The 64,304-nt window shown below is 42.1% G+C and overlaps 3 protein-coding genes across 4 annotated transcripts; 1 reads left to right on the top strand and 2 right to left on the bottom strand.

The window, feature by feature from the left end:
* Nucleotides 1-9,917: 9,917 nt before the first annotated feature.
* Nucleotides 9,918-30,051, top strand: LOC133719495 (uncharacterized). 2 transcript variants are annotated; one of them, XM_062145846.1, is made up of 36 exons: nt 9,918-10,539; nt 10,647-10,728; nt 10,902-13,144; nt 13,681-13,795; nt 14,317-15,177; nt 15,750-16,053; nt 16,130-16,623; nt 16,745-16,871; nt 16,943-17,067; nt 18,067-18,797; nt 18,923-19,040; nt 19,224-19,340; nt 20,271-20,362; nt 20,791-20,945; nt 21,619-21,674; nt 21,778-21,991; nt 22,431-22,850; nt 22,939-23,216; nt 23,383-23,468; nt 23,551-23,637; nt 23,744-24,005; nt 24,148-24,558; nt 24,662-24,758; nt 25,145-25,464; nt 26,124-26,240; nt 26,385-26,552; nt 26,740-26,862; nt 26,990-27,079; nt 27,201-27,307; nt 27,398-27,546; nt 27,738-27,820; nt 27,906-28,001; nt 28,100-28,222; nt 28,888-28,971; nt 29,252-29,395; nt 29,688-30,051. In XM_062145846.1, exons 1-36 carry the CDS (start codon nt 10,259-10,261, stop codon nt 30,027-30,029), a joined length of 9,702 nt encoding a protein of 3,233 aa, XP_062001830.1. In that variant the 5' UTR covers nt 9,918-10,258; the 3' UTR covers nt 30,030-30,051. The 2 variants fall into 2 exon arrangements, with proteins under 2 accessions (XP_062001830.1, XP_062001831.1); XM_062145847.1 differs by lacking the exons at nt 26,124-26,240; nt 26,385-26,552; nt 26,740-26,862; ... (7 more) ...; nt 29,252-29,395; nt 29,688-30,051 and having other exon boundaries at nt 25,149-25,315.
* Nucleotides 30,052-32,272: 2,221 nt separating this feature from the next.
* On the bottom strand, nt 32,273-34,886 carry LOC133719521 (uncharacterized). The gene is made up of 2 exons (XM_062145848.1): nt 34,195-34,886; nt 32,273-33,822 (listed from the first exon to the last, which is right to left on the bottom strand). Exons 1-2 carry the CDS (start codon nt 34,636-34,638, stop codon nt 33,724-33,726), a joined length of 543 nt encoding a protein of 180 aa, XP_062001832.1. The 5' UTR covers nt 34,639-34,886; the 3' UTR covers nt 32,273-33,723.
* A 1,171-nt stretch (nt 34,887-36,057) lies between these two features.
* LOC133727312 (UPF0481 protein At3g47200-like) lies at nt 36,058-39,219 on the bottom strand. The gene is made up of 2 exons (XM_062154905.1): nt 38,222-39,219; nt 36,058-36,895 (listed from the first exon to the last, which is right to left on the bottom strand). The coding sequence occupies exons 1-2, from the start codon at nt 38,895-38,897 to the stop codon at nt 36,219-36,221; spliced, it is 1,353 nt and encodes a 450-aa protein (XP_062010889.1). The 5' UTR covers nt 38,898-39,219; the 3' UTR covers nt 36,058-36,218.
* Between the last annotated feature and the right edge of the window lie 25,085 nt (nt 39,220-64,304).

Here is a 64,304-nt window from a genome sequence, read left to right as displayed (position 1 = left end):
AACATATTCGCATCCGAGAGTTTACATCTCAAGAGGCGATTAACTTTGCCTACATTCTAGCTACGACAGAGGATAATTATTAATTATCAAGACTATTAAGAGTTTTGATTTGATTCAAAGGCCAATAATTGTGGCCTAAAATATAGTATTTCATTCCTATATAGAGGCTAAAGACCATATAGAAAAGACACAGCTCTCAAATTAATCTCTACGATTACCCAAGTCTCCTCGGAGCAACCTTTTTTACCGGTGACCACACTCCAGTCCCAGTCTCTTCAAGAGCCGACTGTCAGCGCCACCAAACAAACCCGGCGACCGTACTTCCAGTCCCAGTCTCCCCAGGAGCCGACTGCCAGCACCACTGCCACCGATACTATTTCAACCAGCGAAGCAAGGGTAACGCCCTCGCAACCCAGCGAAGCTAAAGTCACGCTTTAGCAAACCCTGTGCTTTCTCCCAACTTCCCAGTGATTGCTCTGCTTAGTCTACAACACTAAGTATCGATTCGGTGAACGCAAAAGACCACAACCAAAGTCCTTACCCGTAAGGCAAGAAGTCCTTTTCCGAAAGGCAGAGAAAAGAGCCTTGTGACGAGGTTGGTGCTCTCCTCGTCCGCAACGCTTGAAGAAGAAGTCAGGTCAATGGACTCCCCCGACGACTGCACCCCACGGTGCTGGCACGCCCGCGCAATCACAGCAGCAAAAGAGACTGTTTGCACACCAAGCTGGTTTTGGAGCCAAACATATTGAACATTTCTTATTGCTGATGGGAAACTGTAAATATACTCTAAAACATTGTATGGCGATTTTATATCTTATACAGCTATCAAGTCTTAATTAATCTATTCTCACTCTTTTAGTTCTTGGTAATTTGTTTATTGCAATCATGCATTCATCATTGATCTTATCATTTGTAACCCTCTTGAAAGTCTTGCATATGTGATGTATTTCTATAATGTATATTCATTATACACAAGGGTGAGTGAACTGACCTCCATTAATTTGTTGTTTTTATGCACATTGTACTCGTGATAATTAATTTATTGTAAAAGTGTAAAAAACTGGATCTACCTAGCTAGATAGGGTTTAGTGATGCTCTGCCAAAGAGAGACTCATATCCTAACCACTTAACAGGGGGTGGAGGTATACTAGAGCCGGAAGTGGCCGTTGCACTCTTGTGATTTTGTCCCGCTGAAGTAACTGTACATGAGGCAGGATTAATAATTTAATATATATAGAAGGGGAAATGTCCCTTTACACTAATTCTAGGGAAGTTTTTCCCCCTTACACCACTCACTTATTTTTTTTTCCACTTACCCATAATATCTCTCATAAGTTATTCCCTAATACCCAATCAAGTTTTTATTTATTTATTTTTGAGACTATTTTGCCTTTGCCCATTTGTCACATAGAGAGAGAAAATGGAAGAGAGAGAAGCCATAGGAGACTTCGTCGGAATCCGGTCACCAGTCGTCGGAATCTGGTCACCGACTGCCAGACTCCGGAGGTCCCCAAAGAGGTCATTGGAGATCTTATAGGTCGCCGGAGACTTTTATTACCCCCCCCCCCCCAAATAAAACTCAATAATTTTTATTGGGGGACAATAAAAGTTTATTGATATTGGGAGGGCAATAAAAGTTTATTAGATATTATTGGGGGACAATAAAATCGGACTTCGCAAGTAAAAGCTAATAAAAGTTTTATTAAGGGACAATAATTAGTAAGAAATGAAAATATTCTTGATTTTGAAAGTTTTAGGTGGTTTATTGACCTCCAATAAAAGTTTATTACCTCCCAATAAGAACTTATTGCCCTCTAATAAAACTTTTATTGGGGGAAGAGGGACTCATCTCCCTAAAATTAGAAAAACGAAACTTTGATTGAGAAAGAAAATGAGGAGATTACATCAATTTAAAAATTTGGACTAATTTCAGTTTACCCCCCTGAGGTTAGGGGTCGTCATCATGTTAGTCCCTCTAGTTTCAATTTAATCATGTTAGTCCCTGTACTCTCAAATTTCATCATCCGTGTCCAATTTCTACTATTCCGTCCAATTTGGACCGTTAAGTCTGACTTTTGGGGGCTAAAATGGTCATTTCAAAACAAAAAAAAAAAAGATTTTTTTTTCTTTTTTTCGTTTTTTTTTTTTTTTTGCATTTTTTTTCTGTTTTTTTTTTTTTGCATTTTTTTTATTTTCTTGTTTTTTTTTTCTTTTTCTTCGCTTATTATTATTATTATTTTTTTTTATAATTTTGTCTTCAACCTATACACCACAAGTTATAATAGGTTTATAAAAACAAAAAAAAATACTCTAGGTGGTTAAAAAGCCGCTCGCTGGTCTACGATATTTGTGATATATCTCCGATAAAGCGAAGAATTTTAGGATATATCTGTAAAATATAATAGGTTTATAAAGTGAAGAATTTTAAGATATCCTCAATAAAGTGAAGAAATATCTATAAAATATGATTAAAAAAATAAATACAGATATTTCTTCACTTTATTGGGGATATATCCTAAAATTCTTCGCTTTATCGGAGATGTTCCACAAATATCGTAGACCAGCGAGCGAAGAATATTAGGATATATCCCCAATAAAGTGAAGAAATATCTGTATTTATTTTTTTAATCATATTTTACAAATATTTCTTCACTTTATTGGGGATATATCCTATTATTCTTCACTTTATAAACCTATTATATTTTATAGATATATTTTACAAATATATCCTAAATTTTTTCACTTTATCGGAGATATATCACAAATATCGTAAACCAGCGACCGACTTTTTAACCACCTAGAGTATTTTTTTTTTATAAACCTATTATAACTTGTGGTGTATAGGTTGAAGAAAAAATTTATAAAAATAAAAAATAAAAAAATAAAAAAGAAACACCTAGAGTATTTTTTGTTTTTGTTTTTATAAACCTATTATAACTTGTGGTATATCTCCGATAAAGTTAGAAATGCATTTTTTTAGTGTTTAGACAAATATACCCTCAATTTACATTTATTAGACTTTTTTCAATTTTTTAAATTTCTGAGATTTCTAATAAAAAATGATTTTTTTAACTTAAATATAATTTGAAAAAAAAATTGTCTTTTAAAAAAAAAAAAAAAGTTAGAAATGCATTTTTTTAGTGTTTAGACAAATATACCCTCCATTTTAATAGCTTTTGACGGTAGAATTAACGACAGTGAGTTAAGTGAAAGACGGATGTAAAACTGAGTGAGTTAAGTGATATTGTTAAAAATACAGTGAGTTAAGTGTCGAATAAGTCATAACTCAGTGACCATTGGTGATGTTTTCCCTTATTTTTTTAATCATATTCTACAGATATTTCTTCACTTTGTTGGGGATATATCCTATTATTCTTCACTTTATAAACCTATTATATTTTACAGATATATCCTAAAATTTTTCGCTTTATCGGAGATATATCACAAATATCGTAGACCAGCGAGCGGTTTTTTAACCGCCTAGAGTATTTTTTTTTGTTTTTATAAACCTATTATAACTTGTGGTGTATAGGTTGAAGACAAAATTATAAAATAATAATAATAATAATAATAAGCGAAGAAAAAGAAAAAAAAAATGCAAAAAAAAAAAAAAAAAAAAAAAAACTTTCTTTTTTTTGTCTTGAAATGACCATTTTAGCCCTCAAAAGTCAGACTTAACGGTTCGAATTGGACGGAATAGTAGAAATTGGACACGGATGATGAAATTTGAGAGTACAGGGACTAACATGATTAAATTGAAACTAGAGGGACTAACATGATGACGACCCCTAACCTCAGGGGGGTAAACTGAAATTAGTCCTAAAAATTTTATTGGGAGACAATAAAAGTTTATAGGGTTTTGTTGGGGGGCAACAAAAGTTTATATGGCCTTATTTGGGGGGGGGGCAATAAAAGTTTATTGGAGAAACAGAGACTAATCTCCCTAAAATTAGACAAATAAAACTTTGATTGAGGAAAAAGATGAGGAGATTACATCAATTCAAAATATTTTATTGGGAGGCAATAAACTAAAAGTTGACTTTTTGTTGTTTACTTTTTGAATAATCTTTCTTCACATAAGTTGTAGAGGACGTTAAACCGAGTCCGTGGATATGTAATACGCTAAAATCGGAGTTGTAACGAATAAGTTATAAAAGATTTAAGTTAGTGGCATTTTCGTAATTTGGGAACTCCAAAAATCAGTTCCAAATTTTGCTGCATTGCCGTCGTATTGTCTGGCCACCTCCGGCCATGAAATATGTTCAATTCTCTTCATCTTCGAACCCTCTTTCCAACCATATATGTCTTACACCATGTTATTCACCATACACAACAAATTAAAGAAAAGAAGTTTCGGCCATTTTCCGGCATCTTTTTCAAATTCCGGCCAAATTAGAAGGGGAGATCGACTGAGCTTTGTTTGTCTTGAAATTCTCTACAAACCTTCCAAATATCACATTTCAATTCAACCCGAAGACGAAGATCCGGCCACCGGAATTTAGTGGGAGTGCGAGAGGGAGAGAGAGAGTTTAGTGACAACGCGTAATTTTTAATTTTTCAGAGCCTAAAATAGACATTTTGCTCTTAAAAGGTAAGTAGAGATAAAAATATATTGATGGAGTAAGAGGGAGTACCTTGACCTCATTTTGTGCATTTGGTCAAGATCCCTATATGCTATATAAATGTTTCAGCCCCATTAGTTCACTTTAGTTGGCCCAAGTTCCTATGAAGTAAAGAAATTGATAGAAACACAATAAAAGATTGACGGAAACTTCATCCTACTATTGGCGTGTTTTGAGGCTTTATGGCTTGTAGGCCAATATCAAAACTATATTTCTGTATTTCATAATAAAGTAAGGTTGATTTCACACTGATCTTTTAATTATGTATTTATGTATATTAACTATTAAGAAATAAATCCCCGATAAAAAAATAAATCCTTGAAAAGTTTAGTATATACTAGACCACAACATTTTTTTATTTTATTTTTTAGGGGAATGAATTAACTTCATTGACGTCAAATGTCATTACATTCCGAGATTATAAGTTCCTCCACACTTGGAGGAGATACAATGAAAGAATTCAAAGAAAAAGAACCATGTTTGGCCTCTTGAGCTAGGGTATGAGCAACCCTGTTTGCACTACGGTGAACATAACGAACCTGGGCATTGGAAGCAGCATTCAACAACTTCTCAAGATCATGCACCAAGAAACCCAACTCAGTCCAGTTCAAGCTAGAGCTCTCAATCGCAGTGACCAAATCTTGACAATATGTTTCCACCATCAGGGGAACAAAATGATGGGCAACTGCCAGCTCGACCCCATACAGCAAAGCAAGGAGCTCCCCATGCCTAGCTGAGTTTGAGACCGATACAGAGTGCCTGAATCCTCCTAGATAAGAGCCCCTGGAATCTCGAAATATCCCACCCACCCCAGTACAACCGGTAACATTATCAAATGCAGCGTCAACATTAAGTTTCACCAAGCCCACAGGGGGCTTCTTCCACAGTTCATGCCTTACCGGTCTTGGTACCTTTGTTGAAGCATGAACTGCCCTATATTCCTCCCACCACCCTAGAGTAATGGGTACCACTTCGGAGGCAAGTTTAACATCCCCATCCCACACTTTTGCATTCCGATTCCTCCATGTAGCCCAAATAATCATCAAAAGCATAGCAAAAGTAGTGGAAGATTGGGAAAAAGAAGAGACTAACCAATCAATGATACTTGTTGCTTGATTTGAAGATTGATTATGAGCTAATTGAAGAAACGACTCTGCATGGCTGCAGTCACGAAGGGCATGGAGTGGGGATTCGACTTCTTCATCACAGAAAGGGCATTGGGTATCTAAATCAATACCACGTTCACTAAGCCTACTTCTCGTGGGAAGAATATTTGAGGCCGCTCTCCATACACAGATCTTAACTTTGCCAGGGACCGAAGCTTTCCAGAGTTGCTTCCAAAGCATGGCATTAGGATTGGATGACCCTGGTAGCTCTTCCAAGACTCTGCTCCTTGCCACATGATATGCTGATTTAACAGTGAAGACACCTTTCTTGTCACCACTCCAAATCCAACGATCATTATGAACCCGAGCACTAAGAGGTAGTGCTACAATTTTCTGAACAATATGTGGAGGAAACAAATCAGTAAGAAGAGGAAAGTTCCACGTACCCGGAGACGATAAGAGGTCATAAACTAGTTGAAACCTCGGAGTATAGAAAGGTTGCAAATTCTCATTCAGTAACCAAGGATCATTCCAAATACTAGTGGACCTGCCATCCCTGATATGCCGCCGAATACCAGTTCGCAGAATATCCCGACCATGAATTATGCTCCACCATGCATATGAGGGAGACGACCCCAACTCAACTTCCCAAAAATTACAATGAGGGAAATAAATTGCTTTCAACAGTTTAGAAGTTAGCGAGAGTGGATTTTGAATCAATCTCCAGCCCTGCTTTGCTAGCATGGCTAGGTTGAACGCAAATAGATGTCGAAAGCCCATACCTCCGCAGGCTTTGGATTTATAGAGTTCATCCCAAGCACGCCAATGCATACCTCTCTTTTCATCAGAATTGCCCCACCAAAATTGGGCGCACAATTGATGAAGTTCCTGAATTAAACTTTGAGGAAGTAGATAACAATTCATAGTGTAAAGAGGCATTGCCTGAGCAATCACCTTTATGAGGATCTCACGCCCAGCAGCACTCAGCAATTTAGAACGCCAACCGGTAAGTTTCTTAGACAAGTTGTCTTTGATGTAGGCGAAGGTGTCATGCTTAGAACGTCCCACAACCGTAGGTACCCCTAAGTATTTCTCATGTTTCTCTACCAACTGAACACCAAGAGTAGCTGCCATAGATTGTCTCATGTGGGGAGGAACACTACCACTGAAAACCACATTACTTTTCTGTAGGTTGATCTGCTGCCCTGATGCCCTTTCATAAATGTTCAAAATATTGCGAATCAAGGAACAATCCTGGGGAGAGGCATTAGAGTATAGCATACTATCATCTGCAAACAAGAGATGACTAACAGAAGGAGCACCATCACACACATGTAGCCCTTGCCATTGTCCATTAGCTACAGAATGAGAAATAAGAGCAGAAAGGCCTTCGGCAAAAAGTAGAAAAAGATATGGTGAAATTGGGTCACCCTGTCTTAATCCACGATGTGGTGTAACAAAACCTTTAGGAACTCCATTAATCAGAAAATAGTACCTAACAGTAGATAGACAAAACATTATCAGCTCCACCCACTGCACATCAAACCCCATCTTGATCATGATCTTCTTTAAGAAATCCCATTCCAATCGATCATAGGCCTTGCTAATATCCAATTTAAGAGCCATAAAGCCTTCCTATCCTTTACGCAACTTATGCATATAATGAGCTAGCTTTGATGCAACCAGAGTATTATCTGAAATCAACCTGTCGGGTACAAATGCACTCTGCTGTGGGGAGATAATATCCGGGAGGAAAGATTTGAGCCGATTGGCTAAAACTTTTGAAGCTATCTTATAAATGACATTGCATAGGGCAATTGGACGCAACTGAGACATATGTTGAACTTCCTTCACCTTTGGGATAAGCACCACATGAGTGAAATTTAAATCATGAGGCATCTCTTTAGTAGTCAAGAAAGAGATAACTGCTCTACTAACTTCCATTCCCACCAAATCCCAATATTTTTGAAAAAAGAAGGGTGACATACCGTCCGGGCCAGGTGCCTTAGATGGATGCATCTGAAATAGGGCATGCTTCACCTCATCAACACTATATGGCGCCAACAAGGTCTGATTCATACTATCCGTAACTCTAGGGGTCAGAGTTTGTAGAACATGGTCCTGTGCTTCTAGGTCCGGTACTTGCCGGGCAAAGATTTGTTGAAAGTACCTCATCACTACCGCTTCAATTCCTCCCGAAGTTTCCTGCCATACCCCATTCTCATCGAACAAACCTTTGATTTTATTTTTCTGTTTGCTATTCGTGGCTCGCCGGTGGAAGAATTTAGAATTTCTGTCTCCTTCCTTGAGCCAAATGGCCCGAGATCTTTGTCTCCAGAATGTTTCATCCATAGTCATCAGTTCATTCAGCCTTTGGGACAACTGAAGCTTTTCAGTCTGATCGACAGAATCAAATGGTTTCTGAAGAAGCACATCCAGTTGCCTACGAACAGCCTCTAACTCTTCCCTGCGTCCCTTGAAAGTAGTCCGATCCCAGTCTAGAAGAAAGCTCCCCGTGTCTTTAACTTTCCGGCATAACTGCACCATCGGACCACCATCTTGTGGTATAGCCCAAGCTTCCTCCACCGCCTGTGAAAATGACTCATGAGAGCACCACATCTCTTCAAACCGGAACCTTCGTCTACCACGAAAATGCACCGGTTGATCCTTCCGAACTTCCAACAGTAAAGGCACATGATCTGATCTACTTGGATGCAGATTAATAACTCTAGGGAATCCAAACTCTGACAGCCATGCAGGTGTAGATACACCCCTGTCAAGACTTTCCTTTGTGTGTGCGTCACTCCAAGTAAAGAGTCCCCGTGCTGCCCCTAAATCTGCGAGATTGCAGTCCAAAAGGGCTTGACGAAAGGAATCCATTTGTTGTAGACTCCGAATCCGTCCTCCAGATTTCTCCCCTAACCCTAGGATCTCATTAAAATCACCTGCCACCACCCACTTCTCCGACGAACGTCTGGCCAAAGAACGAAGGAGATCCCAAGATAAATGGCGTTGACCCGTTTCCGGATGTCCATAAAAACCTGTGAAGCGCCACTGCACATCAGACGACCCCTTCATATTAGCATCGATGAAAAAGTAGTTCACCGTTCGTACCGAAACAGATATAGAATCATCCCATAGAAGAACCAGACCACCAGATCGCCCAACCCGATCAAAATTAGCAATGTTTGGTAGCCCCACAGCCATAGGGAGGGATTGGTGTTGTTCTTTGGTGCAATGGGTTTCACTAAGAAAAACAACGTGCACCTGGTGCTTCTGGATGAGAAGTTTGAGAGCATGGCGAGTCTTTCGATTCACTATACCTTGGCAATTCCAGATCAGGATATTCATGGTCGCAAGAAGACTGAAAGTCTTCTCCCTCTCCGCCGTGCGGCGTATACAGAAACTCGAGAAACTAGGCGGTAACCTAGGTTTCAAAAGTTTCACTGAGATACAAGACCAATAAATAATGAGTTTCATTTTGATTTAGTTTAAAAACTTTCAAATATTATAGACAATTATGTGATTTATGTCCATTGTTCTTCTCAAAAGACATTATAGACGGTCAGATTAAAATTGAAAAAAAAAAAAGATAATTGAGTGTGGCTTTCGATTCTCGAGTATCATTTGTGGTTAATCTTGTGTTTTTTAAGTTTAAAATTTTGTATGATTTCTATCTCTCATTTATATCTTGGCCAAGTTTCTACCTCCACCCCTTCCTCTTTGTTCCCCAAAGTCCAAACATGGGGACTTGTAGGGGGGTACTCTTCCTTTTCATCTTGTTTGTTCATAGTTCTCTCTCTATTTCTCCGTCTCTATCTATTTGTGTTTATCTTTCGCTTCCTCTCTGTAACTCAGAAAAGAGATGAATATAATCAGAAAGAAACGAAAAGCTAAGATAAAGGGGTATTATTGTTATTTCACAATTAACGGAAAGCTGAGGAAATAAACAAAAGTTAGGTCGTACGGGCTTAGGCATTCCGCATGGATCAATTTGATGTCCGCATGGATCTCCAAAAAATAAGGCCTGCGCATGGGCTTTGTGTTCTAGATTATGTATCTCATGGTAATTATTCGTGTTTTACCATGGGCCCAATTTTATTTACGGAGGCGAGTTACTTGGCCCAGTACCTTGTGGAGTCTCCTTCAAAAGTGAAATCACTGCCACACCGCACGGTGAGCTATTCCTTCGCCTTCTTACTCCATACAAAAACACTTCTACAATCGCGTGATTTATTTACTGTAACAAACTTTCCCGGTTTCCGACCCCAAAAAACCGAAACACAAACCTTTCTCCGATCACCGTTACCTCGATTTTCATGAACGCTCACAGAAAAAGATTAAAATAATATCACATAGGACACGAGAAAAAGAAAAGTCATCACAAACTGTGAGGCCAACCCCAACCGCCTATTCCTGCTTTCACTTTCCCGCCGCTCACTCTCATCTTCAATCTTATCACCACCACCTCTCTCCAGAAAGTTCAGAATTCTCTAATGCCGGAGCTCCGGTTTTGCTAGCACAGTCGGAATGTTTCCGAGCGGCACAATCCGGCGGAGGCTGGCCGCTCTGTTGCGGCCGTGGCTTCGGGAAGAGCCGGAACTCGAGCTCAGTTTGGGGCTGATCAGTTCGCACGCGGTGGCTAAGAACCTCCGGTTCGATACCGCGGCGCTCAATCGGCTCGGCGACGATTCGGACGGGTTTTTGTATAAGGAGGTCAGTGTCGAACAGTTGAGCGTTCGGTTCTCGAACTGGCTCGCTCCTGCATTCTCAATTGAGTTTCATGGCGTTAAAGTGGTGCTCTCGACTCGGTGAGTTACTGTGTTAACTCGCTCGCTCTCTGCTCGTGTTCAATTTTTGTTTCTATGATTTGGTTATTTTGAGCTTGAATTTTTTTTTTTTTTTTTTAATTTTCAAGGGAGTTGAAGAAGAAGAAGCTTTCTGAGGATACATTTGCAGAGGATATGAAGAAGAAGAAGCTTTCTGAGATTGATCCTCAGGTAAACATTCTTGCTGCTAAGTTTGAATTCCAGGGTTTTTATTTTTTATTTTTGTAACTTGGCTAGTTAAGTAGTTAGGTTAAGAAAGAAGAATAAAAAGAATTGTTTGGTTACTTTGACCGGCGAATCTCACATCCATCGGAGAATTACTGAGGCTTTTCGCTTGATTTCAGGGGAGTGCTGTGCATGCTTTTCTGGAAAAGCTCATGGCTACTTCTACGACTCCGAAAAATAAGTTCAAAACATCTCTTTTGAATCTGTTACTCACACACTGTCAGCTTCAACTGCATGAAATTAGTCTCCAAGTCCAGGTTCCTATCTTAAATGATTCGTTTGTTTGTTCTTTGGATATAGAAGATATTAATGTGGATCCTCAGTATCTTGATCGTGGGTGTCTTCTTCGAGGCCTTTTTGGTACACTCTTTGTACCTTCGAAGGAGAGCTCTTTTGCTATAGTAGGCAGTGGCTGTGAGGTTGGGTTTAAGAAGGCAGGTCAGCTCAAGCGTGTCTTGTTATTGACTGAGTTGTGCAGTTGCATTAAGTTGAATGATTTTCAGCTTGTAGACATCAATCTTCGAGTCCCTGAAATACATTTTTCGTTTTCTCCGGATGATCTTTCTGTCTATTTGGCATTCACTAAAGCATCATCCCAAGAATCTCATCGTGCTAGAGATGGCAGACAACTGTGGAAGCTAGCTGCGAGTAGAATTGACAATATGACTTCAGCTCATAGATGGTCGTTGCAAAAGTCAGCTGTTGTTGTTTGTTTCTGGTTACGTTATGTCAATGCTTACAAGTATTTACTGTTGCTAATTGGATATTATGACGACCACTTATTAAAAAGATCAGCTATTAGAATCTATGAGGACAAGATGCTTTTGAGTTCTGTTGAAAACCAATGGAAGGTGATTTCTGATATTGAGAAAGAGCTGCCAGCTGAAGCTATTGCACAGGCATGGAGAGTAGCCCGTAACAGAGCAGCATCAAATGTTCAATGTCCCGAATATAGTTCCAAAAAACCATTTGTGACTACAGTTTACAACTTCCTTCTCATAATCCTTTCATTACTAGCTTGTGCCTGGAGATATTTTTGCAAGATAGTCCTTTTTATTATGCACCCCTTTGTTTTTAGGAAAATATTAGTCAATGAGCCAAAGAGTGCAGATCTGGATATTGTTTCTGAAGGTCCGTGTACGCAGTTTTGCTTCAGTTTGATGCTTGGAAAAGTTCAAATCACTATCTCTCATAGAAATGAAATTCAACTCTTAGTAAATGAAAAGTTGAAATCACATCTTGGGATCACTTACTCGGATTCACTTTCATTTCGTCTTTCAGTTGATGCACTGTTATTAAAATATGTAGACGACATGTGTGAAGAGTCTTTACTGATATCCTGTGGGCAATTAAAGGTCAGATCCTCATCTCTTATGGAAGCTCCTGTTAAAGAAAGCAGTTCAAAATTATCCTTTAGTTCTATGGAAGCACATTGGAAGGAGAGCAATGATAAGTGGAACAATATTCTGTGGGGTGAGCCAGCAGAAATATTTCCACTTTTAGAAACTTCTGAAACTGGTTGTGCTGATCATGTGGAAGGTTCTTGTGTCTCATTTCTGAAAGACATGTGGTTGGATTGGAGAAGTGAGTGCGATAAATTTGGAAAAAGTGAAATTCAGTATTCTGAAACTCCATTCCTTCTTTGTGAATTTAAAAACTTCTTGATATATCCAGACCTCAAAACATCGGATTCTGGTTTTTGGAAGTTCTATTTTGTTCTGGGAAAGTTGAATCTTGTGTTGGGATATTCATCAATAGTATCACTGTCTCTGCTATTTAGGCAGATACAACATACTCTATGCTGGGGAGAGGCCAATGGTCAGTCACCCGGTCTTTCACATTCTCCAAGAACTAGTGAGAGTAAACCAGAAATCAGTCTGGATAGCAAATACAAGTGCTATGCTAATAGATTAGAAATGGCATTGCTTAAAATGCTTCCAAAAAAACATGTTCAACTAGGGGTATTTATTGCTGGTCCTCACATCCTTATGTCATTGGGAAAGAATTTTGATGGTGGCAACAAAGACAAAAATCATGTATATATTCAGGACGATTTTCACCTTGCATTTGATGTGCACAATATTGAAGCTGCTGTTTGGCCAACCTCAAAGTTTGATCTTGCATCATTCGTGGGGCCCTCAGCATCTGATGATGTGGAACCAGAGTGCCTCAGGATGGACCAGCCTCTGGTGATTGATATCTCTAACTCTAATAATGGGAAGTATCAAGCTCAGGGTGGGATCTCTCTTGGTTCCTACATACGAGTTGATGGTTTAGATGTCTGCCTGGTCGCCGCAGCAGGAAAACGACAAAGCCAGATTTTGGTTTCTAAGCCAATGACTTTGCAGTTGTTATCCTCCAGGTTGGATATTCTTCTGATGCTCCGCATTGTATTTGCTCTCGTGGAGCTTTGATAGTTTACTCTCTTGTGATCTTCTCTACAATTTTTCAGTGTTTATATGATGGTTGCTTGATTGAACTTTTACAACCTATTTTTATAATCCAAATTCTCCACACAGTCATAATACACACAGTGAATTCCTATGGTTCTGATGAACTTCCTTTCTGCTACACATTTTGGTCACTGGTTTTTAATTATTTGTTTTTAAAATCATTTCTGGTATTTTCATCTAATTTCTAAACTGCATTAGGGATTTTATTCACACAGGAGTAAATTCTTTATTTAGACGACATTTTTCTTTAATTTTTAATTAATTTTATTATTTTATGCTTCATGATTTCAAAGATCGAAGCTTTTCATTCTTATTGTCCAAAAAAAAAAAAAACTTTTCATTCTTTATTTTCGCTCACCATCTAAACCCGGAAGAGAATAAGTTGCGTCTAACAGAATAATAATTTTCTGTCCTGTCCTGACAGTTGGAATTCTTTATATTGCAGGGAGTATGTTCATTCATTTAGCACAAATGTTATTGCTTTCTCTGCAGCTTTGTTTGGGAAAACTGAAGGATTCACTATTTTATCGTACATGGATGAGTTTGATGTTCTCTTTCAGGTGATTGTTCTTTTTGCTGCCTAGTTAAGGTCTATTTTGGTTTTAGTATTGATTTTATTTTCTTTATTTTTCATTATACTAGCATAGAAACATAAATGATACAGTCCAACTTCTTACTGAAATGTACCTGTACAGAAGTACTGAACTTCAGTTTTCACCTTTTTTTAACGTGTGGCTCACCTCTACTTAATAATATGGTTATATTTTGATGTTGTATACTTGGAAGGAGAGAACTAAATATGCTTTTGTTGGGGTTGAGGCATCTTTCTGTGTTAAGTTTAATATTCTTCGTATTTTCTTGTTTTTGTTGCTTAAAGGTTCCTTTGTACCTTACTCCTTTTAAAGTAATTTTCTTGCTCCCTTGCCAAGTGCCTTCCTCTTATTGTTGTTGTAACTTTGGTTACTAATATGATGACATTTTCAAAAGGACCAGAAATTTGGTGTCTGTTATCAACATTGAACACTAGATTGATTTCATTCCATACCAATTTCTTTTGACTAAAGAAGGATCTTTCTGACAGGTGCTTGCAAATTTATCTTCTGCAGTATCATATTCATTTAGACATTTTGCATCTGTCAGTGACTTGCCTTTACAATTTGGAAAGCAACAATATTCAAATGCTGAATCTGATAACGAGCAGACCACAGCGCATGAACCTCCCTTGAATTATAGCAGTGTCCTATTTTCAACTAATGGGACCTTCAAAATCAAGTCAATGAATATAATCGTGCACAAGTCTAGGATGCGTGATAATGTGGGGAGCTGCCTAGTAACCTCTGATGCTTCAAGTAGCAAACAGTTGTCTGAGCATGACTTGCCTGATTATGGAATTTGGATTTCAGTTCATCAAACAAGTCTTGATATGTCTTGCAAAGAAGGAAAAGTGATACTTCTTTCTAATTTATCAGAAATTCAGTCTTCAAGTTTTAGATATAAGAATCGGAGAGGCAAAAGTACTGATCAGTCTGTACTTAGTGATCTGCTACTGCAATCTCTTGATTGCATATATCAACTATCACTTTCTAGTTGTGTACTTAGTTTGTCACTGTTCCTATCTCAGAACTGCTCATCTATTGGCACTGTTAGCAACACACTCGATACTAATTCTGTGAGTGAAACAGAGCACACGGAAAATTTCCCATTCACTAATTCTGAAAGCTCAGGTCATCAGAACTATAGCTTTATTCAAGGGTCAGAATTGGCTTCAAATATTCGACCACCGGGCTCAAGCCATTGGTTACTTGTAAATCTTGCACTGGGTAAGATTTATGTGGGAAGGTGCTCAGCAAAGAATGTTATGAATGAGGCGCATCAATTAAATAAGTTTTTGTCGTCAGTTTCTGTTGGTGGTGAATTTCAGAGAATCAGTTGTGAAATTCAGGTGATTTTTTTTGGTAGTACTTTTTAGGTTAAATATCTTGCTTTCTGAAATTTGGAGTGAGTTTCAGTTCAGTCCTATTAGTTTTTTCTTTGGAGAGAAACAGAGTTGATTGCTTTACAAAAGAAAGATTACACAGCAGTGGACTAGAGCTCCATAAACAAAGATACTTAAAACAACTGGACAAAAGAAAGAACGGAGCAATAAATTCTTCTAAAAGTTCCAGTAATTGCAAGTAAAACACTAGACTTGCAAATGAAATGATGTTACCCCATCAGGTTAAATTTAGAATGGTTTGCTAAGTTATACAAGTTCTACAATTGGAGAAAGAAAAACAATGGATTGCTAAATTAGAATACTGTGAACCTAAATGAAATCTCACCTCAAATTACAGGGTAAAATATATTTGTTATTCTGCCCTTTTTTGCCCTTTTGCTTTTTTCTTCATAGGTAGAAAAGTTACGTCTTTTTTATGTAATGATTTTAGATAGAACCTGTTGAATTCGTTCCTTGTGCATGATTAACTAAATTTAAGTCACCTTTTCATGCAAGTGACTCATGATGCTACTTGGCAGGGTGGTTTCCTTTTCCTTGAAACAACAGCTTCGGCTACCTTATTGCGATGTTTTTCTTCATATCTTGATTGCTCCACAAATATTTTATCTGGCTCACAATCATCCGATAAGCACGTTGAAGAAGATAAGCCCATTGAAGAAGCTGATACTGCTGAAAATATGACTAGACCAGATAGTCATTCTGATAAGGACTGTATGCAAGAGATTCCTTGTACATCTCCACAGGTCAAAGGGGGACAGATGGAAGCTTTTAGCTTAAATATATCTCGTTTTTCTTGCGCTCTTGTGATTCAGGAAGAGAATGGTATGTGCAACTTTTCACTTTAGTTACAGATGCACACTCACTCTATACATATGTAAAGAGTTATTCACTTTTGCAGGTGCTGTACAGGAGCTCGTGCTTGAGATTGATGCCCATTTGAACGTTGAGTTGGAAAACATGCGAAGAAAATTTATATTTAAGCTTTCTCGCATATCAATCCTTTTTCAGGTCCTTCAAGAAATTTTGGAAAATCAAGCCCAAAGTTCTCAAGTTTCTTCAGTCACATCAAATATTTTTCAATCTCATGCTGCATCAGGAGCGTCTACAGGTTCTCAGCACATGGATGAGATTCATCCTGTTAATAATGCAAGTAGTTCAAGAGGTCCTGGATCACAGGAAGAGCGCTCTGAACATAGTTCTCTGCATGAGGTATTTCGTCTAAGTCATCACAAATATATCCTAAAGGGTCAAGAATTAGCCTCCAGTGAGTGCGAGTCAAGACAGGAAGGGGGAACTGCCTTCATATCAGTTGAGAAGCCTTTAAATGAAGTTTGGGTTGGAAGCGGAACTATTTCATGTTTCGATATTACAATATCTCTATCTCAAATACAGGTCAGCAAGCCTATATTTCTCTGGATGCTCTTAAAGTTTGAATCAGTATGTTCATGTGCTATATGATTGTCTCAAATTGTTAAACATGTGTCACTGAGTCTGATCTGCATTTTTGCATCAGATGCTTTTGTCTATGATTTCATCCTTTTCTGGAGTATTTGGGGAGGAGGTGATCCGTGAACCGGATAGAAGGCACTGGTCGAGTGACGAGGAATTAAAAAACAGTTTGGAAACAATGGTTCCTAATGGTATACAGCGAAACCTCTCTTGTTTGCAGAATTGAGAGGATTTGAGCTAACAAATAATATGATCTGTACAGGTGCAATAGTGGCAATTCAGGATGTCCATCAACATATGTATTTTACAGTTGAGGGTAATGAGGATAAGTACAACTTAGTGGGTGCAGTTCATTATTCTCTTGTGGGAGAAAGCGCTCTTTTCATGGTATGGTACATTGTTACTTTACATTTCTAGATTTTCCCAAATTGAAATTTTGTATTTTTTTTTTCTGCAATAAATCAGGAGTTCAAAGTTATAATTTCGAGCTATTTTGTTATGGAAGTATTAAATTCCAAGAATGTTGTTTTAAAATACTGATATAATTACAAGTTTTTGGTTGTTCTCTTTCGCTTATCTTTGAGAGAGTACTGTGATAAGTATGTTACTATCTGTAGGGGATGCTCACCTATTTTGGCCTTTTGGATTTGCATTTGATTGTTTGGCATGCTATTTATGTTTCGTTTGCGATAATTTATGTTTATTCATGCTATGTAGTTCATAAAGTTGAGACTATTCGGATGCTCTAATACATCTGTTCAGCTTTTGAGATAGTCATTCATAGTGCTAGGTTGGAACAAACTAGCTTTGTGAATATTGGTTACAGAAAAAATATGAGTTTAGTGAATGGTATACAGGATAGAAAATAATTAACAAATAAGTCTTGAAAGGTAGACACTGGGAAGATAGATACAACTTATGAGTGAATAGACCATTGACTCTCTTCAAATCTCTATTTTTTTTTTCTTAATTTAAAGCCTCCATATCCAAGATAGAGGAAAGTTTTCCAATCTAATTTTCGTTTTATTTGAAACTTCTTGTGCCAACTCTCTAGAGCCTGCCCATGAGAATTTGATCCAGGCATTAGTCTTCCCTTCATAAGTGGGAGGTCGTGAATTTGAGTCTCGCACTTTATAATAATACTAACAATAACTCTCTAGATAAATATTTATACAAATGAACATTTTCCAAGGTGATGCTTCGAGTAAAATGAGATCAAGTATGAATGAAGATTAACCCAAACAGAAAAAAAAAAGAAAACAGAATAATAAACTATAATTATGTGATTATGCAATTGACTACTCAGATTTGATGCAAGTCTTTAGTTACTGCTTCTTCTCTCCCTTTATCTTCATGGTGTTGCCATCTCTGCTGAAACATGTGTAGGTCAAGTATAACAATCAAAAGGGATGGAATTCGTCAGTTTTGTGGTTCTCCTTGATATCATTGCATGCCAAGAATGCTTCTGGGGAGCCATTGCGCTTGAACTACCTTCGAGGATCTGATTTTGTTGACGTCTCTAGTGCGAATGATAATGCAGGGTCACTTTGGACAGCGGTTTCTTGTGAGCCTGAAAGTTATGAGGGCGACATTGACTGGGAGCCCTACAATCAATTGATTAAAAGGACCTTTTACCTTGTGAACAAAAAGAATGACTCTGCTGTTGCTATTGTAGATGGGATTCCAGAGTTTGTTAGAAAGCCTGGAAATCCAATCAAGTTGAAAGTGTTCCATAATGCTCCTATAGCTCATGACATAAAGATGGATAACTACCCTGGAGAGGCATCTGTGGCTCGTCCGCAACAGAGTGATGAAGGGATAACTTCTGGGAAGGGTGGAAAGCTTCCTTGCATTGATGTTACATTTGACACAATTTCCTTGACCATTATCCATGAACTCGTAGATACAAAAGACATGCCTCTCCTTCGTTGTTGCATTGGCGGAACTGGACAGTCCAAACATGAACTTGAAGAGTCAAAAGACATGGCTCTCCTTGGTGGTTGCAGCGACAGAACCAAACGATCCAAACTTACTGTTCAAATTCTCCCTTCTAAAGTTAGGATTATAAGCTCCTTAACAACAGTGGTATATTACTTTGATGCACAAAGAAACAAATGGTAAGCATTTTATGCTGTATAAGTTGTACAGGTTCTATTATTTTCCTCATGGGTGACTTTTTCTTTCAATCCAGTCCTCATTTCGCCAGCTTTCGGTACATTTTGACTATTGTGTTTGAATGCAGGAGAGAACTTATCCACCCAGTTGAAACATGCCTTTTCTATCGTTCAAGCTTCCAAATTCAGAGCTCAGAAGCTGTTTCGCATGGAGTACCTGTTCATATCCATTGCAGAACTAAAGAGGTTAAGATTGTGATTTTATGAATGATGCTGTCACAGCAATAAATTATATTTTCATTTATTTGGGACCAAAATGAAATGAAAGAAGAAAGGACTTTTTGTACTATCCATATATCTTTATTTTTTTTCTTTGGTCTGATTCATATATCCTTGTTATAACAAAATTGTAACATCACATTCTTGCAGTTGAATATATCCCTATCCGAGCTTTCATTGGACATACTTCTCTTTACAGTTGGGAAACTAAATTTAGCTGGTCCTTTCTCAGTGAAAAGTACTAAGATTTGGGCCAATTGTTGCAAGGTTTGCTACTCTGTCATACCATCAGTCCATGTTACATTAAAATGTTGTTCATATGAAAAACATACGGTATGTGAATATTCTTCATATGACAGTAGGCATTACAATGAATCTTTGTATGTACTTATCAAGTGGTTTAGTTTGCATGCCAATCATCTCCCTTATGAAAGGGAGCTCAGTCTGTCAGATATTAGTTTGTCTGTTCAATGAGCAATATGCTCACTATGATTAAATTCATAAACTTCCACTTGCTCACATATTGTCGACCAAGTGAGTGCCAAAAAGTTTTGGGACAGCTGTGAAACTTTCAGGTAGCTTAATATATTGGTTGGCAGGCCCATGAGTCCCAGTGGATACAATCTTACCATAAATTGCTACTAGAGCTCGATCTAATTCAGTGGATAATCCACCCGACCTTATTGTTTGTGATTTTATATGCATACTCCAGTTTGAGAACTAGTAATTGGCAGTAATGTTGGCCTGAAGTGAATTGGATATGATATGAATTCGATCTAATCCATGTTTTATCTAATATGTCGGGGATCAAATTGTCTGAGAGCTTAGCCGTTAGGTACTCTTGCCTGGGACCATAGACTTCATAAGTTAATGTGACCTTGTTTGAGGGGTTATAACTTAAACAGTAAAAACACACTAGCTTCCTGCTATTGGTGGTACGTACCACATCTAAGTGGTCTCTATTTCGTATGGTTTTAGTTTAAGATTTTATTGGATATTGATGTTTGAGGAGTTAATTTGTGAATTGGTGACTTCACAAAACAGTATTTACTATTTAGTTGTGGAGAAGTTTTTCATTCTTTGTTTCTCTGTTTCACTCCCCTTCTCTGTGCTTTCATCCTAACTTTTTCTTAGTAATATATTCCCTTATAAAACTCCTGATTGTGGCTTTTATTATAAATTTTCTACAAATGGCAGGTGGAGAACCAGTCAGGATTAAACCTTCTTTGTCAGTATGATGAGCAAAGTGTAAAAGTTTCCAGAAGGCAATCTACGTCCATTATTTTAAGGTAGCTCACTGTATTAATGAATTATATTAATCCACCTTTTGAAGGTAGGACCGTACGATGAACCAGAACTGAAATTTCCAATTTCTGATTAAAATGTTTTTACGAGCTCTTCATTGATGAAAAAGTTCCCAATCTCCAATAAATTAGATATAAAATGCAAGAAACATTTCTCACTGGAGGAGAGGCCTAAATGTTCTGGCAATGGGCAGCAAGGCAAACAAAGATTAGATAGCAAGTTTATGTTCTGATAACTTAAGCGGCTTCTTTGTCAAATAATTTAAAGACGTAGCTTGTAGTGCAGTCTTCTTGACTGGGGAGTCGGGGTTTGTATTAGTTATCTCTTTCTTGTATTTTCTTGTACAATTGTTAATCACTGTGTTCTTCTCAAAAAAGAAAATGATCTATCTTCATGATATACTAATTGTAAGGTGCTCGGATTCGGAAAACCAACCTCCAGAGATGGCATCAGTCATGTCAATCCGACTTACTGGTCCTAGATCTTCTTTGATGACCTCTCCAATTCATGTCTCTCACCTAGAAGCTCAAGCATTTGCTTGGAGAACACAAATAATGTCACTTAAAGGTGTGCTTTATTTCCACTATATAGCATAAAAAATGCCTAAACTTTTTGTCCTTTTATTGGTTTCCTGTTGTTTTAATATACCAGCATACATCATTGGGTACAGGCTACAGCCTGCATTCATTATGTTATCTAGTAAATGAAATGAATTCACCTTTCCTTTCATTTCTCTAAATGAAGTTGGACCCTGGAGTGGATTCAATTATAAAGGTGGAGAATAAACTTAATGATACATTTAGACCCTTGAGTGGAATGAACTCTTAAACTTGATGGACCTCTGACTGGAGATCTATGAGGTTACGGGTGATGTGAGATATACCTCCTAAAGAAATATTAACTGTAAAAGAAGCAGTTAACTGAGCTCTTTCCATGGATTGATCATACATTATAGAAACGGACCCATGTGGACAGACGTTAGCATTGCCTAGTGCTTAGTGCTAAAGTATATGGGAAGAGCCAATTCAGCAGAGGATTAGTCTGTGATCAAACTTACTGGATGAGCTAGGCTCAAGTTGGTGGATGATGAGCTTGAATTGATTATGATGAACTTGGATTCTTAAATGCATTCCAGCTATTTTTTTTATGCTTGTTTCCTGGTTGTTGATGATGATTTCAGCATTTGAATCAGTTACTTGTGTTTGGATTAACATGTTCTCTGTGTTTCATTTTCAAACAGATTCACAAACTTACCCTGGACCATTTGTTATAGTTGACATTTCAAGGAAATCCCAGGTACTTTCTTCTATTGGTCTCCTCTGAATATCATTAGTTCATTCTATTTAGTCATTTTGGATTGTATTTGCTATATGGTTTATAATGTTCCTTCTGTTTGTAGGATGGTTTGTCAATTCTTATTTCTCCTCTCGTAAGAATACACAATGAAACTGGATTGTCTATAAAGCTACGATTTCGACGATCTCAGCAGAAGGAAGACGTGTTTGCTTCAGTGGTGCTTAATGCTGGTGATACATATGATGACTCCATGGCCATGTTTGATGCTATAAATTTGTCTGGTGAAGAAAAGAAGGCCCTGAGGTCTTTAAGTCTTGGTATTCATTTGTTTTAATTGAATCAAAATGCCAATTTCTGTTTTTTTTTTTTTTTTTTTTAAGAGTAACATGTCTCGTAATGATCACTGTTATTAACATACTTGAATTTTGGGTATTGAATGCATAAAGTCAATCAGTTCGTATCACTCATGCCTCTAGTTTTTTTTTTTCTTTCTTTTTGGTCAAAACAGAAATCAGGGTTTTTGTTACTTTCCAAATAAATAAATAAATGTTTGTCGCTCTGATTTTAACTGGGTTCAGTTGAAGTTTGAAGCTTGATGCCAAGTTGTTTAGTCTTTATGTAGTTATTAGGTGTATATATTGACATGCTAAAAGCAGTGTTGTCTGGCTAATAGATGCAATCTTCTGCCTTCATTTTTCTTTCCACTTGTGTTTGCTATTTTCCTCAAACTCTGCACGGTTGGTGAATGATTTGCAGGCAATTTCTTGTTCTCTTTTAGACCTGAAATTCCAGATGGCTTAATGAACTCTAAGAAATCAATTTCAGCAGAATGGTCAGATGATCTTAAAGGTGGAAAGGCAGTTCGTCTCTCTGGAATCTTTGATAAATTAAGCTATAAAGTGCGGAAGGTTTTGTTTAGTGAATCTGCGAAATCTTCCTTCAGCACTGCCCATTGTACTCTTAAATCGGAGGGGGCAAATACTGTCGACATGCATTTTTTGATTCAGAGTATAAGGAGAAATGTTCCTATTGTACAACCTGATAGGTCTATGAATCTCCTTGAAAATAGCAAATCACCAGTTGCCTTACAAGAACAAAAGGATATTTATCTTCTTCCTACAGTGTGTGTTTCCAATTTATTGCATACGGAGATGCATGTCTTTGTAAGTGAATCAGGTAAGGAAATGCCGAAATGGAATCTTATGAGATCACCATCAATTATCTTACTTTGTAAGTTCTAATTATACTATTTGAATCAGTGCAGATGGACGTCCTACTATTGCGTCTGACAATGATAGGAATCAATCAAACATATCTTGTGGTTCCATGGTTGAATTTTATGCCAACCCTTCCATTATTTACTTCACAATCACACTGACTGGTTATGATGCAAGCTGCAAACCAGTGAACAGCAGTGATTGGGTCAAAAAGTTACTGAAGCAGAAAAGTGATGTGCCTTCTGTGGACATTGATCTGGATTTTGGTGGGGGAAAGTATTCTGCTACCTTAAGATTGTCTCGAGGGAGCAGAGGCACATTAGAGGTTGGTATGCTATGGCTGTTAGCTTCTACAATATTCTTGATTTTTTTTTTTTATAGACAATGGGCATCAAGCACATTTTGGTCTTTTCCATTTGAAGTTCTACAGATATATCCCTACTTATGTTGGTTTTATACTGTTGGATTTAATCTCTATGTCGCATTTGCAGGCTGCTATTTTCACATCATACGCCCTGAAAAATGATACAGAATTTGGCCTTTGTTTCTTTGTGTCTAATAAGAGGCCCCTTTCTAGGTAGTCGCTCTTTCTCATAAAATCAGAATATTGATGAGCAGTTATATATGCTGCCTGCTTAATAGCCATAACATGTGTGTAGGGATGAAGCAGAGAAGTATGGTTCTAGCATTCCTTCAGAATTTGGATTATATTTGCCTCCAAAGTCAACCCGATCATGGTTCTTAAAGTAAGATAATTTATTGTTAACGAATTTTTCTTTAATTGCATGATTTTAATAGGCATCCCTATTATCATATGGCATTATGGACATCTTATGTACCCTTCATCGGCAGATCCAGCAAAGTGCGTCTCAAATTGCTAAAAGATAATGCATCGGAGACACTTATCGACTTGGATGCTTTATCAGGACTTGCGGAGATAAGTTTGGAAACAGAGGAAGGATCTGGAATCAGATCTATTACAAAGCTTGGGGTTTCCACAGGACCACCTTTGAGTAAAGTGGTTGTGCCATCACAAATAGTAACTATGGTCCCAAGACATGTTGTAATAAATGAATCAGGAGAAAACATCATTGTTCGCCAATGTTATTTGCAGGTTTGCTTGAAATGTTTTGTCTTGGTGGTTCCTTATGTTTTCTAACTTATGTGATTTTCAATTTGTTCGTTTCTTTATCCATTCTTTTTTATGCTTTTCTCTACAATGTTCTGAGTTTCTTCTTTCATGTTTGACTGGAAAGGATGACACTGTTGGCATGATCCCCGTAAACAGTAAACAGAGGGCGCCTCTACAGCTGTGGAATGTGATAGACAAGAAGAGAGATGTCAGTTTGTTTGAGCGTGTTATGAAAAAGCACAGAAAAGCTAATGATGATTCACCAATATATCTCCAGTTTCGATTGAATGAGTCTAAGTTAGGTTGGTCGGGACCAGTATGCATTGCTTCTCTAGGAAGATTTTTCCTCAAGTTCAAAAGGCAGCAATTGGACCAAGTGCCAGCACTAGAAAGCAATGTAACAGAATTCGCTTCTGTTCATCTTGTTGAAGAAGGCTCTACTCTTGGTTTACACTTCCATAAACCTCCAAATGTCAGTCTCCCATACCGAATTGAGAATTGCTTGCCTGATGTGTCGATAACTTACTACCAGAAGGTTCTGCTATTGTTACACTTCTTGTTTCTAAACTATTAATGGATACAAGTTGTAAGCATTCTGGGAGTGTTAATTTCCCTTCATTATTTCTTGAACTTTTTAGGATTCATCAGAGCCAGAGATTATTGGATCGGAAAGTTGCACTGATTATGTTTGGGATGATTTGACTCTTCCACATAAGTTGGTCGTCAGGATCAATGGTACTCACCAATCTCTTGTTACTCAGTATAAGTTATTCAAAGTAATTCATCAGAGTACAGATGATAGTGTTGTTTGGCACTTTATGTTATAATCATCATAGAGATGATCAAGCTTGCAACTGAATTTGACCACATCTTACTTCTAAGGACATGTCTTCTCATCCATTTCAACCTATGATATGATTGTTTCTAGAAAAGCGTTCTGCGCACATTTGTGCTGAACAAGTTAGGTTTTGATACTTTGATACCCATGTGCAAACCAGGCAATGTGGATGCAATGTTTCTAGTACCCTTGTATCATGGATATCCATAACTTATGATTTTATTAGCTCCTTAATTTGAAGGTTGTCGATAAATTGGGTAACGTAATCGGTTGTTTCTTGTAGATAGTCTTCTACTACGTGAAATTAACTTGGATAAGGTGAGAGCATGGAAGCCTTTCTACAAAACCAGGCAACGGAGTGGATTGGCAACCCATTTACCATTTGGAAAAGACTCGGGGGACAAGAAGGGTGATTTTGGTGAGTTTAATGGCATGGAGATGATGAAGGTGGGGTTTGAAGTATATGCAGATGGTCCAACCCGGGTCTTAAGATTTTGTGAAATTTCTAGCAGCCACAAGGGAAATAAAATGTTTCAATCATGCGAGAAGATTCAACTAAGATTTAATCAGTTTACAGTTCACCTTCTTGAACATGAAAAGCAGGCAAGTTATAGTCTTACTAAACACTTAAGTTCCTCAATTACCTGTTGATATATTATGCAACCTCCTGCATGGATCTTTTTATTTTAGTTGGATTTTTCCTTGTCTGCTAATTGCTAGTATCTTTCTGAAATATTTAAGTAGATCTCATAGTCAGTGGTTCAGAAAGTCTCTTCTCCATTGCGGAGTTGTTTCTCAGTTCAGATTGTGGTTGTTGTGCTTGACCCAATTCAACCAATGAGATTTAATAGTAAAATTTTTATGTATAGATGGAAGTTAAGTTGCTGACTTGTCCTTCAATATGTGGTTCTCTTACTTAACCCAGTAGCCAATGAAAATCTAAAAAAACAAAAGGTGGAAGATAAAGAAAAGAAAATGTAATGGCTTGTGGCTGAGTTTCTATGTGCAGACTAGCATGAATTAGCTGCAATATCAACATTTATTTCCAGCAATAGTCATTATTGGTGGAAAAGTTATCATCCATTTCACTTGATGGTGTTCAAGTTTCCTTTCATTACATTCCAGCGTATCTATCTACAGCGATAGCAACCAGGGTCTTGCCTTTCGAGTTTTACATCATTATTCTGGGTAGTGGCACCCATACATATTTCTTTACAAGGTTGGTCGACTAATTGGATCTCTCTGATGTTATGATTCTAAAGGATGGAGAAGATATGGAGCCGCCAGGGTATACACCAATCTTAGCTGCAAGAATTGGGAATATTAACTTTGATTCTGTCTTTACATATGAGCAAAAGTTTAGCCAGATCAGTGTACAGGTAATATTTGTATGCCTGTTGCCTTACTGAGAGTCAATGATCGTACGTGTCATCTTCTAATATTTCTTGTATTTGAGGTTTAATATCATGCTTATTCAACAATTTTGTTTAACTCATCTTCATGGCTTCGTGGATTTGACGCAGTCATTGAATTTGGAGAACAAGTGGGTGGGTGCTCCTTTTGCAGCAATGCTTCGTAGACATCAATCAGACTTCAATGATTCAAATGATTGTGTACTCAAAATTGTCATTGTCTTGCTGTCAACCAGTTCCAATGTTGTACAAGTTAAGTACTCGTCTATTGCTCTGCAGGTAAATCATCACCATACTCTCAATCTCTTATGCTAATTATGTTTATTCTTGTTTTTTTTTTTTTCCTTCTAGAGATTTTAGATATTTATCTTTTTATCTTGTGATAAAATATGTCCTATAAATATCCTAGTAGTATATCCACTACTGCAATGTAGCAGCTCTGAGTTTATGACTTGGTCTTCCACAGCCAATGGATTTAAATCTTGATGAAGAGACGTTAATGAAAATTGTCCCATTTTGGAGAACATCTCTTAGTGAGGCGAAGAGTAGCCAGTATTATTTTGATCATTTTGAGATCCATCCGATAAAGGTTAGATGTTTTTTATTATATTCCGAGTTGAATTAATTCTCCATAGCATATTCTGTTTTTCTTTATCATGCTTATAGAAAGGCATTTTTCATTCCAGAGGAATTGACCTAATTGTATGCCCTTGTAGATTATTGCAAACTTTCTTCCTGGCGAGTCATATTCAAGTTATAGCTCAGCTGAGGAGACTCTAAGGTCCTTGCTGCACAGTGTAGTTAAGGTGTAACAAACTACTTACCAAAACTTTTCCTTTCTGACACTTGCATGTTTCATCAGTCTTTTCTGGAATTTCATTATCCTTTCTCCATCACTTTCTTTGCCCTGTTCTTGTATCTCTTTAGGTCCCTGCAATAAAAAATAAGGTTGTAGAGCTCAATGGTGTTATGGTCACTCATGCTCTTATAACGATGCGTGAATTACTTATCAAATGCGCACAACATTATTCATGGTAAACCTTTAAATATGTTGTCTTGCTATGTGATTTATGTAGTATGCTAGCATCTTTTGGTCATTACTGAGCAATAATTTGAATGTTTAGGTATGCCATGAGGGCTATTTATATTGCAAAGGGAAGTCCATTGCTTCCACCAGATTTTGTGTCAATATTTGATGACTTGGCTTCTTCGTCTCTTGATGTCTTCTTTGATCCTTCTCGTGCATTAGTGACTCTTCCAGGTTTGACTTTAGGTATGTCTTCCACACTGTCAATCTTTGATTCTTCTCTTTCTTTTCTTCCTTTTTCCTTTCTCGTATGTAGGTGTCATTGATACTATGATGGACAATTACGGCAATGCCAATACTATGCTACAGTACTATAACTATAACTACAGTCTCCAACTTGAATCATTTCTTTTTTCTGCGTTGGCTGTTTGGGCCAGGTACCTTCAAATTAATCAGTAAATGTATCGATGGTAAAGGATTCTTGGGGACAAAACGCTATTTTGGTGACCTAGGAAAATCTGTAAGTGCTATATTCTTTCTTAGGAAAGATGCGTGTGAACTCATATATATACCCAAAACTATCAAATTTATGGTTGGCTTTGCAGTTGAGGACGGCAGGGTCAAATGTATTGTTTGCTGCAGTCACTGAAATATCAGACTCTATTCTGAAAGGAGCAGAAGCAAGTGGTTTTGATGGAGTGGTAGGTTTCATCTTAATTACTAGCTCAAGATTTCATAATATCATGTTTTAGTTGATCTTAAAATAAGAAATGACTTCTGGAACCATTGTATTTTCAAGGTCACGGGCTTTCACCATGGAATATTGAAATTGGCTATGGAGCCATCATTATTGGGAACTGCTTTGATGGAAGGTGGCCCAGATAGAAAGATTAAGCTTGACCGCAGTCCTGCTGTTGATGAGGTAATATTTGTTTCATATCCCTCTCAGCTCCTGTAGGAGTTCTGGCTGGAATTTTATTGGGTTAGCTTCCTGTTTTATTAATGCCAATACTAATGAAAGCTTTCAGTCTGCCTACTTTAGTATGTTTTAGGGTACAGCTTATATGACATATGTCTGGCTAACACCAGAATGGCAATGTTAGCATGCACAAGTACCCCCGGTTTGGTCATTGGTGCCTTTCAATCTTGTACACAACCGCCATAGCTAAGTACAATAAAAATGAGCCTAAGACACTAAAATTTAAATAGAGATCAGTAGTATAAGTTCAGTTGTTTACTTTATTCTAAAACATTTTTACTAAACCTCAAGTTTGATCAGATTCTATCTGGTGGAGCAGTGAGTAGACCATTTCAGGTCTATGTTATCTATGGTAATTGGAACTATTGCCTTATTAATTACAGTGTAGACTTGAAGTGAGTAATTTGTTGAGCTTGTATTCCTGTTTAAGCTGTGAGCATAGATAGGTACAGCCTATAAATTTATGGCACAAAATTCCAACAGTAAGTAAAGGGTGTCTTTTTAGAACAATTAGTGACGAACTTTTGCTTATATGCCACCATTTGGGATTGTTTCTCTGATTTAATATTTGTGGATTACTGACCAATTAGTTTTTGGGACTACTGCAGTTATATATCGAAGGATACTTGCAAGCGATGTTGGATACGATGTATAGACAAGAATATTTGAGAGTCAGAGTCATCGAGAATCAGGTAATTTTAATAGACTGAAAGTTATTCATAGATGAGTCTAGATCAAAAAATCATTTATAAATAGTTATCTTGATATCTGTACTTTGTATGGAAGAGTCGGTTGAAATCTTCATTTAATAAGGATGCCCCATCTGTGTGCGGTGAAGTTTGTTTAGAGTCCAGCAAAAGAAACCAATTCTACTGGAAAATCTTTTGAGTTGATTTGTTTTTATCCCATGCCTTCATTGCCAGACAATCTTCTAACTTAGATTCTAATCCTAATGTGTGTGTTTGTGCTAAGGTTTACCTCAAAAACCTGCCCCCAAACAGTTCCCTTATAAACGAGATTATGGATCGTGTGAAGGGGTTTCTTGTGAGCAAGTCACTTCTGAAAGGAGACCCCTCAATAACGTCTCGCCCCTTGGGTCATCTTCGAGGTGAACGTGTAAGTGTCTTCCCCTCTCCACTCAACCTTTTATGTTTGTTGTTGCAATTTTCCATGTTTCAGATATCATTTTGATACCTATACCGAAAATTAGTGAAATTGAGATGATGTCAATCTGACAACGTTGAAATTACCAATGTTTTCTTGTTATTGTTACTGACACCCATGCTATGCAAATGCTATGCACATTTACAATCACCTCATTCGATAACATATAACCCACTGCATCTCACTACCAACATGAGTTTACCCCTTCATCCATCTGAAGTAATTAAGAGAAACTTTACAACAGGAGTGGAGAATCGGCCCAACTGTGCTGACATTAGGTGAGCATCTGTTTGTTAGTTTCGCAATCCGAATCCTGCGGAAGCAAGCTAACAAGTGCATCGCCAACATCAAGTGGAAGCCAGAGAGCGATGGTGGTCGATCGATTGTCGCTGCAAGCTCCTCGGAAGAAGTGGTGAAGGGTAAGTTCATTTGGAAATGGGGAAGTGGGATCGGCAAGTTTGTTTTGTCAGCCATAGTAGCATATATAGATGGACGGTTATGTCGTTCTATTCCTAATCCTGTAGCTCGCCGCATCGTTAGTGGCTTTCTGTTGACTTTCCTTGATAACAACAACAGCAATGAATGAGCTTTGCCTATATTTTTCTTTAGTTTCATCTCTTTTGCTCGCTTACTTGCATGGCTGCGCGAAAGATATTAATTTAAGATTTCTTCCATACTGGGCAAGTTAACTTGTGTTTCATCTCAATTCTGAAATCAGGCTGTAGCAACTGGAATTGCCAGTTGATTTACTAGCCCCTTTCATATTGGCATCAAGTTACATCCGTCAACATCAAGGAAGATCCAAAACAGTATCCAAATATTTATTGTGGATTTGGATCTTAATCCAAAAGGTTATTACTCCAAAACGGTTGTAATGTTGGTTCTTTCTGTTAGTTGGCTCCGTAACTAAGAATGTGATATGGACATATGGTTGCAATGAGCAATTCTACAAGTAAATTAAGACATACATAATACATTATGTGAAGCTTGATGGTTAGCTCCATGTCTGATAATGGGTCAACCTACCTACGGTTTGACTATTCCTCCTCCTGCTTGAGTCGTAGTTGCTGATCCTGCTTGAGTCGTAGTTGCTGATCCACCTACTGATGCTCCTCGAGGAGCTGCTCCCTGACCTTGTAAATTTGGAAGTTTCATCTTGATCCATTCAGAATCAAACGAACCCCTTCCTTCAGCCCGTGGTTTGGAGCTCAATAGCGCGACCGGTTTGGAGCCGAATCGCACCGCGCGCGGTTCGCGCGATACAGGATAACCAAGATCACCAAATAATGTATCTTGAATATAGTTAACAATGCGCTCTTGGAAAGTCAATTGAAGTCGCTTAAACGACTCTGTGAATCTCCTGAGTCTGAAATCCTCCTCACCCTCCTCTGGCAGTTTCTCAATAACTTCAACTTGACCGGAAAGTATAACATGAATGGGGTTTCTCCTGTAATTAGCGCATCGTGCTTTGAACCAAGTAATTGATACATCGAACAAGAATTCGGCATAAGGGGACTCTTCTTCGTTATGATCAGATTCAGATGTACCTTGTTGAACACGCTTCTTATCAGCTTCAGGCCAAGCACTACAATTCCAAGTGGATAGATGTTTAATACACACCTTCTTGAATCTTCTGAGCCTCAAGAGGATACCGGAGAATTTCTCAGTTATGAGTTCGGCAGAGTCCCTTTTCTTATGTGCCAGTTTCTCGATCATTTCTGCTTGATCCTCGGAGCCTAGTCCGCAGAAGAAATGAACAGCCCCAGAATAGCTTTTTTGCTTTGACAATACTTTCCTCAACTCCTTGAATAAATCAATCCGGGTAGGGACCGGAACTTGATTAAATAGCTCTGTGAATCTTCTCATTCTAACAGCTTCCTCTTCCTCAGGATCAGTAGTACTAGTCTGTAGATCCTCTGCTGCAAGGCGTCGTTTTGTTTTAACACCTGATTCAACTTGAATAGACATTTCATCAATCTTGTGTTGTTGATACTTGGCTGACAGTAGGCCAAACCCAAGAGTCGAGAGATCGGAGAGTAATTCAGCAGCACGGTCAAACTCCTGTGGCTCAAGGATCAGCCTGGAATACCAAAACCATCCGAGTAGTTTCCCAACAGCATTGTCAAGGAATTGCTCTTGGACCCGAAAGTCGATTACTTTGGTGCATAACTCTTTGAATATTCCGAGTTTGAAATCCTCCTCAGATTCGTTCTGCAGACTTTTCTCGATCACAACACCTGTAAATTCCTTGGAGAGTTGTTCAATCAGCATGTCTTGACCACTGGCCCATTGTCCCTGGAACCAAATAATTGAGAAACCTAAGAAAAATTCAGAAAAACACGACTTCCAATCCGAATTGTTTTCGTTATCATCATCAGATGTCTTCTCCTGTTCATCATCTTCACTTTTCCAGGAAACAATAAGCTTGTGAGCATCCCGGGTACGATCTGTACACAGCTGTGTAAATCTTCTGAGTCTGAAATCCTCTTCAGTTTCCTCGGGGCCCCGGAGAAGATTCTCAGCCTCGGGGTCCCTGACAAGAATCTCCATTAATCTGATTCCGTGGAGCTAAGAAAACAAATTTAGGTTGAGCTAAATTTCAGTGGCCAGATACAAGTAGTATATTTGACGTCCTTAAATACATAAATGTGTAATGGTTTGCCGACTCAATGCAGTAGGCAACTGCAGGGGCGGATCCAGGATATATGTAATCTTGGGGTGGGCTAATCTAAGGTTTGCCATAAGATTTTTTTTTTTTTCTTCCTATTAATGTTTCTAAGAATTTTGAGACAAAGTTATAAAAAAAAAAAAGTATTATTATTATTATTTAGTTAAATAATGGTTTCATTCATAGTAACACAGGCCAGAATGGCACAATACATAGTTCCTACTAGGGAGGATAGGTGTTCAACAGGATTCGAACCAAGGTTACTTGGGAAGTAATGAGTCTCTTTGCCGACTGAACCAGACATGGTTATGTGGAATCGTGGCACTTATAATTGATCATATATTCAAGGAATTTTGGGTGGCCCAATCAGCCACGTACATAGATCCGCCCCTGTAGAGGCAAGTGAATATGATTTTTATTGGATTAATTTCAGTTTACCTCCTTGAGATTTGAGGGTGTCATCATGTCACCCCCTCTCCTATCAATTTTGAATTTTTACCCCCCAAGCCTTCCAATTTCAGTCAACCGTATCCTATCTCTTAGATTTCGTCCAAATTGGACGTTAACTAAAATAATAGGGCCCACTTGGAGGGCTAAAAAGGTCATTTCATGACCAAACAAAAACTAAAACAAAAAAAAACCCTCTCTTCACTTTCGGAGGTCTCTCTCTCTCTCTCTCTCTCTCACACACACACACACACACACACACACACAGATCTACAAGCCCAAAAGTCGAAATCGAAATCCAACGAGATCGACTCTTCCGCAACCCGAACCGGAGCCTCAACGACCTCCCAGAAGATATCCTCCTCCATATCCTCTCCTTCCTCCCTACCCTCGACGCCATCAACACCTCTCTCATCTCCGGTAAATAGCGACCCCTCTGGTCCCTCGTTCCCTCCTTGAACTTCTCCTACCACCTCTTCCTTCCAGCCCCCAAATTCGATCTCCACCCGACACAGGCCCAGGCTGAATTCTTCGTTGACTTCATCGATCGCGCTCTCTTCCAAATCGGACCACCAGGATAACTCATCAGTAGTACTCGGCTTGGATTCGACCCAAGAACTCCCATTGCGGCCGCGCTGTGACCGTGAACTCGGGGTAGTAGCAACGGTGGCGGTCTGCAGGGTTGGTGGTGGCGGTGTCATTCGTGGCAACCTTGGAAGATAGAGCTCAACGAAGCAACACAGAGCCCATCACTCCTCCCTATGTCCGGAGCAACACATAGCACTCGAACCCGACGCATCCTCACCAAAATTGGGCGAAGGTTTACTGCAATTATCGGAATTCAGAGCCCAACGAAGCTGGAGCGAGCTTGGAGACCATGCTGCAGTCATATTGGCCATGGCAGGTCACTGGACTGAGCTAATTGTACCGAATTGAAGAGAGATAATGAAACCAGAAATTCAATCAAGTTTAAGAACCTGCTGGCGACGGCAAGATGTCATCGGCGACAACGAATCGAGGTTCTGAGGCGGTGGCAACTTTGGGATCGGGAGAAGTAGCTACAACTCGGGACTCGACCTATACAGATCCGATCTCTTGATCGAGTTGAGTTTCCAGTACAGCAATCGGTTCACTTCCGCCGTTGCTCCGCTCGATCATGGCGTCGCTACTCGTGGATTTGTGGCTCGGATCGACGGTGCTGATATAGAGGAAGCTTGATGGCGCCGCTCTGGAATCGTCGGCGAATCGCTGCGAGCTGCTCCCTCTGGCATTAACAAGTTTCTGAGTCTCCAATGGGTGCTTAACTCATGACAGTAGAGGAAAAACGCAAGCGCGGAGCAAGAGAGAGAAAGGGATTTGGAGAAGAGAGAGAAAACTCCGAAAGTGAAAGAGAGAGGTTTTTTTTTTGTTTTGGTTTTTGTTTGGTTATGAAATGACCATTTTAGCCCTCAAGTGGGCTCTATTATCGGAGTTAACGTTCAATTTGGACGGAATCTAAGAGATAGGACACGGCTGACTGAAATTGGAAAAATTGGGGGGTAAAAATTCAAAATTGAGAGTAGAGGGAGTGACACCCCCAAACCTCGGCGGGGGTAAACTGAAATTAATTCATTTTTATTCTAGTGAAAAAACTTACCAAGCGGGATGAGGATGGGGTAACACGAGCCAGTTGTTGAATCACTTGTTGCTGATGCTCCGCGTCTAGTTGCTTGAATGAAGGTATTAGCCTTTCACACTTGAGTTTCTGCAAAACTTCAGATAGGAGCTCCAGCTGATCACCGTACTTTAATTTCTTGAATAATTCTGTAAAATCACTTTCTTCATGGTGGCGCCTGCGGATTTCTTCCAGTTGCTTTTTTTGATCACTAGGGGATAGTCGGTTGAAAGCGTACAGTGAAAGAGGAATGATTAGTTCGTCATAATCAGGTCCAGAATGGCTCATCAATTTATAATGAATTTTATCAGAACCAGAATCAGAAGAAGTGCTTGTGGACAGAGGAAATGGATTCGGAATTGGTAATATAGAATCAGAAGAAGTGCTTGTGGACACAGGAACTGGTTTCCGAAACTGGAACGACATTGGTAATGGTAGTATTTAATTTAAGTGGAGGGTATTTGTTTTTTGTTTCTGGTTTTGGTTTTGGTTTGGCGTAGATGGATTGATGGAAAGCTATCTAGCTAGCAAGTGCAAGAGCTAGCGATGGGGAACAATCATTCAAGTCAACAGTATTATCATCGATCGGGTAAAGTTGATGAGGAAATTTCCGAGTGACCTGAATACTCTGTGATTGAATTAGTCTGTATTATCATGCATGGCTGAAACGAAAGGTCCTCCGATCCTAGAATACTTCCAGAAGACTTCTACAAATGATTTTTCAACCTTGAAATGCCATTAGGCAGCAATATTCTTCATCCCTGATCAGGGAGAAACTTCTTCGCAGATTGATTTTAATAAACTTCGTGCAATTTTCCTACAAACCATTGCTTGCACGGTTATGCTACTTCATAAATCAAAACTTTCTACCAAAAAGTTGGGAGGCCAATGACTTCTGCCATTGACTAACATTGACTTACGAATCTACCAAGCAAGTGCCTCACTCTTACTAGGTAACTTACATAGTTGCATGTCGTGGGGTAATAACCCATCTATCAAATTGCAGGACAATGCCCCACCAACAAATTTGCTTTAGGGAATTTCGAGGCCATGCAATGTCAATTTCGAGGAGTGAATTTGAGCGGAAGCACCTTGCATCTTTCCTCTCAATTTCCATTCCTTTTTGAAGAAGTGATCACGCGCAAAATCAACAATATCTTATACATTCCATAATTTGAAAGATTGATTATTATAAATCAATTGGCTGTGTTTCTAATTCTGAACAAAATTTCAGTGTAATATTAGTTATTAAGTCGGTTACTCCAATCAAAACCTAAAATAAGAGCTAGAGCAGCAAAATCTGATTAATTAGAAGAAAAAAGAAAACTCTGAGTTCCATCTTAAACTGAAAGCTTGATCTTAAAAGTTGAGCAACCAAACGCGTTTAACGCGGAGATCGAATTTAGAAGGAGACGTGTTAAAGCTTAATCAGGCAAGCTTGCTAAGAAAGTTTCTTAACCAATTATTGTGAGCTCTTGGAAACTTTCATGGTGAGGGAAATAAATCACCTACTACAGATTGTGTTCTAATTCCCAAAAAGAAAACAAAATAAACACAAAAAAGGTCGTTACCACAAAGAATACGTTAATATTGTTATGTGATACTAATAGCATGCATAAGCGATTAATCTTGAATTTCACAACGCTAGCTAACTCAATGTTCAGATATTACAATTTTTATGACATGGAGCACATATGGTTGCGAGACATTCATACGCGGGTAATTGTATCTAAAATGATAAAATACTTTGAAATTCACAATCAATATCAAATATGTTTAGAGATACCCAAATTCTTATGAATCTGGCCATAGGCAATATCTCAATTTCGATTCCAATGTGAGACATACTTAAAATCCCTAACAAAAACATCGTGTTTGAATCAAAATTTAGCATAGACTTAACTAGACCCAAACTTGACTTGGTACTGTAGAAATAATAAGACACTAGGAAGTAGAAACTGATTAATACACTGATACACTTCTAGAAATGTAAAGTTCAGCCCAAGTCATTCATCTTTTGGTGGAAGCACATATGCATAAACAGCTAAGAAGGTCTGAATTGCAGTGAAGAGTAAGAGTATGACAGCAGCTAAAGCAGACAAGAAAGACCATGGTGTATCAAAATACTTCAACCTGAAACCCGCCCATCGGACATGCCACATATTCCTCTGGTACTCATTTACATCCTTGAACAACTCCAGTAGATAACTCTGGCCAATATCGAAAGGCACATCCTTCCCCATGTTTCTGAAAAAATTTGCAACTTCCTCATCGGTGGCAATATATTTTTCAATAATATCATGTTCGCAGAGAAATGCTGCGTCCGTAGGCGAACGAACTAGGCAACTCATGAATGCAGCGTAAGTGGTTATGTGCCTTGGAGAATGAGAGTAGCATTGTTCAAATGCAACGAAGTTCAGTAATAGATCAGTACAAAGATCATCCAGTGTTATAAGTGGGATTTCAAGCACTCCATTTGAGAATCTGATATCTAGGAAGCTCATTGCCTCATTCTGCGCATGCCTTGCCTTGAACTTTATTCCAGCTAGATGAAGCTTTTTTGCTGATTGGATAATCTGAACAGATGAAGAGGTAAATCCAAGGTTGATTTCTTTGAGCCTCATGCTTCGGTGGATAAAACTCAAACGAAGTAAATCAAGTAACTGTTTTCCTTGATCATGATCTCCATAAGGTATTTCCAGTGGCGGATCCAGGATACAAAAGTCGTCTAGGCTAATTAGAAGTACACTTTTTTTTTTTTTTTTGGAGATTTGAAACCCAATGGGAGGCTCATCCTTAGACTTTTATTATTTTCAATCAAAACATACAACAGAGGGGACATAAAACCAAACTCCGTAAATTATAACTACAATATACATTTATTGTAAAACAACAATAAACTAACTAAATCTTGCTCTCCGGCAAGCCTACAATCGCCAGCAAGTCAGCCACTGACCTCCATCGAAACACAAAAATCGGAATTTAGAATAGATTCATGAGATTTTCCCAAATCGAAACTTAGATTAGATTCATGAGATTTTCCCAAATCGAAACTTAGAGTAGATTCATGGGATTTTCCCAAATCAGCACGCCAAGTCAGGATCTTCTAAAAAACTAACTGATTCGTCTCCCTCCAGCTTATACTAACTGCATGCCCTGAAACATAAGAGTAGTTTTGAAAGCTAAAACGCACAGGGACAGGGGAGTAGGCTACCGTGGCAATCAGCAATTGGTCATGGATAAAATTCTGATATTAGTTGTGAAAGTAGAGAAAGGGCTTAGGGCAATGAGTATCGTAAGATGATCACATGGCGATGCATATTGAGACATGTACAGCGAGTCCCCTACCCATTGTTGGCTCAATTACAAACACATTTCTCCAAGCCCACTGGAAATCAAACCCCAACTTGAGAACAGACACACAACACAACATCTTACAATTGATGAATTGATTATCATATATATATATCACTCCATCTTACAATTTTCTAAGACAAACTACCACTGCAACTCGCCCACTCCTACTCCTCCTGCTTCTGCTATAGCTCTTTCTTCCTCGTCCTCTTCTATCTCCGAAATTGCTTCTCCCCCACTTTCTTCTTTTAGCTAGGTTTTTCTCCTCCTCCACTAGTCCACTACTACTACCACTACTATATAATATACTCTAGCAATTTCATAAGCTTTGACAAAAGCTAGATTGGTACTGAACAAATATATGCAGCAGGAATAGATATTCCAATCGGTCATGTCTAGCAGAAGGTCAAGGCAGTCATTGGGGAGTCCATCGATCAAAGATGACTAGATCATCGAGCTCTTCTCCAACTGGTGCCGCACTGTCGTCAAGGAGACGAGGACCCGAGGACTCAAGGGCTCGAGTTAGTCGAGTAGCTGCATATAATTTTTTTTTTGGGGCTAGTATGGATTGAAGGGAAATATACATATACTTGAGAGTTTTTGGACCAAAATTCTGTCTAGGCTGCAGCCCAGACAGCCTTCCAAGTGGTTCCGCCACTGGGTATTTCTACTGCGGATTCGAATAATTGTAGAGCCAGTTCGGCAAGGGATGAGTCACTGGCATGTCTTGAATCTCTTGATGCGTTGAATAATGTTTGAAGAACAAAGAAAGGAATCTGGTTCTCCAACCGAAGAAGATCTCGGATGAGATAAGTAAAGACCGATGCAAAGTGAAAGATGGGGTCATCTCCAATTGGCGTTTTTGATAACCCTCCAATTTTGCACAAGAGTTCAATAATGAAGAGACCATCCAACACCATCATGTCAACGAGCTGATCCCTGCAAAACTTGAGCGTTGACTCTGAATAGCACCCTCTTATCTCTTCTTCCCTTAATGCTACAGCCTGCCGGTAGTCGTCTAGTCCCAGGCCAGTTGGTGGTGTTTGAGCAAGAAGATCGCGAAGAAATCTCCTCTTGTGCTGCTGCATCATCTCCAAATGTTTTTCACCATAGTGATAAGGACCGATGGAGACTATATGAGGCCCGTAGGTGTTCTTGTTTACGTCAACTAGGCATTTGGGTACTCGGAAGATGCAAAAAGACTCATTTCCAGCTGAGGGGTCCAGGAGCCATTCTGTTCCGTTGACTGTTTCCTCCAGCGATGCAACTGTAATGACAGAATAGGTTCCATCTCCGTTCACCGACATTGGTGAGCTCGAGGACGAAGCCATTGTACGGTTTGTACCTAGCTATGAATTAAAGAGAAGACAACTTTGCTTGGAAGTAAATTTGTTGAATGAAAGATTGAAGTGAGAAACTGAGAACAACATGCTGTACTACAATTCAATCACGCGCAGTTTGGTTTTCTCTTGTTTGACTTGGGATCGAAATTTGAAAGTCCCATGATAGACTCAACTGGGGATAAGAGATTTGGGAGGAATTCAAAAGATAAGCATTTTCATTTCATGAGCCAAAAGGCTGATTTGCTACAGCTTTTAACAGGGATCGGAAGTTGACTCCTGCTTACAAAAAGACAATTGACTGGGGACACGTTCTATGTCCAATACATACTTCTATTACTACTAGAATTAAGCAATACTGGGTTTAAGGGATAGGGGTGATCCTAACAAGTTCCCCCCACCCACCCCCCCCCCCCAAGACACAGCCTGTCCTCAGGTGCAGAAAAACGTGCCCTGATTAGGTGAGCTTCTTCCCAGATAGCGTCTTCCACAGGGAGACCTACGTACCCGTTGTATAAGCCATTTAGTAACTGTTAACGTTAGAAATCCGAGGGGACTCTAGTTAGCATCAAAGAGAGAGAGATAGAGAGAGAGAGAGGGAGACACAAGAAGTATAGTGGTTCGCCTTGAATGTTGTACTAGTGTGTCGAGTCTTGCGGCCTAACAAGATTACAAAGTGTGTAATGGAGTGGTGTTTAAGTGGGAGGAGAGTTCCTTTTATAGGTGAAGGAATGCTTCTCCTTTACATTGTTTTCGATGTGGGACAAGTAACAACTATTCTAGTATAGAAATGCCTAGTTGTGAGGGCATGTTGGCAAGGCCGGAAAGGTGGCTTCCCGGCGGCGGATTTGCGACTTCCGGATACCGTAGCGTAGCTTGAACATAGGGTTACAATATGCAAGTAGCGGTTGGGCCTCACCATGGCTTGTGGGTGTCCCAAAGAGGGTGTTACTTATGCTTGGTGAGATAGCAAACTAGTCATGCTAGTGTAGGTATAAACAAGTCCCCGAAGTCCCCGAGTAAGAGTAGCTTCTTGGTTGGGGAGTTCAAATCATGAAGTCATCAAGCATAAGTAATATCCGAGAGGCGCACGGCCTCTACAAGTCCCCGAGCTCCGCAAGCAAGAAGGGACTCGCTATCCTGTATCACAAAAGACAAAAATTCGTAAGTGCATGAGAGAATGGGGCGTCGCCCTGCCGCATGGCGGTAGGTCGTAGACCATAGACTCGTGGAGCCCGGAGGCTAGACCATATGTAAGAAAACGTGAAAAAGTGTAGTGCCCGGAGGCTAGATCACATGTATGAAGCATTGTGAACCGAGAGCGTAACTAAAGCATGTTGGATAAGTGGAGCGAGTTAGGTGTTCGAGCAAGTTGGGTGTAGGCGCTGTATGAGCGTGCGGGGCGTTGCCCAAGCGAGTCGCGGCCATGCTTTGATACCCAAGCGAGTCGTAACCGTTTCGCAAGCGTCTATCCGAGCATGTTTAATTGAGCTATAAGTGTCACAAGGTTCTAGATGAATGTCACATGAAAGTGAATTTAAGCATGTATGTGTGTAGCATGTACTTGTAGGAAAGTTGCTAATAACATGTTGTAGGCATGCTTAAGGGTTATAGAGACATGTATAGTCATGGCATCAGCGGTAGCTCAAATTGCAAGAGCGTAAAGATAAGAGGAAGGCACTTATCTGGCGGATGCGGTGTTTCGATGTCGAAGTTGGGCGGAGTTTCGAAGTTGGGCGGAGGCCGGGGGTAGGCGGAAGCCTTGTCTGGCGGAGCGGAGGTTTGGCCAGCGTTGAAGCTCGGCTGAGCGGAGCATTTTGCGGAGAGGATGATCGAAGATGGAATGGTGGCGGCCATGGTGAACGGATGATCTCCATGGGTGCCCAGATCAGGTGGAGGCTGCCCAGCGGCAAATAGTCCAGCGGAGGTGGAAGGCCGGTGGAGGAAGCTCGCCCAGCTGAGGAGAAAACTCGCCTAGCTGAGAAGTCCGGCGGAGAAAACTCGCCAGTGGAGGAAGAAGGTCGGCGGAACTCGGAGCTCAGCGGAGGTTTTGAGTTCGGCGGAGCTTCGCAGAAGGCCTGGATTTCAGCGGAGCCTCGGAGCGCGGCAGACCTGGAGCTCGGCGGTGACTCGTGGAGTCGGCGGAGATATGAAGTCAGTGGAGACCTGGAGCATGCTAGCGGAGGCGCTCGATGGCGGGTCGTTGTGCAAGCTAGTGGAGCTTTGTTTCAACAGCTGAGGAGGTGGTGATGCCTAGCGGGGAAGTTGGGCGGTGGTTCCCAGCGGATAATCTCGGCGGAGGTTCCCAGCGGAGAAGCTAGGCGGAGGTTGAGATAGCAGAGATGCTTTGGCTAGCTGAGGTGGCCAGCGGAAGCAGGATTTGGCTAGCGGAACGGGGTGCCAGTGGTAGCTCGTCGGCGGTTGGCGGAGCTGCTTAGCGGAGCCTTGCCGGTGGAGGCGCTGCTTAGTGGAGCCGGTAGATTGCAGCTATGATGCAGTGGCGGTAAGTGACCGCTGATTGGTGCACTGATCACCTTCAGGATACCCAGTGACCGGTAAGCGACGATGTTGTGCAATTGTCGTTAGCGTGCCGGTGCTGGCGGTGCTTCTTGACGTCGATAGCCAGCGGTGGCTCTTGGTCAGCGGCGTGTGTGGTCAGCGGGCATGGCGGAGCGGGGGAGTTCGGCGGAGCGGAACTCAGTGGAGGGGGAAGAGTTCGGCGGAGTGTTAGCCGCTGATGATGATTGCAGTTTGGTGCCTGGGTGCCCAGAGAAGTTTTCTGGGTGTCCAGAGAAGATTTGCCGCCAAGTTTTTTTTTTTTTTTTGCTTTGCCAGCCTTGAGTTGGCGTTGACCATCTCTGACCAGCGTTGACCAGCCTAGTGGGCGTTGACCAACCATGTTCGGCGTTGACCGGCCCTGATGGGCGTTGACCGGGCATTGACTTGGCAGATGGCGCAAGTTGCCGCTAAGAATATTAATTATATAACTCAAAGAAAGAAATTATTTTGAGCTCAGTTAAGATGACTTAACTCAATGGTAAGTGACGAAGCCTTTGTGTGTCGGCTTCCCACAGACGGCGCCAAATGTTAACGTTAGAAATCCGAGGGGACTCTAGTTAGCATCAAAGAAAGAGAGATAGAGAGAGAGAGAGAGAGGGAGACACAAGAAGTATCGTGGTTCGTCTCCGCATGAGCGGGAGACTACGTCCACTTGAATGTTGTACTAGTGTGTCGAGCCTTGCGGCCTAACAAGATTACAAAGTGTGTAATGGAGTGGTGTTTAAGTGGGAGGAGAGTTCCTTTTATAGGTGAAGGAATGCTTCTCCTTTACATTGTTTTCGATGTGGGACAAGTAACAACTATTCTAGTATAGAAATGCCTAGTTGTGAGGGCATGTTGGCAAGGCCGGAAAGGTGGCTTCCCGGCGGCGGATTTGCGACTTCCGGATACCGTAGCGTAGCTTGAACATAGGGTTACAAGATGCAAGTAGCGGTTGGGCCTCAACATGGCTTGTGGGTGTCCCAAAGAGGGTGTTACTTATGCTTGGTGAGATAGCAAACTAGTCATGCTAGTGTAGGTATAAACAGTAACCGATCGTTTTTTCTTCTTGCAAACAGCCATGTCGAGTACTCTGGAGGGTTGCCAAACCAATTCACCTTTGCTGTCAAAATGGGGAAGTGTGGAGGAAGTTGGAAGATCATCGCCGACACGTTTCTTCAAGAGAGAAACATGAAAAACTGGATGAATTTTAGAATGAGGAGGAAGAGACAACTTGTAGGCCACCTTGTCGATCTTGGCCTGAACTTGGAATGGCCGGTAATAACGGGGAGAAAGTTTATGAGATGGCCGTTTGACCAAGGATTGCTGGCGATACAGATGTAATTTCAGAAACACCCATTCACCCACTTCGAATTCTCTTTCCATCTTGTTGGAGTCCGCGTGTTGCTTCATTCGGTTTTGCGCTTGGGACATATGTGACTTGAGCAGTTGCCGAAGTGCATTGAGATCCTGTAGAGTACGGTCAACAGAGTGGACCGCGGTGGAGCCAGGTGTATACATCGATACTAACGGAGGGGGAGTACCATAGACTGCTTGGAAAGGGGTCATTATGATGGTGGAATGGTAGGTGGTGTTATACCACCCCTCTGCCCAGTGAAGCAACTCAGCTCAAGAGGAAGGTTTAGCCACAACGAAACACCGTAGAAAGTGCTCTAATGACCTGTTGACAACCTCAGTTTGGCCATCCGATTGTGGATGGTAGGCGGAGCTCCGGCAAAGGTTGGTACCTTGCAATTTGAAAAAAGCTACCCAAAAATGACTCATGAAAACAGGATCACGATCACTTACAATGGACTTGGGCATGCCGTGGAGGCGGAAAACTTCTTTCAAGAAAGTCTCGGCAATCTGAGTGGCACTGTAGGGGTGTGATATGGCGACAAAGTGTCCCTGCTTTGACAAGCGGTCCACAACCACAAGGATGGCATTCTTCCCATTCAATGGGGGTAAGCCATCGATGAAATCCATCGAGATATCAAACCAAATCTGTTCCGGGATAGGAAGGGGTTGAAGTAGCCCGGGCGGGTGAATTGTCTCGTAAGTTTGACGTTGGCATTGATCACAAGATGCAATAAAGGCCTTGATAGCGTTACGCATTCCCGGCCAAGAAAAATTACAAGCTAAGCGGATATAGTTACGCAAATAGCTGGAATGACCCGCTGTGAAGGAAGAGTGAAATTCCAGTAGAAGTTTAGAGCGCCACTCTGATGTGGCCGGGACAAAAATCCGATCTTTGTATAGCAGCTGCTGGTCCTTGAGCGCAAAACCTTTCTTGGTGGGCTGGCCTTGCTTCAATAAGGAGATTATGGTCTGAGCCTCCGGGTCACGAGTACAAGCATGTTGAATTTGATCCAAGCTATCAAAAATAGGAGCAGAAACCGCTGGAATGGAGCAAAGTTCATGGCGTCTGGAGAGAAGATCCGGCACGGTGTTGGACTTCCCTGCTCTGTACTCGATGGTATAGTTGTAACCCATGAGTTTGGCCAACGATTTTTGCTGAGAAGGAGTGGAAATCCTTTGGTTCAACAGGTGTTTGAGTGTTTGGTGATCGGTGATGATGGTAAAAGGGTTCATCCTTGGAGAAATGCGTAGCACCATGGAGTTCATCCAAAAGTTCATCGACTACCGGAATGGGAAAACGATCTTTAATTGTGACCGCATTCAATGCCCGGTAATCCACGCAAAACCTCCATGTACCCTTTTTTTTCTTCACCAAAAGTACCGGAGATGAAAACGGGCTACAACTAGGCCGAATGATGCCTTGGGCGAGCATTTCGGCCACTTGAGCTTCTAATTCAGCTTTTTGGGAATGTGGGTATCAGTATGGTCTCACATTGACCGGGTTGGTGTTTGGGTTGAGGTTTATGTGGTGGTCAATGGATCTGGAAGGTGGGAGGCCTGAGAGGGGTTCAAAGATATCAGAGTATTGGACTAGGAGAGCTTGAATTTCTGGGGCATGGTAGTCATGTGTGTTGGGCTTGAGAATTTGTGGAGATTAGGCCAATGGGTCCCACTGATATGATGGTAATAGGGCAAGGACTTCGGTGGTGGGAGTGGGTTGGGGTAGTTGAGTAATCCCCTGAAGGATGTGGCATCTCCCTTCAGTATAGAACATCATCGTCTTCTCCAAGAAGTGCCAACCTATCATGCCCAGCGAGTCTAGCCAAGGTGTGCCAAGGACCAAGTCACAACCCGTCACGGGTAGGAGGAGGAAAGACCCAGTGAAGGTGTAGTCTTGTATGGTGATGGGTACGTTGTGTACGACGCCCGTGGGTGAGAGTGGTTGTCCGGAGGCTGAGGAGAAACGAAATCCAGCGGCGGAGGCAACATGCAGATTCAATTTGTGAGCTATGGCCGGATTGACTGACCCACAATCTATGAATACACTGATGGGGACCTCTCGGATGGAGCCATTGAGATGCATCATCTCACTGATGGTCGTGTTAGTGATGGCATGAAGTCGATAGGTGGGTTCAATTTCCTCCATCGATTCTTCCAACGTGGGTGGGCAATCATGGAATTCTTGGGATTCCTCGGAGGGTGGTGAGTTGGGGCATCCAAGGATAGCCATAAAGCGACGTTTGCAAACATGTGTAGGTGAGTACTTTTCGTCACATGTAAAGTAGAGACCTTTGGCTCTGCTGTCTCTCTCCTCAGAAATTGACCAGACCCGTGGTGGTCTTGGGTTGAGAGGCTTGTTGGTTTGGTGGGGTTGCGTTGGTAATGGTTGTGTGGGGTTAGGGAGGGCAGTGGTCACATTAGAGCAGTATGGGTGTGTGGGGTTGGTTTGGGATGTTGAGCCGCTGTGAAGTCTGAAAGGTTGGGACCACGAGGATGACCGTTGATATTTGCCCGTACAGTATTCGGAAACGGATGGGGAATCCGACAATTTGGCCTCATAGCATCTGGCCAATCTTTTTGCTTCAACCAGAGTAGGGGGGTTGATGGCCATGACGTCATGTCTGATGGACTGTTTCAAACCGCCTAGAAACATGGGAATGAGCTGGTCATCACCCCAATGTGGAACACGAGTGGAAAGCTTGGTGAACTCGGTAATGAAATCTTCAACTGTGGAAGTTTGTTGGAGATGGGAAAGGGCAATTTTGAAGTCATAGTTTGTGCCGGCACCGAAGTGAGCGAGGAGCGCCGGAACAAATTGCTCCCAAGTGATGAGTGGATGTCTTTGCTCAAACGCATCCATCCAAAAAGATGCAGTTGGGCCAAAGTGGGTGGCTGCTATGGATACGCGTTCCGACAGTGGAATTTTGTGGGTTTTGAGATACCGTTCGACCATGGATATCCATCCGGCTGGGTCGTCGCCGGTGAAGCGAGGGAGGTCAATTTTTGGTGCACGGAATGAGTGTGGGTCTTGGTGGTAGGTGTGGGTGGTATGGGTTTGTGGTGCTGTAAGGGAACCGAACGTTGGCTAGGGTGTAAAAGTGTTTTGGCCAGGAGGTTGGTTGGGAGGAAGGGATGTAATGGTTGAAAATTGTGGTGGGGCAGCTGTGTATGGTGGTGGGGTGTGTGGAGAGGAACCTTGGGGAAGAGAGAGTAGGGTACCTGGCTAGTCAGTTGCCGGTGAAGTTACCGAGCCGAAGGTGATGGGCGGAACGTTGGCCGGTGTGGTGGGTGGAGGAAGTTGTGAGAAAGAAGGCATCGGGGAAGGAGTGGAGCTGGTGGTAGTGGGGTGTATGGGCTGGTGTTGCCGTGTTAAAGCGTGCACTAGAGTACTTTGAAGGGCGGACATTTGGGCCGTGATGTGGTTTTGGAAAGCAGCTTGATTCTGGTTGATGGAGTCTATCGAGTGATGGAATTCCTCTTGAAGTAACACAATAGTGTGCTGTAACTCATTCGTACTCTCCGGTTCGAAGTCATCCGGTGGAGAGGAAGCAGAGGCTAGTGCTGTGATTGCGGTTGGGTGTGGGGTGGGCAAGAGTGCTGGAACATGGGCGGAGGAGATAGGGGTGGAGGAGGGAGCAGAAGTTTCCAAGGTCCTAGATGGGGCTATGCTCTGATACCAGTTGATAGACTCAACTGGGGATAAGAGATTTGGGAGGAATTCAAAAGATAAGCATTTTCATTGCATGAGCCAAAAGGCTGATTTGCTACAGCTTTTAATAGGGATCGGAAGTTGACTCCTGCTTACAAAAAGACAATTGACTGGGGACACGTTCCATGTCAACTGGGCCATAGGCCTTTGGGCTAAACCCAATACATACTTCTATTACTACTAGAATTAAGCAATACTGGGTTTAAGGGATAGGGGTGATCCTAACATCCCACTGCATCCGAAGAATCTTTCTTCGCATGACTGGCATCGAGGAAATCAACGATCTGTCTTCATGGGAATTAGTCATTTAGTCAGTAGTCACGGACACTGCCACATCTAAATACAAAGGTCCTGATGTTGGATTCTTAAAATATATTCAGTGCCCAATAACAGGTTACCAAATCTTACCTCATTTTAATACTGGCCGCCTTGATTCTTGACATGTACCTAATAGGGCTAAATACAAATTACTACCCTGTGGTTTAGGTCCAAAATCAATTCAGTCCCTGAACTTCTAATTTCATCAAAAACACCCCTGCACTTTCAATTTTGATCTAATAGGTCCAAATTGTTAGTTTTCCGACAATTGAGTTATTTAACTTGTTAATGTGGCTCATATATGGCCTATGTTTTATGATGTGGTGTCGAGGTGGTCTGCACAGTCAATTTAGGAGTGAGTCCTACTATTAAAAATAAATAGTTTTTCAACAAATAATCCAACTATAACTTGAACCCATAACAGAATATTAACGAATTGGACCTATATATTAGATCAAAATTGAAAGTGCAGGGGTGTTTTTGATGAAATTAGAAGTTTAGGGACTGAATTGATTTTGGACCTAAACCACAGGGTACTAACTAGTATTTAGCCCTAATATTAATAATAGGGTTTTATAGAAGACTGAAAAATTCTTGCCTACGTCAAGCGTACCAGACACGTGGTACGCCTGACCAATCACACACCAGAAATTTTTCGTCTTATTCTGAAACTACCCCTACTTTTTAAAAGTGAAATACCCAAAATACCCCCTACTCCCTACTGGGCGGACAGCCGCACTGCCACGTGGTGCGGCTGCCCCACGCAAGACTTTCTCTTATAGACTTCGATCGATTTAATAATGGTGCATATAACTGTCTTTTAGTTTGTAGCAAATATTCTACATGCACTTGATGTATTGATGCTTCTGGTTATATTTTAGTTATTAGTATTATCCTAAAGTTTTAATTTGTTAACATGTCACTTGGGCTCTAATAAGTAATTTATAATATTAAAAATAAAATTCTTTGAAGTATATGTCCCAGCTTTTTGGAACCTTGAGTTTCATAATTAAAAAATAAAAAATAAAAATAAAATACTTTTTTCTCAAAACCATGAATTTTATTCAAAATTGTGGATTATAGTACACACGTTTTTTTTTTGTCAAAAGTATATTTTTTATTTTCTGACCAAACTTTGAAATAATGATTTTCACACACTTCTCCAACTAACAAAACTCAATAATCACAACGCAATTTTTTTTTATTACTATTTTTCATAGTTAAAAAAAAAATTATATAAAAGAAATTTGTTCGAGGCTTTGTTGTTTCAGCAAATAGAATACATTCTAAAAATCATACTTTATGAATGAAGAGGTAATGGCAAAGAGTTTCAAGAAAAAATAATGTTAACAAGATTTAATATGTTACGGCATGTCATTGCATTCTATTGGTGTCCCGGCCCTATGGCACATCCTAACGTGCCAAACCATTCACAATCCCATTTCTATTCAAATTGTCATGTTTCTTAATGTCACCATTGATAAAGCATGATCTTTAAAATGTATTTAAATTACAGGAATACCAAAATGTATAAACGATTTTTTTTCTTTATGATTTTTCAAAATTAAAAATCAAGAATATAAATAGGTTTTGTTTTAATCATTTACCTGTTTATCCATTATTTTTTTATTTAAATTAGAAATATAGCATGGAACAAAAACTGAAATTTGATACATGAATATATCTGGAATGCTATAGCCATTCTCAGGTTGTAGAGATTTGAAATATAAATGGGCTCCCACCCAAGGAAGAAAGCCTAATTAGGTACAAAGAAGCGTAAAATACTGGTCTTTTACAACAAAATTAGTCTTTTATGACACACAATGTTCGTAAAAAATTATTTACGACACAAAGAAGAGTATCGTAAAAAACCATGTCATAAAAGACAAATTTCTCTTGTGGCACGCAAAATGTGCGCCGTAAAAACCATTTTTTGTGCGTTGTAAAACACTTGTTTGCTCGTCGTAAAAGTTGTTTTACAACTTTAATTGTGTGCCGTAAAAGACCATTTTGTGTGTCATAAAAGCTGTCTTCATTCACTCTTCTAATAGACAATACTTTCAATTAAACATTTTCATTCAAGCATAGTAAACAAAAGTATTCATGTAGTAAATTATATCAATTAAATAACTTCATATTACAAAATCATAGTATAATTAAACTGGTTTTTGTTTGGCTCCAAAACTAGTTGGCTTGCAAACTGTCTCTTTTGAGCGAGTGATTGCGCAGGCGTGCCAGCACCGCGGGGTGCAGTCGTTGGGGTAGTCCATTGACCTGACTTCTTCTTCAAGCGCTGTGGACGAGGAGAGCACCAACCTCGTCACAGGGTTCTTCTCTAGCCTTTCGGAAAAGGACTTTTGCCTTACGGATAAGGACTTTGGGTGTGATCTCTTCGGTCACCAAAATCGATACTCAACGTTGTAGGTTGAGCAGAGCAATCACTGGGAATTCTTGAGAAAGCACGGGGTTTGCTAAAGCGTATCTTTAGCTTCGCTGGGTTGCGAGGGCGTTACCCTTGCTTTGCTGGAAGTAACGGTGGCGGTTGCGCTCGCAGTCGGCTCCTAGGGAGACTGGGACTGGAAGTACGGTCGCCGGGTTTCAACAAGGTTGAAGGTTTGCTCCGGGGAGGCTTTGTAATCGCTAGGATTGATTGATATGAGAGAGGTCCCCTTTTCGTCCTTGAAACCTGGTATATATACCTAGGGTTTCGACTGTTCCTTGTCATAGAAGGGATATTGATTGAAGTTTCCTATTCAATCCTCGCCACCCGAGTCCAATAAGGTTTCGTTTTCCTCATGGATCACAGAATGGGTGAAGCTGAAACCCAAACCCGAGTAGGCTTATTTTTGGGCCGCAGGTATCGGCCCGTCATGCTAAATCCACTAAAGGATCTTGCCAAAATTACTTTTGGGCTCAAACATTGCCCCCCAGGCCCCGATATCAGGCCCATATTTGTAACTGATTGAAAGGGACTTAAAACGACACGTCTGATGATCGAAACGATGCAATTAATGAGGGTTGCGTCTATTCGCTTGGCAAAACGTCTTTTCGTCGCATCGTTTCCCTCACAAAATTTTTTATTTAAACACCGCAGCCACCCTAGGCCTGTCACATCAAAAACCCTTCCAGACTCTAAAACCCAGAAAGACTCCTGCTCCAAACCCACTTTGCAGATACCCAGAAATGGCGCCGCCAAAGAAGGTGATCATTGATCAGGAAGAAGAACTTACTGATGGCATCGCTCGCACCTGGGGAGTCAACATCGGTGCCCGCTGTCGCGCTCATACTTCCGTCCAGATACCTTTGCTTCTCAGGCTTTCAAATCATCACGCCGGGCTGGGTCCGACACCGCGAGACTCCATTCCTGACGACGCCATCGTCCTCTATAGTCTGCCCATTCGTCGACCCGCCCAAGTCCTCCGGAGGACCCCTGCAGATTTCAGTAGTTGGGGTGCACATAATCATCGAGCAAAAATAGGGCATTGGCCGTCCAAAATTAGCCCAGAGGAGCTTTCCTGGTATCATGAAGTAAGAGCACGAGATTTGGCTCGCTGGAACAGGGCAGGTATTACCCACACCATTGATTTATGCTTTCGCCTTCCTCGCGGTGGGAATCGCTCACCACTCGCTGCCTTTCTTTGCTTTTGGCATACTGCCACCAACACCTTTGATTTTCGATTTGGCCAAATGAGTATAACATTGTTGGATATCCTCACCATTACTGGATTACCCATCGATGGCGAGCCCTACCTGCATGGCCAATTTGATTCTGACACCTTCACCGCCACCATGGCCCAAACCGGTCGCAGTGCTCACAGCGGCTCCTATCCGCGGTGGGTGACCCATTATCGCAAAGAGCGCAATGCGACTGGTGGTATTTCTTTCCTGGAGTACTGGCTCTGCAAGTTTATTTTCTGTACTTCTGCTTGTAAGCCCACTGGTGCTTGGACTCTTCTAGCAACGGCCCTCTACAACGGCCGCCGCGTGGGGCTAGGATGGGTGCCCTCTATCGCACTTTATACCAGGCCACAATGTATCCCTTCGAGACTAGCATTTCTGGCCCCTTTTGGATTCTCGACTTCTGGATTCAAACCTACTTTCCATTCTTCCGCCGCGACGACATTCTTCTATTACCACCATCTGATGCCCTTATTGGTCAATGGTTTTGTCGTGAGGCGAGGTACATATCTCCACCATATTCTGAGTGCTTCTCATACTTGTATCTCCTGCATGAAATGCCGTACTGCGATTTAATACTTAATAGGAGATTCCCCGCTCCTCTTGAAAATGGGTTCCTTCCCGGAGCACCTGGTTATAGCGATCGCGCGCGCTTGGCTTTTCGCCGCGCGATCTCTTATTCAGATATTAGGCTCGCTGTTGATGAACTCACCTATGAGCTTTATGCTCCCAATCACTTTGCTCGCCAGTTTGGCCTCGTCCAATTGGTGTCATTTCCCCTCTATGATGCATGGAACTACAACACTTCTTGGCGCCCGATTGGCCCCTTAACTGGACCTCCGCCCGAACAAAGCATGCTCGCGCTGGTCGATCTCCCTGACTGGGTGGCTGATATCGTGCCCATAGACGGGACCGCTGAAGATTATGGTCAATGGTGGAAGGAAGTCTCTGTTAACTGCTGGAGGCAAAGAGATGACGAACTCTTCGCGGTCATCTTCGAAGAACTGAGATATCCTTACAATGCTGACATTGAAGAGCTCGCTCGCTTCCATGAAAATGAAGAAAGGCCTCCACCACCTGAACCGGCTCCGCGACCCGCGCGAGCCCCACGCTTGGTTCAAGCTTAACTCAAAGTTCATAACAGGGGCGCGCACCACCTTCAAGCCATCGCGCCGCAGGTGTTCCTCCAGCCACTGGCCCGGCCGCTAAACAGAAAGCAAAGCTGAGCACGCTTGAAGTAGAGGACTCCTCCTCTGATGATGATGATCCTCAAACTGTAAGGACTTTCTTTTCAACACGCATAAATTGGCAGCCTTCTCAAATTCTAATTTGGTTTGTTTACCAGATCGCTGCTGCTTTAGCACGCAAACGCAGTCGCGCTGAATTCCGGACTGGTCTTTGGGCAACAGATGAACCAGTCGCTGATCGATCGGTAAAATTCCTCTCTAAAGCGGGTATTGACACTTTGTTTTGCCATATGTAATAATGTTTCTCTGCTTCAGGTCCGTCGTAGGTTTCTGAGGCCAGTTGGAGAAGGCTCCTCTGCCGCCGGCGAAGGTGTATCTGGCACGTCAGCCCAAGAAGACATTGGTGACCCTCCCTCTGCAATCAATGCTACAAGCAACATGCAGTTGGTTGTAATTCCGGCGCAAGTCGTAGGTGACAGTTCGCATGAGCCTGAAGAAGGGCCGCCACTTCTCCATAGCGAGCAACCAATTCTCCTTCTAGGATCAGGAGTACCCGACTCAGGTCCAACTTCCGGTGAGACTGCCCCAATACCAACAGCAGACTCCCGCGAACTACCAGCTGAAGAGATATTTCTTTTAACCAGAAATTTTATCTTTATCCTTGATTCGGTTATTCTGGAGATGTTTCTTTCCAGGGTCCAAATGCAGAAGCGGTAGTCAGAGAAATAGTGGATGAGGCTCATGCTGAACCTGCTCCCAATGTGGTTGGTGAAGAACCTGCTCCTCATGCCCCCCAAGTCATTGAAGTCGAGGAGCTAGGAGTACTGCCTGAGCCAATGCCAGAAGCAGTACCTGTTGCGGAGCCTCCTGAAGCCCCTGTTGCTGAGGAACCCACTCCGTCCACCTTAGAACGGTTAGCTCGCGTGCTTGAAGTGACCCCACATGGGGTTGTAGACTACGCCAGAGAAGGTCTTCGCCGCCTCTTGGGCCCTGATATTTTAATCCCTGGGGCGCCCGCGAAAGTTTTGGAATATCTGAGAGTGCTTCTCCGCGAAGGCGCAGTCTCTGAAGATCAATTTCGCGAGGTTGACCAGCTGTTGCAGCAACTCCCACAAGGGCTCAATGAGAGGGCGGTCGCGAGTGCTCAAGCCAGGCAGACCGAAGCACATTACCAGGCCCTTACTCATCAAACAGACAACGCGCGCGATTTCTTGGGTGACCAAGCTGACCACATCAGGGACCTGACGATCGAGAGGAACCATTTAAGGTCCCAGATTCAAGCCCTTCAAGCCCGGTTGACTGATGTCACTGCTAGGCTCGTCCATGCGGAGCCTCAATTAGAACAACCCCTTGCTGCCTTCGAGGTGCTGTCCCAAGAACTGGCCCAAGCTCGAGTAGCTGCCCAATAAGCCGCACAAGCCGCCGCGGATGCTAGTTTTCGCCTGGACGAGCTCTTTCTTCGCTTGACCCACGCAGGTCGAAGACTTTTGGGCCTCTGATATTCTAATCCCAGGCCCATATTTGTACGAACAATATAATTATTAATTATCTAAATATTTAGCCCACATTGCTTGGCCCAAATATCTGTTCAATTTATTTTTCAAGCAATTTAGCATTTAACTTGCTTTTACTGCTTTTGAAACTGTTTTGAAAAGATAATCTCGAAACAGAGCGGTTACCTCCTTGGAAACTGTCCCGCTTCCCACGCGCTTTCAATTATCTTCATTTCCGAGATCTTTGCATTCAATTCCAACGATACTCATATTGATGGCGTTGAACATATTCCAACTGCCCCACGCGCAGTTAAGACCACTGAGACTGGTCCTATAAATACCTGCGCCCCGAGAAGACAAACTCAAGCAAATATGGCTCTGACAGTAATAGTTTCACAAACCCTACTTCTCTTCCTTTTGTTTCTGAAATCTTCTCCTCACGATCTCAGCCTCAACCTCAAATCCTTAGGTTTTATGGCTTAATCTCACTGCCTGGGTAGGTCTTATGGCCTAATCTCAGGTCCATCCGCATGTCTTTGGTCTCTGGAAATCCGGATGGAATTCCCCGGTTTCCATTAGGTTGAAGAACACGCGGCGCTCCTAACGCGGCGGAACCTGATTCTGAGGGATCCCTCTCCTCAGATTTCTCGCGTTGGAGCAGGCGAAAGAAGGGAGGAAGGCCACTTGAGGCCGACTGTTCTTCTTTCGCAGCCTACCTCCGGGAACAGACTGTCAGACTTCTGTCATTCCCCTGGAGGTAGATGTGGTTGTGAGTCGCGCTCTCCTGCAAACCATCTCCATCTCGGAGGGTAATCCACTAGAAGGTTTAGGATGGATTATTTCCTTCCTTCTGCCTCCAGTACAAATGAGAGCAGCTGTGACTCACATCAAAGGAGCATGTGGGTGAAGAGAGGAAGAGTATTCATGACCAAAGCTCAGCCACCCCTTTGTCACTCCAAGATCACAAGATCCAGAAATTTTTAGCAGATCTACAACTCTTATGATTATTAAGCCACTTTTGGCCTTGTAAACCGTGAATGTAATTATCTTGATTTGTAATGCTTCTGGCCGCAAAGCCACTTTATGAATGAAAGTTTCTGAATATTCTTCAAAAAAACTGTTATAAAATAAGGCCTCATGTATAGGCCATTATATATATATTCTCAACACATATTGTCTATGAATTTGAAAATGTAAAAAAAATAAGGCCTCATGTATAGGCCATTACATATAATTCTCAACACACGTTGTCAAGGGATTCTGTAAAATAAATGTATAGAGTGTTGCCCCCCTAGTATTCGTAGGCGAAGCAAATCCATGAAACAAAGGCCACAAGAAAGGCCTAAAGGGATGATGGGAGCCGAGGAAGACTATGGTTGCCCCCCAGTCTAGAAAGAAGGAGGAGCTGGAGGGTCCTCGTATTCCCAAACACTAGGGTAATACTTCTTCAGGAAGCGCCCGTTGATGGGATTGCGATGGATGTCGCTATCCAAATCTTTGAGGTGAAAAGCCCCGCGCTCCAGAATGCGGTGAACAACAAAGGGTCCTTCCCATCGTGGAGTCCATTTACCGCGACCAGTCAATTTCTCGCCAAAGGGCAGAACTGCTTTCCAAACAAGGTCGCCTTCCTTGTAACAGCGGCCACGCGTCCTCTTATCATAGGCGCGGGCGATACGTTGTTTTTCCATCACTAAAGTGTCCAAAGTCGCCAAGCGCTGCTCGCTCAGGTCCTCATGCTCTTGCCACATTGCTTGAACATAATCTTCGCCAATCAGGTGATGCTGATCCTGGACGCGCAAGGATTGAACGTTGATTTCTAGGGGTAAGACTGCGTCATGCCCAAACATTAGTGCATAGGGTGTTGTAGCAGTAGGGTTTCTCTTGGATGTGCGATAAGCCCAAAGAGTCTCATACAACGTTGTGTGCCACAAGCGAGGGTTTTCGGCAAGCATCTTCTTGATAATGGTGATAATAATCTTGTTACTGGCCTCTGCTTGACCATTGGACTGAGCGTAATATGGTGTACTGTGGACAAACTGGATGCCCAAGTCGTTGACGAGGTTCTCTACCGCACCGCCCATGAACGCGGCCCCCCTGTCTGAGACAAGCACTTCAGGGATGCCAAACCTGCAAATGATGTTCTGAAAGATAAATTGTCTAATAGTGGCACCTGAAGCCTCTGTCAAAGGCTCAGCTTCGACCCATTTGGTAAAGAAATCAGTGGCCACAATGATGAACTTGTGTTGGAGGGAAGAATGAGGGTGAATCATCCCAATCAAGTCCAATGCCCAGCCTCGTGCAGGCCAAGGTTTGATAATAGGCTGCATGGGAATATTGGGAACGTGTTGCACTGGACCATGTACCTGGCACTCTTGACATCCTTTCGCGAACGTGATACAGTCCTTCAAAATGCTGGGCCAATAATACCCATGTCTGCGAATAAGCCAGCGCATCTTAGGACCCGCTTGATGGGCGCCACATACTCCTGCATGTGTTTCTCGCATTAAGCGCTTTGCTTCGCGGCCATAGACACATCGGAAGTCTATGCCATCTTCCCCACGTCGTCGCAACTCGTCACCCCTGAGGAAATAGTTTAAGGCAAGAAAACGTATCTTCCTGTCTGTCGTAGGGTCTGGTTGCTTGAGGTAATTGATCAATGGAACTCGCCAATCGACATCAATAGGCTCCAGGACTGCGACGACCGGATCGTCTGGCGGGTCAAGCCGCGCAAGCCACGAAGGCAACGTGCGACGTTCGACTTTCAGAATGCGCTCGTGAACCCCATACTTCAATGTGATGCCTGTGGCCAGCTGAGCAAGCTCATTGGCCGCAAAATTTCGCTCGCAAGGTATGTGTTCCAAATCTGTGTCATCAAATTGATCCAGAAGTTCGATGGCGCGATTCAAATAAGGAATGAGCAGACAGCTTGCGCACCTGTACTTCTCTTGGAGCTGACTTATCACGAGCAGAGAGTCACCGCGTACCTGAACGTCCCTCACTCCCAATTCCAATAACACTTCTAATCCAATGATAAGGGCTTCATACTCGGCTTGATTATTTGTGCACTTGAACTCCAATTGGAAAGAATAAGAGAAACGATCACCAGCTGGGTTTTCCAGTACAATCCCTGCCCCTGCTAACGTTTCAGTTCTGGAACCATCAAAAAATAATACCCATGGTTGCAAGGAGATTGTCGCTTGATGCCAGATGGCATATTCTGGGATGCGCGCCAAATCTGGTCGAATTGCGGTAGCGGTAGCTATCTCTAATTCCTTCACTGGGGGAATATCCAGCATAGGGTGATGGGCCAGAAAGTCTGCAATAGCCTGTCCCTTCACTGCCTTCTGTGGAACGTATTGTAGCGAGAATTCAGATAGAGCTAATACCCACTTGCCAATGCGTCCTCTCAGAATAGGTCGCGACAACATGTACTTGACCAGGTCAGTTTGAGCGATGATACATGTAGTAAAGGATAACATGTAGTGTCGCAATTTGCACGCGGAAAAGTACAGCGTGAGACACAGCTTTTCCATAGGAGTATACCTTGTCTCGCAATCCGTAAGTGTCCGACTGAGGTAAAAGATGGCATGCTCGACACCTCCCTCATCATCTTGGGCAAGTAGGCTACCAATGGAAGCCTCAGCTGCTGAAATGTATAACTTCAATGGGAATCCAGCGCGAGGAGGAACAAGCACTGGTGGGCTTGCTAAATAGGCCTTAATCTTGTCGAAAGCCTCTTGATGTTGAAATTCCCAGACAAACTCTTTCTGTCCTTGCAACTTCAGCAATGGAGAAAAGGGCTGGATCTTACCTGCAAAGTTAGAAATAAAACGTCGCAGGAAGTTAATTTTACCCAGCAAGCGTTGTAGCGCCTTCTTCGTTCGTGGAGGGGAAGCGTTGATGACTGCGTTTGCTTTATCTTCAGGGACCTCAATTCCCCTCTGATGGACAATGAATCCCAGGAAATCTCCTGCTTGAACTCCAAACACGCACTTGGCGGGATTCATCTTAAGTTTGTGTTGTCGCATGCGTTCGAAGACTTTCCTGAGGTCTGTGATGTGATCCCCTCTCGTCTTGGACTTCACCACCACATCATCGATGTAAACCTCCAAAATCTTTCCAAGGATATCGTGGAAGATCAGGTTCATGGCTCTCTGATAAGTGGCCCCAGCATTCTTCAGCCCAAAAGGCATAACCACATACTCAAAAACGCCCGCGAACCCAGGACACCTGAAAGCGGTTTTATGTCTATCCTCCTCAGCAACTGGAATCTGGTGATACCCTGCGGTACCATCCATAAAGGACAACAACTCATGTCCTGCCACGGCGTCTACCAACATATCCGCCACCGGCATGGGGTAAACATCTTTAGGTGTCGCGAGATTGAGGTCTCTGTAATCCACGCAGACCCTCATCTTACCATTTTTCTTGCGAACAGGCACTATATTGGAGAGCCACTGATTGTATTTGGCCACCCTGATAATGCCTGATTTATGCATTTTCTCGACTTCCTCCTTGACGAGAACTTGAGTTTCTGAATTCATTCTTCGCGGTCCTTGCTTCACAGGCCTCTTGTCAGGGAGTGTTGGTAGCTAATGGCAAACCAAGTCCTGTGATAGGCCGGGCATATCTTCATATTTCTCTGCAAAGCAGTCTTTGAACTCCAGTAAGAGCTTAATAAGCCTCTGCTTTTCGCTAGGCTCTAAGTAAGCGCTGATAGCCACTTCCATAGGCTCAGCTGTTGTTCCGAGATTGACCTTCTCAGTAGGGTCTCTGACCTTAGGGGGTGTATCGTCGAGCGCTGCCGGAGCGAGCTGAATTTCGACCTCATCTTCGTGATCGCGATCAGAGAATTCTTCATTGACGGTTTCTAAGGTCGCGATTCGATCATAGGCCTCTCTCTCCACTAAGTACGATGATAGTCGTTCATACAGCGAGTGGAGGGCCTCTATCCTAAACTCCGGAAGGTCGTAATCCATTAATCGTTCACGGGTTTGGGCACAGCGTGGCCAGGCCTCTCTAGGCCCTCTTTTGCGAGCGTGAGCCCCCACTGTGCCAAATCAGAGGCCGTCACCCCTGTGGGGCGGCCTTTGTTATCAATGCCACTCACCTGCAATGGAGTAATAGGCTCCAAGTAATACCTGGCATCTACATAATTCGCGGACACTGGGAATGGACGAGGGTCCGCTTTGATCACCTCAGCCTTATCTGTTTCCCTGTTCCACATAACGAGTTCCTGATGGAGAGTTAACGGAACACAATAGCTCCGGTGGATCCAGTCTCTGCCCAGAATGGCGCTATAAGCTGCATAACAATCTGTCACGAAGAAAGCATAAACTCCCTCTGCAGGGCCGACCTTGATGCGCAAGAAAAGTAACCCTAAAGTCTTTGTCACGGTCCCCGCGAAGTTTTTGAGTGTAAGGGATGTAGACTGGATCTTCTCTTTCTTGATCCCGAGCAAGTGCATGGTCCTGGTAGTGATGACGTTCACGGCAGCCCCGGTGTCAACCATGATCTTGCTAACTTCGGTACCGCCAACTTCTGCTGTGATGTATAAAGGTCGCATGTGTTGGACCATAGCAGGTGTTGGCCTGGTAAAGCTCATGAAGAATTCGCTGCTGTTAGCATCTTCTGTTTCAAGAAAGACAGCCTCTTCTACAGGTGCCGTAACTGCTGAAGTAATCTGCAAGGGTTGTCCGCTACTTCCCTCAGCTTCCACGCAATCCTGCGCGGCGACGGGCAGTGCATACCTTGCGGGTAGTACGTAAACCATGTTGCAGGACGTATCAGTCATAACTGTTTCATCCATGCCCTCAGCTAGGTCCAACTTGAGTTCGTTGACAGGGATGTCAGTGTTGAACTGCTTAGCCAGTCGGTCCACCAACGATTCTTCAGTGAGACCTTTTATCTCACATTGCTCATATTCCTGCATTCCGGTAATCCGCTTAGGAGAAATTGACCTTGGCTCTTTGACTACATTCACCTTAGAAGGGATGACTACTACACTCTGGACCTGTTTGGGTTTCCACTGTAAAGTGTCGGAAGTCCTGTCCTTGCCCCCCAGTCTCTCAAAAACTGAGGCTTTGGCCTCCGGGTCTTCACGAAACAGTTTGCGTCTGACAGGTGGTCGTTTAGTTGGCGAGCTCACCTTTCGAGCTGGGGGAGGTCTCCTTTCATCGGTAATCCTGCAAAAAACATTAGGCTTTGATGCCCCTGTTACTGAGCTCGCTTGCTTCTGGAAGCTACGAGGAGTTATTAATGGTTTAGCAGCTAGCGCCTCCATCTCTTTCTGATATTGCTCAGGTGACTTGACCAACTGCGAAGGTTTGATTAGGCCCTGGCCGAGAGCCTTTAGCGCGCGCTTGGCTTCTCCAAACCTGCGCTGCAATTTCCTCTTTCTGGAAGGACTGATCTCCACTGCCTTTCCCTTCTCCCGTGTGTACCACTTACCTTCCTTGATGGTGGCGGTGGAGGCAGGTGGAATATAGGGCTTAGTCAGAGCATCTTGGTGCTTGATCTTAGCCTGCTCCTCTTGTTTTTTATCCACCGCGGCCGCTCTCAGCTTCTTGAAAAGATTGGAATCCTTTGGAGATGGCGGTGATGACACTTTCTCCTTTTCTCTTGGGCTGGCAGGTTGATAGTTTCGCGATGGCGAAGCCCACTTGATGGGCGGGAGAGAGCCAAAACGAAATGTCTGCTCGACTTCTTCGTGTGACACTCGGATGCCACACTCTTCCTTGCATCGCGAGCATAGGACCACGGATGAAGCTTGGCCTGCTGGTTCAGCCTTTCTCTTTGTAGGGATTTTGTCATCATCAGCCTGGACTCCTTTCCCCTTCGTGCTCAAATCCAGGGTTGGTTTCCTGTGGTGCTGCTTGGCCCAGTTCACATCGACCATGTTGATCCCAGTGTCAGGAAAAGGGTTCAGGTCAATGAGCGCTGCGGCTGTTACTGGAGCTTCCACCTGCAAACTGCCATTATTAAGCCATACCTGAAGCTGGTCTTTGAGCTTCACACAGTCAGCTGTGTTATGATTCCATAGGTTGTGAAATTTGCAGTATTTCTTTCCTTTCAGCTGATCTGGTCGCGGAAAAGGTCCAAAGTCGGTCTTCACCATCTTCGCGGCGATCATCTCATCCAGAATCTCATGTGCTTTATTGGCATCATATGTATATGTTGCGAATTCAGGTTTGGTGAAGGCCATTGATTTGAGCTTTACAGGTTCCTTGGAGATTTTCAATTGTTTCAAGGCTGGATTCTTCCTCCCTGTCAGCTCATAAGCAGCGATGTCATTATCCTCTTCTTCATCTTCTTCCTGCACTAGCTCTTCTTCATGATGATGGTAATAAGGGTCATAGGTAGCTGGCTGGTAATGCAGGGCTGCAACTGTGCGATGCTTTCCTGGCACGCATGTCCCTTTGGATGCATTCTTCCTTGCATCAGTTTCTCTAAGAAGATGTTCAAAGCTGCCAACTTCTGTGATAAGCTCTCCCATTGACTGGATCATGCTGCCATGTTGCTTCTTTCGCTGGAGAGGCTCCAATCCCTTGATCGCCAACTTGATCAATTCTTTATCAGGCAGGATTACGTTCAGTTTGGCCTTCTGGATCTGGAAGCGCTGAAGGTATGAGACTGCAGACTCAGTAGGTTGCTGGGCCATCTGAGTGAGAGAAGCCAAATCCACCTCAGGTTCGATGGCTCCAAAGGTTTCTCGAAAGAGCTTTTCCATTGCGGGCCAATCTGCCACTGTCCCTGGTCGGAGTTTGGAAAACCACCTAAAGGCAGCTCCAGAGAGAGAAGTGCCAAAGATCCTGCACTTGAGGATGTCATCATTCTGGTACTGGCCGCATTGCACCTTGAACCTGGCCAAGTGGGTTATTGCATTCTCGGTGTCCTCCCCTGAAAAAGTAGAAAATATGATATTTTTATAGCCTCTAGGGAAAGGCGCGAGCATTATATGCGGCGGGAAAGGTCCCTCATAGACCCCATCAATCTGGGCCCTAGGGTTAGCCAGTCTGATCATCTCCTCTACCTCATCTCGTCTCACATATTCTGGACCCGGAGGAGGAGGAGGTGGTGTCGCCACTGTATGGTGAACAGCCTGCACAGGTATTGCTTGGTTTGCAGCTGCTGTCCCTCCTCCTATCTGTACAACGCGGGCTGTAGCTGGTTGTTGAAGGGTCACGGCTGGCATATGCATCTCTTTTGCCAAAGCTGTTATCTTGACCGGGTTACCAGCTTGGTCAATCCCATAATAGTTTCCTGGCAGCTCCTGATATACGTTCTCTACCCCATCGCTGTCGTACTGAATGAACACTTCGGAGTCGGACGAAGTTTCAACACCCTTTGATGCCTGCTGCTTCTGTCTAGCAGTCTGCCCACCTGACAGCGTGGTCTTTTCCTTGCTGCCGCCAATGACCAGGGCTTGTTCTTTACCTTTCAATTGCGTGGTAGCAGTGGATGCAGCAGATGCAGCGGTATTGCTACTAACCTTTTCGCGCTGATTTGGCGGCACATATTTGCCTGAACCAGATGGTTGGCCAAGGGGGCCAAGGATAGCGTTAGGATCTCCTAACGTTTTATTCAACACTTCTTTGGCTTGGTTCAACTCAGCTCTTTGCATGGCCACCTCGGTCGCGAGGGTCGCTCCATCTTTGTGAAGACCTGCCATATCTGACGCTGTCTGCTTGGTATGGTTTGCAAGAGCATCAATGATCCTTTTCTGCTGCTGACTCTGGGCATCTGCGATGCTTGTAGCATGAGCCCTTAATGCACTCTCAGTTTGTGACATTAGTTGCTCAGTTTCCACAGCTTGTTGGGAAATACGCTGGTTTATTTCGCGTAAGATCTTGTCTGTTTTCGCGTTTGCCCTTTCCAGATCAGCAGCCATCTTCTTGTGATGGTTTTCGATATTTTCCGAAATGATCGCGCAAGCAACCTCAACGGTCGCTCCCTCTGGAATAGGCTTCTCAATGAAAGCCTCTTCTTCTTCACTCCCCACTGTATTGGAGACAGCGGCGGTGACAGGCTCACTGGCCTGATTAATAGTGACAGTTTGACCTTCAGCAATGGTCGGGTGACCCTCTCCCTGTTCAGTTGACATATCGGAGAATTGGGGATGAAGAGAGAATCTTTGAGTCACTTGTTCTTCAGAAAGACCACGACAATCCGCGCGAGGATGCGGTTTGTAACTGGAGGTCTTATGCTTGGAGCAGTTAGCGTAGCCCTTTTTATAAGGGTTTTCGCTTGACTTCCCAATGGCTAACGTTCACGAAGAGACACTTAGTTGGTCCCACTGGGCGTGCCAAAATGTTTGGCTCCAAAACCAGTTGGCTTGCAAACTGTCTCTTTTGAGCGAGTGATTGCGCAGGCGTGCCAGCACCGCGGGGTGCAGTCGTTAGGGTAGTCCCTTGACCTGACTTCTTCTTCAAGCGTTGTGGACGAGGAGAGCACCAACCTCGTCACAGGGTTCTTCTCTAGCCTTTCAGAAAAGGACTTTTACCTTACGGATAAGGACTTTGGGTGTGATCTCTTCGTCACCAAAATCGATACTCAACATTGTAGGTTGAGCAGAGCAATCACTGGGAAATCTTGAGAAAGCACGGGGTTTGCTAAAGCGTATCTTTAGCTTCGCTGGGTTGCGAGGGCGTTACCCTTGCTTCGCTGGAAGTAACGGTGGCGGTTGCGCTCGCAGTCGGCTCCTGGGGAGACTGGGACTGGAAGTACGGTCGCCGGGTTTCAACAAGGTTGAAGGTTTGCTCCGGGAGGCTTTGTAATCCGCTAGGATTGATTGATATGAGAGAGGTCCCCTTTTCGTCCTTGAAACCAGGTATATATACCTAGGGTTTCGACTGTTCCTTGTCATAGAAGGGATATTGATTGAAGTTTCCTATTCAATCCTCGCCACCCGACTCCAATAAGGTTTCGTTTTCCTCATGGATCACGGAATGGGTGAAGCTGAAATCCAAACCCGAGTAGGCTTATTTTTGGGCCGCAGGTATCGGCCCGTCATGCTAAATCCACTAAAGGATCTTGCCAAAATTACTTTTGGGCTCAAACAGTTTTCAAATATAAAACATGCTATCTAGATTAGAATTGTCTTTAGATTGATTACATGAGTACTTGAAGGGGCTAATTATAGCTTGATATGATACCACATGCCAACCATTTCCCATGAAGAAGTCGTACATCATAGAGCCTACAAAGACAAGCAATGACAATTTAAGCATTAGTGAACTTGGCCCTTCAATCATTCCAAATGAATAATCTATAAAAGTCAAAACAAATAACCCCAAAACAAATACCATACCAAAATTCGTGGCAGGATCCACTCCAATACTGCTAAGAGTCTAAGACCTCATAATCAAACAGAACTAGTAAGAACTACCAACACCTTAATCTTCCTCCCTTCATTTCAAAATGGGCAGGTCCTTGGTCTTCTCTACTAACTTTGCTCTGAGATTTAGGTCTCAAAGATTTGGACTTTCAATTTCCAAACCAACATGGGTCTCAAAGATTCAATCTTAAGAGCACAATGAGTCTGCATTGTCTTAGATACAACTTCATTACTCTCGGCAGAAGTGGAAACAAACTTCATTTCAAATAACCTGCCATATTTTAATTCCCCACGAAATGAAAGAAGGCCTAAGATAAGGCACAAAAACCCAAATACCCAACCCAACGATGGTTAACTGCCCAGAACTATAATTCCATCAAGGAAAATTTTTATAAACTATACACCAGATATGGGCCACTCGGAAAATTGGTACATTATCTTTCAAAGAAATCAAAGTACATGAAGTTGCAATCCCGATCCAAAATTGGTACATGTCTTTACATCCTCCGTTAGTTAGTGTGATTTTGGTCAAATTTGTAAGGGCAAATCTGTCTCTTCAAGGATTAAATAAAAAAAAGGAAGAAAAAGCAGAAGGAAGAAGAAGGGAGAAGGGAGAAGGAAGAAGGAAGAAGGAAGAATGAAGAAGGAAGAAGGAAGAAGAAGAAGAAGAAGAAGAAAGAAGGAGAAGGAGGGAGAAGAAAATAATATTTGGGTGTCCAAATCAAATCTTGATATCGGGGAGGGAGGGAGGGGATAAGAAGAAGAAGAAGAAGAAGGAAG

This window comes from Rosa rugosa, chromosome 1 (genome assembly GCF_958449725.1).
Source record: "Rosa rugosa chromosome 1, drRosRugo1.1, whole genome shotgun sequence".
Classification (NCBI taxonomy): Eukaryota; Viridiplantae; Streptophyta; class Magnoliopsida; order Rosales; family Rosaceae; genus Rosa; species Rosa rugosa.
This window is presented reverse-complemented; position numbering and strand designations above follow the sequence as displayed.

Coding starts and splice junctions, on each gene's coding strand:
- LOC133727312 (XM_062154905.1), bottom strand. CDS start 38,897: ATGGCTTCGTCCTCGAGCTCACCAATGTCGGTGAACGGAGATGGAACC. Junction 36,896..38,221: donor CGCAGTAGAAATACCCAGTG/GCGGAACCACTT, acceptor TACCTTATGGAG/ATCATGATCAAGGAAAACAG.
- LOC133719495 (XM_062145846.1), top strand. CDS start 10,259: ATGTTTCCGAGCGGCACAATCCGGCGGAGGCTGGCCGCTCTGTTGCGG. Junction 24,559..24,661: donor CGATAACTTACTACCAGAAG/GTTCTGCTATTG, acceptor TGAACTTTTTAG/GATTCATCAGAGCCAGAGAT. Junction 26,553..26,739: donor ACTCGTCTATTGCTCTGCAG/GTAAATCATCAC, acceptor GGTCTTCCACAG/CCAATGGATTTAAATCTTGA.
- LOC133719521 (XM_062145848.1), bottom strand. CDS start 34,638: ATGTCGTTCCAGTTTCGGAAACCAGTTCCTGTGTCCACAAGCACTTCT. Junction 33,823..34,194: donor CCCCATCCTCATCCCGCTTG/GTAAGTTTTTTC, acceptor TGTTAATGCCAG/AGGGAGCAGCTCGCAGCGAT.